This window comes from Triticum urartu, chromosome 3A (genome assembly GCF_056163025.1).
Source record: "Triticum urartu cultivar PI428250 chromosome 3A, HENAU_Tu73, whole genome shotgun sequence".
NCBI lineage: Eukaryota > Viridiplantae > Streptophyta > Magnoliopsida > Poales > Poaceae > Triticum > Triticum urartu.
Genome location: NC_141875.1, coordinates 618,339,686 through 618,411,774, shown reverse-complemented (window position 1 = coordinate 618,411,774; position 72,089 = coordinate 618,339,686).

Below are 72,089 nucleotides of genomic sequence, written 5' to 3'. Positions count from 1 at the left end.
TATGGCCTCGGAACACTGAGAGCGAAAGGTCAAGCGTGAATCATATAGTAGATATGATCAACATAGTGATGTTCACCATTGAAAACTACTCCATCTCACGTGATGATCGGACATGGTTTAGTTGATATGGATCACGTGATCACTTAGATGATTAGAGGGATGTCTATCTAAGTGGGAGTTCTTAAGTAATATGATCAATTGAACTTTAATTTATCATGAACTTAGTACCTGATAGTATTTTGCATGTCTATGTTGTTGTAGATAAATGGCCCGTGCAGTTGTTCCATTGAATTTTAATGCGTTCCTAGAGAAAGCTAAGTTGAAAGATGATGGTAGAAATTACACAGGCTGGGTCCGTAACTTGAGGATTATCCTCATTGCTGCACAGAAGAATTACGTCCTGAAAGCACCGCTGGGTGACAAGCCTGCTGCAGATGCTGCTGACGATGTTAAGAACGCCTGGCAAAGCAAAGTTGATGACTACTCGATAGTTCAGTGTGCCATGCGGCTTAGAACCGAGACTTCAACGATGTTTTGAATGTCATGGAGCATACGAGATGTTCTAGGAGTTGAAGTTAATATTTCAAGCAAATGTCCAGATTGAGAGATACGAAGTCTCCAATAAGTTCTACAGCTACAAAATGGAGGAGAATATTTCTGTTAGTGAACATATACTCAGAATGTCTGGGTACCACTGAAGGAAATATGCCCTAGAGGCAATAATAAAGTTATTATTTATTTCCTTATATCATGATAAATGTTTATTATTCATGCTAGAATTGTATTAACCGGAAACATAATACATGTGTGAATACATAGACAAACAGAGTGTCACTAGTATGCCTCTACTTGACTAGCTCGTTAATCAAAGATGGTTATGTTTCCTAACCATGGACAAAGAGTTGTTATTTGATTAACGGGATCACATCATTAGGTGAATGATCTGATTGACATGACCCATTCCATTAGCTTAGCACCCGATCGTTTAGTATGTTGCTATTGCTTTCTTCATGACTTATACATGTTCCTATGACTATGAGATTATGCAACTCCCGTTTGCCGGAGGAACACTTTGTGTGCTACCAAACGTCACAACGTAACTGGGTGATTATAAAGGTGCTCTACAGGTGTCTCCAAAGGTACATGTTGGGTTGGCGTATTTCGAGATTAGGATTTGTCACTCCGATTGTCGGAGAGGTATCTCTGGGCCCTCTCGGTAATGCACATCACATAAGCCTTGCAAGCATTGCAACTAATGAGTTAGTTATGAGATGATGTATTACAGAACGAGTAAAGAGACTTGCCGGTAACGAGATTGAACTAGGTATTGAGATACCGATGATCGAATCTCGGGCAAGTAACATACCGATGACAAAGGGAACAACATATGTTGTTATGCGGTCTGACCGATAAAGATCTTCGTAGAATATGTAGGAACCAATATAAGCATCCAGGTTCCGCTATTGGTTATTGACCGGAGAACGTGTCTCGGTCATGTCTACATTGTTCTCGAACCGTAGGGTCCGCACACTTAACGTTACGATGACAGTTTCATTATGAGTTTATGTATTTTGATGTACCGAAGGTTGTTCGGAGTCCCGGATGTGATCATGGACATGACGAGGAGTCTCGAAATGGTCGAGACATAAAGATCGATATATTGGAAGCCTATATTTGGATATCAGAATCGTTCCGGGTGAAATTGGGATTTTACCGGAGTACCGGGGGGTTACCGGAACCCCCCCGGGGGTTATTGGGCCTACATGGGCCCTAAGGGAGAAGAGGAAAGGAGGCAAGAGGTGGCCGCGCGCCCCTCCCCTCCCTAGTCCGAATAGGACAAGGAGAGGGGGGCGGCACCCCCCCCCTTTCCTTTCCCTCTTTCTCCTCTTTCCCACTTCTCCTTCTCCAACTAGGAAAGAAGGGAGTCCTACTCCTGGTGGGAGTAGGACTCCCCCTTGGCGCGCCCTCCTTGGCCGGCCGCCCCCTCCCCTTGGCTCCTTTATATACGGGGGCAAAGGGGCACCCTAGGACACACAAGTTGATCTTCGTGATCGTTCCTTAGCCGTGTGCGGTGCCCCCCTCCACCATATTCCACCTCGGTCATATTGTAGCGGTGCTTAGGCGAAGCCCTGCGATGGTTGAACATCAAGATCGTCACCACGCCGTCGTGCTGACGGAACTCCTCCCCGAAGCTTTGTTGGATCGGAGCCCGGGGAGTGTCATCGAGCTGAACATGTGCCAAGAACTCGGAGGTGCCGGAGTAACGGTGCTTGGATCGGTTGGACCGGGAAGACGTACGACTACTTCCTCTACGTTGCATCAACGCTTCCGCTTCGGTCTACGAGGGTACATAGACAACACTCTCCCCTCTCGTTGCTATGCATCACCATGATCTTGCGTGTGCGTAGGAATTTTTTTGAAATTACTACGTTCCCCAATAGTGGCATCCGAGCCTAGGTTTTATGGTTTGATGTTATATGCACGAGTAGAACACAAGTGAGTTGTGGGCGATATAAGTCATACTGCTTACCAGCATGTCATACTTTGGTTCGGCGGTATTGTTGGATGAAGCGGCCCGGACCGACATTACGCGTACGCTTACGCGAGACTGGTTCTACCGCCATGCTTTGCACACAGGTGGCTGGCGGGTGTCAGTTTCTCCAACTTTAGTTGAACCGAGTGTGGCTACGCCCGGTCCTTGCGAAGGTTAAAACAGCACCAACTTGACAAACTATCGTTGTGGTTTTGATGCGTAGGTAAGATTGGTTCTTGCTTAAGCCCGTAGCAGCCACGTAAAACTTGCAATAAACAAAGTAGAGGACGTCTAACTTGTTTTTGCAGGGCATGTTGTGATGTGATATGGTCAAGGCATGATGATAAATTTTATTGTATGAGATGATCATGTTTTGTAACCAAGTTATCGGCAACTGGCAGGAGCCATATGGTTGTCGCTTTATTGTATGCAATGCAATCGCCCTGTAATGCTTTACTTTATCACTAAGCGGTAGCGATAGTCGTAGAAGCATAAGATTGGCAAGACGACAACGATGCTACGATGGAGATCAAGGTGTCGCGCCGGTGACGATGGTGATCATGACGGTGCTTCGGAGATGGAGATCAAAAGCACAAGATGATGATGGCCATATCATATCACTTATATTGATTGCATGTGATGTTTATCTTTTATGCATCTTATCTTGCTTTGGTTGAGGCGGCAGGGTGATGTGGCAGTGCGCCATTGGGTATTGTAATCACTTGATTCAACTGGGAGTTAATCTTTCGGATGATAGCGTCATTGACAGAATTCTCCAATCACTTCCACCAAGCTACAAGAGCTTCGTGATGAACTATAATATGCAAGGGATGGATAAGACAATTCCCGAGCTCTTCGCAATGCTAAAGGCTGCGGAGGTAGAAATCAAGAAGGAGCATCAAGTGTTGATGGTTAACAAGACCACTAGTTTCAAGAAAAAGGGCAAAGGGAAGAAGAAGGGGAACTTCAAGAAGAACAGCAAGCAAGTTGCTGCTCAGGAGAAGAAACCCAAGTCTGGACCTAAGCCTGAAACTGAGTGCTTCTACTGCAAGGAGACTGGTCACTGGAAGCGGAACTGCCCCAAGTATTTGGCGGATAAGAAGGATGGCAAGGTGAACAAAGGTATATGGGATATACATGTTATTGATGTGTACCTTACTAGAGCTCGCAGTAGCACCTGGGTATTTGATACTGGTTCTGTTGCTAATATTTGCAACTCGAAACAAGGACTACGGATTAAGCGAACACTGGCAAAGGATGAGGTGACGATGCGCGTGGGAAATGGTTCCAAAGTCGATGTGATCGCGGTCGGCACGCTACCTCTACATCTATGTTCGGGATTAGTATTAGACCTAAATAATTGTTATTTGGTGCCGGCGTTGAGCATGAACATTATATCTGGATCTTGTTTGATGCGAGACGGTTATTCATTTAAATCAGAGAATAATGGTTGTTCTATTTATATGAGTAATATCTTTTATGGTCATGCAACCTTGAAGAGTGGTCTATTTTTGATGAATCTCAATAGTAGTGATACACATATTCATAATGTTGAAGCCAAAAGATGCAGAGTTGATAATGATAGTGCAACTTATTTGTGGCACTGCCGTTCAGGTCATATCGGTGTAAAGCGCATGAAGAAACTCCATACTGATGGACTTTTGGAACCACTTGATTATGAATCACTTGGTACTTGCGAACCGTGCCTCATGGGCAAGATGACTAAAACGCCGTTCTCCGGTACTATGGAGAGAGCAACAGATTTGTTGGAAATCATACATACAGATGTATGTGGTCCGATGAATGTTGAGGCTCGTGGCGGATATCGTTATTTTCTCACCTTAACAGATGATTTAAGCAGATATGGGTATATCTACTTAATGAAGCATAAGTCTGAAACATTTGAAAAGTTCAGAGAATTTCAGAGTGAAGTTGAAAATCATCGTAACAAGAAAATAAAGTTTCTACGATCTGATCGTGGAGGAGAATATTTGAGTTACGAGTTTGGTCTACATTTGAAACAATGCAGAATAGTTTCGCAGCTCACGCCACCCGGAACACCACAACGTAATGGTGTGTCCGAACGTCGTAATCGTACTTTACTTGATATGGTGCGATCTATGATGTCTCTTACAGATTTACCGCTATCATTTTGGGGTTATGCTTTAGAGACGGCCGCATTCACGTTAAATAGGGCACCATCAAAATCCATTGAGACAACGCCTTATGAACTATGGTTTGGCAAGAAACCAAAGTTTTCGTTTCTTAAAGTTTGGGACTGTGATGCTTATGTGAAAAAGCTTCAACCTGATAAGATCGAACCCAAATCGGAGAAATGTGTCTTCATGGATACCCAAAGGAGACTGTTGGGTACACCTTCTATCACAGATCCGAAGGCAAGACATTCGTTGCTAAAAATGGATCCTTTCTAGAGAAGGAGTTTCTCTCGAAAGAAGTGAGTGGGAGGAAAGTAGAACTTGATGAGGTAACTGTACCTGCTCCCTTATTGGAAAGTAGTACATCACAGAAACCGGTTTCTGTGACACCTAAACCAATTAGTGAGGAAGTTAATGATGATGATCATAGAACTTCAGATCAAGTTGCTACTGAACCTCGTAGATCAAACAGAGTAAGATCCGCACCAAAGTGGTACGGTAATCCTGTTCTAGAAGTCATGCTACTAGATCATGATGAACCTACGAACTATGAAGAAGCGATGGTGAGCCCAGATTCCGCGAAATGGCTTGAAGCCATGAAATCTGAGATGGGATCCATGTATGAGAACAAAGTGTGGACTTTGGTTGACTTGCCCGATGATCGGCAAGCAATTGAGAATAAATGGATCTTCAAGAAGAAGACTGACGCTGACGGTAATGTTACTGTCTACAAAGCTCGACTTGTTGCAAAAGGTTTTCGACAAGTTCAAGGGATTGACTACGATGAGACCTTCTCACCCGTAGCGATGCTTAAGTCTGTCCGAATCATGTTAGCAATTGCCGCATTTTATGATTATGAAATTTGGCAAATGGATGTCAAAACTGCATTCCTGAATGGATTTCTGGAAGAAGAGTTGTATATGATGCAACCAGAAGGTTTTGTCGATCCAAAAGGAGCTAACAAAGTGTGCAAGCTCCAGCGATCCATTTATGGACTAGTGCAAGCCTCTCAGAGTTGGAATAAACGCTTTGATAGTGTGATCAAAGCATTTGGTTTTATACAGACTTTTGGAGAAGCCTGTATTTACAAGAAAGTGAGTGGGAGCTCTATAGCATTTCTGATATTATATGTGGATGACATATTACTAATTGGAAATGATATAGAATTTCTGGATAGCATAAAGGGATACTTGAATAAGAGTTTTTCAATGAAAGACCTCGGTGAAGCTGCTTACATATTAGGCATTAAGATCTATAGAGATAGATCAAGACGCTTAATTGGACTTTTACAAATCACATACCTTGACAAAGTTTTGAAGAAGTTCAAAATGGATCAAGCAAAGAAAGGGTTCTTGCCTGTGTTACAAGGTGTAAAGTTGAGTAAGACTCAATGCCCGACCACTACAGAAGATAGAGAGAAAATAAAAGATGTTCCCTATGCTTCAGCCATAGGCTCTATCATGTATGCAATGCTGTGTACTAGACCTGATGTGTGCCTTGCTATATGTCTAGCAGGGAGGTACCAAAGTAATCCAGGAGTGGATCACTGGACAGCGGTTAAGAACATCCTGAAATACCTGAAAAGGACTAAGGATATGTTTCTCGTTTATGGAGGTGACAAAGAGCTCATCGTAAATGGTTACGTTGATGCAAGATTTGACACTGATCCGGACGATTCTAAATGGCAAACCGGATACGTGTTTACATTAAACGGTGGAGCTGTCAGTTGGTGCAGTTCTAAATAAAGCGTCGTGGCGGGATCTACGTGTGAAGCGGAATACATAGCTGCTTCGAAAGCAGCAAATGAAGGAGTCAGGATGAAGGAGTTCATATCCGATCTAGGTGTCATACCAAGTGCATCGGGTCCAATGAAAATCTGTTGTGACAATACTGGTGCAATTGCCTTGGCAAAGGAATCCAGATTTCACAAGAGAACCAAGCACATCAAGAGACGCTTCAATTCCATCCGGGATCTAGTCCAGGTGGGAGACATAGAGATTTGCAAGATACATACGGATCTGAATGTAGCAGACCCGTTGACTAAGCCTCTGTGACGCCCTCGATGCAGCTATATCTCCCATGTGTCGAAGCACGACTTAAAGGCATAACTGCATTGAAAGCAATGTCGCAAGTGAGGTAATCTTCGCAAACAACCCATGTAATACATAAGGGAAAAGAGATACATAGTTGGCTTACACTCGCCACTTCACGCAATTACATGAATAAAGCATTACATCAACCAAGTACAATCAAGGCCCGACTACGGAGCCAAAATAAAGGAAGAACCCCAAATGCGACATAGGTCCCCGATCGACCCCAACCGGGCTCCACTAGTGACCAACTAGAACGAAACAACACCAAGGACAAGATCTTCATTGAGCTCCTCCTGAGCTTGGTTGCGTCATCTGCACGGACTCATCGGCACCTGCAAGCTGGTTTTGGAAGTATCTGTGAGCCACGGGAACTCAGCAATCTCGCACCCTCGCGATCAAGACTATTTAAGCTTATGGGTAAGGTAAAGGTATGAGGTGGAGCTGCAGCAAGCGACTAGTATATATGGTGGCTAACATACGCAAATGAGAGCGTGAAGAGAAGGCAAAGCACGGTCGATAAAAGTATGATCAATAAGTGATCCTAAAACAACCTACGTCAAGCATAACTCCAACACCGTGTTCACTTCCCGGACTCCGCCGGAAAGAGACCATCACGGTTACACACGCGGTTGATACATTTTAATTAAGGTCAACTTCAGGTTTTCTACAACCGGACGTTAACAAATTCCCATCTGCCCATAACCGCGGGCACGGCTTTCAAAAGTTCAAATCCCTGCAGGGGTGTCCCAACTTAGCCCATGACAAGCTCTCACGGTCAACGAAGGAATAGACCTCCTCCCGAGACATTCCGATTAGACTCGGTATCCCGGTTCTACAAGACATCCTCGACAATGGTAAAACAAGTCCAGCAACACCGCCCGAATGTGCCGACAAATCCCGATAGGAGCTGCACATATCTCGTTCTCAGGGCACACTCAGATGAGCAGTCCGTACAACTAAAACCAGCCCTCGAGTTTCCCTGAGGTGGTGCTGCAAGGGGCTCTAGTTTGGACTGACACTCAGAGGAGCACTGGCCCGGGGGGGGGGGGGTTAAAATAATGATGACCCTCAGGAGCGCGACTCCCAAGGGAAAAAGAGGCTAGGTGGCAAATGGTAAAACCAATGTTGGGCATTGCTAGAGGAGTTTTATTCAAAGCGAACTGTCAAGGGGTTCCCATTATAACCCAACCGCATAAGGAACACAAAATCCGGGAACATAACACCGATATGACGGAAACTAGGGCGGCAAGAGTGGAACAAAACACCAGGCATAAGGCCAAGCCTTCCACCCTTTACCAAGTATATAGATGCATTAATTAAATAAGATATATTGTGATATCCCAACAAGTAAAACGTGTTCCAACAAGGAACATCATCTCCATGTTCCAACAAGGAACAAACTTCAGTCTTCACCTGCAACTAACAACGCTATAAGAGGGGCTGAGCAAAGCGGTAACATAGCCAAACAACGGTTTGCTAGGACAAGGTGGGTTAGAGGCTTGGTTCAACAACATAGGAGGCATGATAATCAAGTGGTAGGTATCGCAGCATAGGCATAGCAAAAGAGCGAGCATCTAGCAAGCAAAGATAGAAGTGATTTCGAGGGTATGATCATCTTGCCTGAAATCCGGCAAGGAAGAAGAACGAGTCCATGAAGAAGTCAAACGGACATAGACGGACGGGTCCTCACAAACGCGACGTAACCGGAACCAACCCGAAGAAGCAAACACCGGAAAGAAGCACACAACATAGTAAACAACCAACACATGAACAAGGTATGATATGCGGAATGCGGTATGCGATGCATATGCATGATTTGCAAAGGAATGCATGAACCTGGCCTCAACTTGGAAATCCAAGTGTTCCACTGGAAAGATGAGATGAAATCGCTTGAAAACGATATAAAGAACGCCGGAATCGGAGTCACGGTTTGGAAATGGCAAGCAATTCAAATATGACACCGGTCTGCGATTTACAGCAAGTAGCCAACTAAATGCAACAAGATGAACATGCTACAGCACCCAAACATGGCATCAAAATACATGGCAGGGATGCATTCAAGAAGCTTAACAAAAGTCTAGCACTGAGCTACGGCCAATTCATCCATTAACAGGTTCAAACAAGCATGGCAAAAGTGCAATTGGTAAACGGGTTTCATACTTAGTGAAATTAACACAAGCCTGGAATTTCATATCAGATAGCACTCTTTGGAGCATGAAAACTATATGCTACGGGGCCTGAACATGGCAAGGTAAAGCATGGCATGGAGCTACTCAAAGAGCTTAACAAAAGTCCCTTAGTGACCTTGAGCCAAAAGGGATCAGAAGATACAATTGCAAGCATGTGAACATGGCAAAAACATAATCAGTTCTCAGACTTAGTGAAAACTGGAGCATGCAGAAACAGATATCAAGTAGGCATGTTTACGAGCTCGATGCACTCACTACAGAGCACGTCATGACAAGCTAAGCATACACCCATCAAGAATACACAAAATGCAAGCTAGACATGGCAAGAACAATAGCATAGCATGCACGGATCAACTACAACATCCCCGGCAAAATCGCTAACAAGTAGACAATCTGCCCAGATTCACGAAATAGAAAAAGTAGAGCTCGATTGACTCGAGCTAGGGTGCTCCATAATTGTAAACAAAGACATGGATGGATAGAGCACTACAAGATTAACAAAACATCCTTACTGATCATCCTCAAAAGAGGCACGGATCACTAGGAAACAACATGAACATATGGCATAATGAAATAAACAGTCCAAGGACTTAGTGGAAATGCTAAGTCCCTGAAATCAGCATTACCAAGTGCCTCACTTTGCAAGCTTGTGCTAGTCAGCACACTCATCACAAAAATACATGGGTTGCACCTCTGGAAAGATGGAAAAACCCTTAACAAAACATATGTAGAGCTCATGGGCATATCATGCACACAATAATCATGGCAAAAACGACAAATATCTAAATGGAGCAGCAGATCTGACAAATAACTCAAGTAGCACTCTTCTAACAGAATTTCGGGCATCAAGATGAACTCAAATGAAAATGATGCAATGAGATGAAATGATGTACTCTCTGACATGAACATTTTGATATGCTATATGCCCAAAACGGAGATACGGATGTAAAGTTACGATGCGATGAACATGAGCATATGAATCTGGGAATTTCGGGGACTTGGTAGAAATTTGGACCTCTCCGAGAAAGTCAACGGGACAGAGCGGTGCGGGATGGCTCGGTGCAGATCTGAAACGGGGTGTTTGGTTCGGGGAGTGGTGGATCTGGTCCACCTTCTTCTCCGGCGAGTCACGGAACTCCGGCGAGGCGGTTGGAGGAACTCCGGCGAGCAGGGAAGGCAAGGGAGCGGCGTGTCCGGCGGGGCTTGGCTCCCCGGGTCCGGATCCGTCCAAGACAAGGCGGTGGCGCTAGGGCCCCGTGGGCGAACAGCGGTGGGAGGCGGCGCTCCGCCGAGGACGGGCCGCGGCGCTCCGGCAAGCACGAAGTACTCCGGCGAGGCGGTGCTTGTGGTGCGGGCGGGGCGACGCGCGGGCATGTGGCGCTCCGGCGAGCGTTGCGGCGCGGGCATGGAGGTGTAGGCGCTGGCGGCGGAGAGTAGAGCCGGGCGGCGAGGAGCTGCGGCGGCGCCGGCAAAGCGGGTGGCCGCGGCGCGGAGAAGGAGCAGCGGTTGCAGGGCGACGCGGCGGAGCGGATCCGGGGCGGCGACGTGGTGGCGGGGAGCTCCGGCAAGGCGGCCGGCGAAGTCCGGCGAACCCCGGCGAGCAGGCGCGGCGACGTGGTGCTCGGGCCAGGCGGCGGCGGAACCTGGGCCCGCACAGGCCCGCGAAGGGCTCCGTGGGCCGCGACGAAGTGGGCACGGGCGCGGACAGGTGGCGCGCGCTGATTAGAGGAGAGAGGCGGCAGGGTGACGTGGCAGTGCGCCATTGGGTATTGTAATCACTTGATTCAACTGGGAGTTAATCTTCCGGATGATAGCGTCATTGACAGAATTCTCCAATCACTTCCACCAAGCTACAAGAGCTTCATGATGAACTATAATATGCAAGGGATGGATAAGACAATTCCCGAGCTCTTCGCAATGCTAAAGGCTGCGGAGGTAGAAATCAAGAAGGAGCATCAAGTGTCGATGGTCAACAAGACCACTAGTTTCAAGAAAAAGGGCAAAGGGAAGAAGAAGGGGAACTTCGAGAAGAACAGCAAGCAAGTTGCTGCTCAGGAGAAGAAACCCAAGTCTGGACCTAAGCCTGAAACTGAGTGCTTCTACTGCAAGCAGACCGGTCATTGGAAGCGGAACTGCCCCAAGTATTTGGCGGATAAGAAGGATGGCAAGGTGAACAAAGGTATATGTGATATACATGTTATTGATGTGTACCTTACTAGAGCTCGCAGTAGCAACTGGGTATTTGATACTGGTTCTGTTGCTAATATTTGCAACTCGAAACAGGGACTACGGATTAAGCGAACACTAGCAAAGGGCGAGGTGATGATGCGCGTGGGAAATGGTTCCAAAGTCGATGTGATCGCCCTCGGCACGCTACCTCTACATCTACCTTCGGGATTAGTATTAGACCTAAATAATTGTTATTTGGTGCCAGCGTTGAGCATGAACATTATATCTGGATCTTGTTTGATGCGAGACGGTTATTCATTTAAATCAGAGAATAATGGTTGTTCTATTTATATGAGTAATATCTTTTATGGTCATGCACCCTTGAAGAGTGGTCTATTTTTGAGGAATCTCGATAGTAGTGATACACATATTCATAATGTTGAAGCCAAAAGATGCAGAGTTGATAATGGTAGTGCAACTTATTTGTGGAACTGCCGTTTAGGTCATATCGGTGTAAAGCGCATGAAGAAACTCCATACTGATGGACTTTTGGAACCACTTGATTATGAATCACTTGGTACTTGCGAACCATGCCTCATGGGCAAGATGACTAAAACGCCGTTCTCCGGTACTATGGAGAGAGCAACAAATATGTTGGAAATCATACATACAGATGTATGTGGTCCGATGAATGTTGAGGCTCGTGGCGGATATCGTTATTTTATCACCTTAACAGATGATTTAAGCAGATATGAGTATATCTACTTAATGAAGCATAAGTCTGAAACATTTGAAAAGTTCAAAGAATTTCAGAGTGAAGTTGAAAATCATCGTAACAAGAAAATAAAGTTTCTACGATCTGATCGTGGAGGAGAATATTTGAGTTACGAGTTTGGTCTACATTTGAAACAATGCGGAATAGTTTCGCAGCTCATGCCACCCGGAACACCACAACGTAATGGTGTGTCCGAACGTCGTAATCGTACTTTACTTGATATGGTGCGATCTATGATGTCTCTTACAGATTTACCGCTATCATTTTGGGGTTATGCTTTAGAGACGGCCGCATTCACGTTAAATAGGGCACCATCAAAATCCGTTGAGACGACGCCTTATGAACTATGGTTTGGCAAGAAACCAAAGTTGTCGTTTCTTAAAGTTTGGGGCTGTGATGCTTATGTGAAAAAGCTTCAACCTGATAAGATCGAACCCAAATCGGAGATATGTGTCTTCATGGATACCCAAAGGAGACTGTTGGGTACACCTTCCATCACAGATCCGAAGGCAAGACATTCGTTGCTAAAAATGGATCCTTTCTAGAGAAGGAGTTTCTCTCAAAAGAAGTGAGTGGGAGGAAAGTAGAACTTGATGAGGTAACTGTACCTGCTCCCTTATTGGAAAGTAGTACATCACAGAAACCGGTTTCTGTGACACCTAAACCAATTAGTGAGGAAGTTAATGATGATGATCATAGAACATCAGATCAAGTTGCTACTGAACCTCGTAGATCAAACAGAGTAAGATCCGCACCAGAGTGGTACGGTGATCCTGCTCTGGAAGTCATGCTACTAGATCATGATGAACCTACGAACTATGAAGAAGCGATGGTGAGCCCAGATTCCGCGAAATGGCTTGAAGCCATGAAATCTGAGATGGGATCCATGTATGAGAACAAAGTGTGGACTTTGGTTGACTTGCCCGATGATCGGCAAGCAATTGAGAATAAATGGATCTTCAAGAAGAAGACTGACGCTGATGGTAATGTTACTGTCTACAAAGCTCGACTTGTTGCAAAAGGTTTTCGACAAGTTCAAGGGATTGACTACGATGAGACCTTCTTACCCGTAGCGATGCTTAAGTCTGTCCGAATCATGTTAGCAATTGCCGCATTTTATGATTATGAAATTTGGCAAATGGATGTCAAAACTGCATTCCTGAATGGATTTCTGGAAGAAGAGTTGTATATGATGCAACCAGAAGGTTTTGTCGATCCAAAAGGAGCTAACAAAGTGTGCAAGCTCCAGCGATCCATTTATGGACTGGTGCAAGCCTCTCGGAGTTGGAATAAACGCTTTGATAGTGTGATCAAAGCATTTGGTTTTATACAGACTTTTGGAGAAGCCTGTATTTACAAGAAAGTGAGTGGGAGCTCTGTAGCATTTCTGATATTATATGTGCCTGACATATTACTAATTGGAAATGATATAGAATTTCTGGATACAATAAAGGGATACTTGAATAAGAGTTTTTCAATGAAAGACCTCGGTGAAGCTGCTTACATATTAGGCATTAAGATCTATAGAGATAGATCAAGATGCTTAATTGGACTTTCACAAAGCACATACCTTGACAAAGTTTTGAAGAAGTTCAAAATGGATCAAGCAAAGAAAGGGTTCTTGCCTGTGTTACAAGGTGTGAAGTTGAGTAAGACTCAATGCCCGACCACTGCAGAAGATAGAGAGAAAATGAAAGATGTTCCCCATGCTTCAGCCATAGGCTCTATCATGTATGCAATGCTGTGTACCAGACCTGATGTGTGCCTTGCTATAAGTCTAGCAGGGAGGTACCAAAGTAATCCAGGAGTGGATCACTGGACAGCGGTCAAGAACATCCTGAAATACCTCAAAAGGACTAAGGATATGTTTCTCGTTTATGGAGGTGACAAAGAGCTCATCGTAAATGGTTACGTTGATGCAAGCTTTGACACTGATCCGGACGATTCTAAATGGCAAACCGGATACGTGTTTACATTAAACGGTGGAGCTGTCAGTTGGTGCAGTTCTAAACAAAGCGTCGTGGCGGGATCTACGTGTGAAGCGGAATACATAGCTGCTTCGGAAGCAGCAAATGAAGGAGTCTGGATGAAGGAGTTCATATCCGATCTAGGTGTCATACCTAGTGCATCAGGTCCAATGAAAATCTTTTGTGACAATACTGGTGCAATTGCCTTGGCAAAGGAATCCAGATTTCACAAGAGAACCAAGCACATCAAGAGACGCTTCAATTCCATCTGGGATCTAGTCCAGGTGGGAGACATAGAGATTTGCAAGATACATACGGATCTGAATGTAGCAGACCCGTTGACTAAGCCTCTTCGACGAGCAAAACATGATCAGCACCAAGGCTCCATGGGTGTTAGAATCATTACTGTGTAATCTAGATTACTGACTCTAGTGCAAGTGGGAGACTGAAGGAAATATGCCCTAGAGGCAATAATAAAGTTATTATTTATTTCCTTATATCATGATAAATGTTTATTATTCATGCTAGAATTGTATTAACCGGAAACATAATACATGTGTGAATACATAGACAAACAGAGTGTCACTAGTATGCCTCTACTTGACTAGCTCGTTAATCAAAGATGGTTATGTTTCCTAACCATGGACGAAGAGTTGTTATTTGATTAACGGGATCACATCATTAGGTGAATGATCTAATTGACATGACCCATTCCATTAGCTTAGCACCCGATCGTTTAGTATGTTGCTATTGCTTTCTTCATGACTTATACATGTTCCTATGACTATGAGATTATGCAACTCCCGTTTGCCGGAGGAACACTTTGTGTGCTACCAAACGTCACAACGTAACTGGGTGATTATAAAGGTGCTCTACAGGTGTCTCCAAAGGTACATGTTGGGTTGGCGTATTTCGAGATTAGGATTTGTCACTCTGATTGTCGGAGAGGTATCTCTGGGCCCTCTCTGTAATGCACATCACATAAGCCTTGCAAGCATTTCAACTAATGAGTTAGTTGTGAGATGATGTAACGAGTAAAGAGACTTGCCGGTAACGAGATTGAACTAGGTATTGAGATACCGATGATCGAATCTCGGGCAAGTAACATACCAATGACAAAGGGAACAACGTATGTTGTTATGCGGTTTGACCGATAAAGATCTTCGTAGAATATGTAGGAACCAATATGAGCATCCAGGTTCCGCTATTGGTTATTGACCGGAGAACGTGTCTCGGTCATGTCTACATTGTTCTCGAACCGTAGGGTCCGCACACTTAACGTTACGATGATAGTTTCATTATGAGTTTATGTATTTTGATGTACCAAAGGTTGTTCGGAGTCCCGGATGTGATCATGGACATGACGAGGAGTCTCGAAATGGTCGAGACATAAAGATCGATATATTGGAAGCCTATATTTGGATATCGGAATCATTCTGGGTGAAATCGGGATTTTACTGGAGTACCGGGGGGTTACCGGAACCCCCCCGGGGGTTATTGGGCCTACATGGGCCCTAAGGGAGAAGAGGAAAGGAGGCAAGAGGTGGCCACGCGCCCCTCCCCTCCCTAGTCCGAATAGGACAAGGAGAGGGGGGCGGCGCCCCCCCCTTTCCTTTCCCTCTTTCTCCTCTTTCCCACTTCTCCTTCTCCAACTACGAAAGAAGGGAGTCCTACTCCCGGTGGGAGCAGGACTCCCCCTTGGCGCGCCCTCCTTGGCCGGCCACCCCCTCCCCTTGGCTCCTTTATATACGGGGGCAAAGGGGCACCTAGGACACACAAGTTGATCTTCGTGATCGTTCCTTAGCCGTATGCGGTGCCCCCCTCCACCATATTCCACCTCGGTCATATTGTAGCGGTGCTTAGGCGAAGCCCTGCGATGGTTGAGCATCAAGATCGTCACCACGCCGTCGTGCTGACGGAACTCCTCCCCGAAGCTTTGCTGGATCGGAGCCCGGGGAGTGTCATCGAGCTGAACGTGTGCCAAGAACTCGAAGGTGCCGGAGTAACGGTGCTTGGATCGGTTGGACCGGGAAGACGTACGACTACTTCCTCTACGTTGCATCAACGCTTCCGCTTCGGTCTACGAGGGTATGTAGACAACACTCTCCCCTCTCGTTGCTATGCATCACCATGATCTTGCGTGTGCGTAGGAATTTTTTTGAAATTACTACGTTCCCCAACAACCACAACCACTTGACTCAGCTGGGAGTTAATCTTCCTGATGATAGTGTCATTGACAGAGTTCTTCAATCACTGCCACAAAGCTACAAGAGCTTCGTGATGAACTATAATATGCAAGGGATGGATAAGATAATTCCCGAGCTCTTCGCAATGCTAAAGGCCGCGGAGGTAGAAATCAAGAAGGAGCATCAAGTGTTGATGGTCAACAAGACCACCAGTTTCAAGAAGAAGGGCAAAGGGAAGAAGGGGAACTTCAAGAAGAACAGCAAGCAAGTTGCTGCTCAAGTGAAGAAGCCCAAGTCTGGACCTAAGCCTGAGACTAAGTGCTTCTACTGCAAAGGGACTGGTCACTTTAAGCAGAATTGCCCCAATTATTTGGCGGATAAGAAGGATGGCAAAGTGAAAGGTATATTTGATATACATGTTATTGATGTGTACATTACTAATGCTCGCAGTAGCGCCTGGGTATTTGATACTAGTTTTGTTGCTAATATTTGCAACTCGAAATAGGGGCTACAGATTAAGCGAAGATTGGCTAAGGACGAGGTGATGATGCACGTGGGAAATGGTTCCAAAGTCGATGTAATCACCATCGGCATGCTACCTCTACATCTACCTTCGGGATTAGTTTTAGACCTGAATAATTGTTATTTGGTGCCAGCGTTAAGCATGAACATTATATGTGGATCTTGTTTGATGCGAGATGGTTATTCACCCTTGATGAGTGGTCTATTTTTACTAAATCTTGATAGTAGTGATATGCATATTCATAGTATTGAAGCCAAAAGATATAAGTTTAACAATGATAGTGCAACTTATTTGTGGCACTACCGTATAGGTCATATTGGTGTAAAGCGCATGAAGAAACTCCATGTTGATGGACTTTTGGAGTCACTTGATTATGAATCACTTGATGCTTGCAAACCATGCCTCATGGGCAAGATGACTAAGACTCCGTTCTTCGGAACAATGGAACGAGCAACAGACTTATTGGAAATAATACATACTGATGTATGCAGTCCGATGAGTGTTGATGCTCGTGGCGGGTATCATTATTTTCTAACCTTCACAGATGATTTGAGCAGATATGGGTATATCTACTTGATGAAACATAATTCTGAAATATTTGAAAAGTTCAAAGAATTTCAGAGTGAAGTGAAGAATCATCGTAACAAGAAAATAAAGTTTCTACGATCTGATCGTGGAGAAGAATATTTGAGTTACGAGTTTGGTCTTCATTTGAAACAATGCGGAATAGTTTCGCAACTCACGCCACCTGGAACACTACAGCGTAATGGTGTGTCCGAACGTCGTAACCGCACTTTATTAGATATGGTGCGGTCTATGATGTCTCTTACTGATTTACCGTTGTCGTTTTGGGGTTATGCTTTAGAGACGGCTACATTCACGTTAAATAGGGCACCATCGAAATCCGTTGAGACGACACCTTATGAACTGTTCTTTGGCAAGAAACCCAAGTTGTCGTTTCTTAAAGTTTGGGGCTGCGATGCTTATGTGAAAAATCTTCAACCTGATAAGCTCGAACCCAAATCGGAAAAATGTGTCTTCATAAGATAACCCAAAGAGACTGTTGGGTACACCTTCTATCATAGATCCGAAGGCAAGATATTCGTTGCTAAAAATGGGTCCTTTCTAGAGAAGGAGTTTCTCTCGAAAGAAGTGAGTGGGAGGAAAGTAGAACTTGATGAGGTAATTGTACCTACTCCCTTATTGGAAAGTAGTCCATCACAACAATCAGTTCCTATGGTTCCTACACCAATTAGTGAGGAAGCTAATGATGGTGATCATGAAACTTCTGATCAAGTTACTACCGAACCTCGTAGGTCAACTACAGTAAGATCCGCACCAGAGTGGTACGGTAATCCTGTTCTGGAAGTCATGTTACTTGACCATGACGAACCTGCGAACTATGAGGAAGCAATGATGAGCCCAGATTCCGGAAAATGGCTTGAGGCCACGAAATCTGAGATGAGATCCATGTATAAGAACAAAGTGTGGACTTTGGTTGACTTGCCCGTTGATCGGGAAGCCATAGAGAATAAATGAATCTTCAAGAATAAGACTGACGCTGGCGGTAATGTTACTATCCACAAAGCATGACTTGTTGCGAAAGGTTTTTGACAAGTTCAAGGAGTTGACTACGATGAGACCTTCTCACTCGTAGCGATGCTTAAGTCCGTCTGAATCATGTAAGCAATTGTCGCATTTTATGATTATGAAATTTGGCAAATGGATGTCAAAACTGCATTCCTTAATGGATATCATAAAGAAGAGTTGTATATGATCCAAAAGGTGCTAACAAAGTGTGTAAGCTCCAGCGATCCATTTATGGACTGGTGCAAGCATCTCGGAGATGGAATATACGCTTTGATAGTGTGATCAAAGCATATGGTTTTATACAGACTTTTGGAAAAGCCTGTATTTACAAGAAAGTGAGTGGGGGCTCTGTTGCATTTCTAATATTATATGTGAACGACATATTGTTGATCAAAAATGATACTGAATTTCTGAATAGCATAAAAGGATACTTGAATAAGAATTTTTCAATGAAAGACCTCGATGAAGCTGCTTATATATTGGGCATCAAGATCTATAGAGATAGATCAAGACGCTTAATTGGACTTTCACAAAGCACATACCTTGATAAAGTTTTGAAGAAGTTCAAAATGGATCAAGCAAAGAAAGGGTTCTTGCCTATGTTACAAGGTGTGAAGTTGAGTCAGACTCAATGCCCGACCACTGTAATAGATAGAGAGAAAATGAAAGTCATTCCCTATGCTTCAGCCATAGGTTCTATCATGTATGCAATGATGTGTACCAGACCTGATGTGTGCCTTGCTATTATTTTAGCAGGGAGGTACCAAAGTAATCCAGGAGTGGATCATTGGACATCGGTCAAGAACATCTTGAAATACCTGAAAAGGACTAAGGATATGTTTCTCATTTATGGAGGTGACAAAGAGCTCGTCGTAAACGGTTATGTCGATGCAAGCTTTGACACTGATCGAGATGACTCTAAGTCACAAACTGGATACATATTTTTATTGAATGGAGGAGCTGTCACTTGGTGCAGTTCTAAGCAAAGCGTCGTGGCGGGATCTACGTGTGAAGCGGAATACATAGCTGTTTCGGAAGCAGGAAATGAAGGAGTCTGGATGAAGGAGTTCATATCCGATCTAGGTGTCATACCTAGTGCATTGGGTCCAATGAAAATCTTTTGTGACAATACTGGTGCAATTGCCTTGGCAAAGAAATCCAGATTTCACAAGAGAACCAAACACATCAAGAGACGCTTCAATTCCATCCGCGATCAAGTCAAGGAGGGAGACATAGAGAGTTGCAAGATACATACGGATCTGAATGTTGCAGACCCGTTGACTAAGCCTCTCTCAGGAGCAAAACATGATCAACGCCAAGACTCCATAAATAAATCCTTCTTGCTACCTCTTGAGCATTGCGTTGGTTTTCCCCGAAGAGGAAGGGATGATGCAGCAAAGTAGCGTAAGTATTTCCTTCTGTTTTTGAGAACCAAGGTATTAATCCAGTAGGAGGCTACGCGCGAGTCCCTCGTACCTACACAAAACAAATAAATCCTCGCAACCAACGCAAATAGTGGTTGTCAATCCCTATAAGGCCACTTACGAGAGTGAGATCTGATAGATATGATAAGATAATAGTTTTGGTATTTTTATGATAAAAGATGCAAAGTAAAATAAAGGCAAAGTAAATAGCAAAGGAAATAACTAAGTAGTAGGAGATCAGTATGATAAAGATAGACCCGGGGGCCATAGGTTTCACTAGTGGCTTCTCTCGAGAGCATAAGTATTCTACGGTGGGTGAACAAATTACTATTGAGCAATTGACAGAATTGAGCATAGTTATGAGAATATCTAGGTATGATCATGTATATAGGCATCACGTCCGAGACAAGTAGACCGACTCCTGCCTGCATCTACTACTATTACTCCACTCATCGACCGCTATCCAGCATGCATCTAGAGTATTAAGTCAAAAACAGAGTAACGCCTTAAGCAAGATGACATGATGTAGAGGGATAGACTCATGCAATATGAAGAAAACCCCATCTTATTATCCTCGATGGCAACAATACAATACGTGCCTTGCTGCCCTTACTGTCACCGGGAAAGGACACCGCAATATTGAACCCAAAGCTAAGCACTTCTCCCATTGCAAGAAAGATCAATCTAGTAGGCCAAACCAAACTGATAATTCGAAGAGACTTGCAAAGATAACCAATCATACATAAAATAATTCAGAGGAGATCCAAATATTGTTCATAGTTAAACTTGATCATAAACCCACAATTCATCGGTCTCAACAAACACACCGCAAAAAGAAGATTACATCGAATAGTTCTCCACAAGAGAGGGGGAGAACGTTGTATTGAGATCCAAAAAGAGAGAAGAAGCCATCAAGCTACTAACTATGGACCCGTAGGTCTGAGGTAAACTACTCACACTTCATCGGAGAGGCTATGGTCTTGATGTAGATGCCCTCCGTGATCGATGCCCCCTCTGGCGGAGCTCCGGAACAGGCCCCAAGATGGGATCTCGTGGATATAGAAAGTTACGGCGGTGGAATTAGGGTTTTGGCTCCGTATCTGATCATTTGGGGGTACGTAGGTATATATTGGAGGAAGGAGTACGTCGGTGGAGCAACAGGGGGCCCACGAGGGTGGAGGGCGCGCCTGTTGGGGGTGGGCGCGCCCCCTACCTCGTGGCCTCCTGTTTCCTTTCTTGACGTAGGGTCCAAGTCTCCCGGGTCTTGTTCGTTGAGAAAATCACGTTCCCGAAGGTTTCATTCTGTTTGGACTCCGTTTGATATTCCTTTTCTTCGAAACCCTAAAACAGGCAAAAACAGCGATTCTGGGCTGGGCCTCCGGTTAATAGGTTAGTCCCAAACATAATATAAAGGTGGATAATAAAGCCCAATAATGTCCAAAACAGTAGATAATATAGCATGGAGCAATCAAAAATTATAGATACATTGGAGACGTATCAGGGTGTTAGAATCATTACAATGTAATCTAGATTATTGACTCTAGTGCAAGTGGGAGACTGAAGGAAATATGCCCTAGAGGCAATAATGAAGTTGTTATTTATATTTCCTTATATCATGATAAATGTTTATTATTCATGCTAGAATTGTATTAAGCGGAAACTTAGTACATGTGTGAATACATAGACAGAGTGTCACTAGTACGCCTCTACTTGACTAGCTCGTTAATCAAAGATTGGTTAAGTTTCCTAGCCATGGACAAGAGTTGTCATTTGATGAACGAGATCACATCATTAGAGAATGATGTGATTGACTTGACCCATCCGTTAGCTTAGCACTATGATCGTTTAGTTTGTTGTTATTGCTTTCTTCATAACTTCTACATGTTCCTATGACTATGAGATTAGGCAACTCCCGAATACCGGAGGAACACTTAGTGTGCTATCGAACATCACAACATAACTGGGTGATTGTGAAGATGCTCTACAGGTGTCTCCGATGGTGTTTGTTGAGTTGGCATAGATCGAGATTAGGATTTGTCACTCCGATTGTCGGAGAGGTATTTCTGGGCCCTCTCGGTAATGCACATCACTATAAGCCTTGCAAGCAGTGTGACTAATGAGTTAGTTACAAGATGATGCATTACGGAACGAGTAAAGAGACTTGCCAGTAACGAGATTGAACTAGGTATGATGATACCGACGATCGAATGTCGGGCAAGTAGCATACCGATGACAAAGGGAACAACGTATGTTGTTATGCGGTTTGACCGATAAAGATCTTCGTAGAATATGTAGGAACCAATATGAGCATCCAGGTTGCACTATTGGTTATTGACCGGAGATGTGTCTCGGTCATGTCTACATAGTTCTCGAACCCGTAGGGTCCGCACGCTTAACGTTCGATGATGATCGGTATTATGAGTTTATATGTTTTGATGTACCTAAGGTAGTTTGGAGTCCTGGATGTGATCACGGACATGACGAGGAGTCTCGAAATGGTCGAGACATAAAGATTGATATATTGGAAGGCTATGTTTGGATACCGGAATAGTTTCGGATAAGTTCAGGCAATTACCAGAGTACCGGGGGGTTACCGGAACCCCCCGGGGAGTCAATGGGCCTTAATGGGCCATAGTGGGAGAGAGGAGGAGGCGGCCAAGTGGCCCCCCAAGCCCAATCCAAATTGGGGAGGGGGCGGCCCCCCTTTCATTCTCTCCTTCTCCCTCTTCCTTCTTCTCCTACTCCAACTAGGGAAAGGGGGGAAACCTACTCCTACTAGGAGCAGGAATCCCCCTTGGGGCACACCATAGAGAGGGAGGCCCTCCCCTCCTCCACTCCTTTATATACGAGGGAGGGGGGCACCCCATGTACACACAAGTTGACAGTTGTCTTAGCTATGTGTGATGCCCCCATCCACAGATTTCCACCTCGGTCATATCGTTGTAGTGCTTAGGCGAAGCCCTGCGTCGGTAACTTCATCATCACCATCATCACGCCGTCGTGGTGACGAAACTCTCCCTCGGCCTTAGCTGGATCAAGAGTACGAGGGATGTCACCGAGCTGAACGTGTGCAGATCACGGAGGTGCCGTGCGTTCGGTACTTGATCGGTTGGATCGCGAAGACGTTCGACTACATCAACCGCGTTACTTAACGCTTCCGCTTTCGGTCTACGAGGGTACGTGGACACACTCTCCCCTCTTGTTTCTATGCATCTCCTAGATAGATCTTGCGTGACCGTAGGAAAGTTTTTGAAATACTTCGTTTCCCAACAAATACATGTGTGAATACATAGACAAAACACTAAGTCCCTAGTGAGCCTCTACTTGACGAGCTCGTTGATCAAATATGGTTAAGGTTTCCTAACTATGGACATGAGTTGCCATTTGATAATGGGATCACATCATTAGGAGAATGATGTGATGGACAAGACCCATCCGTTAGCTTAGCATGTTGATCGTTCAGTTTTATTGCTATTGCTTTCATGTATGTCAAATACATATTCCTTTGACTATGAGATCATGCAACTCCCGGATACCGGAGGAATGCGTTGTGTGCTATAAAACATCACAACGTAACTGGCTGATTATAAAGATGCTCTACAGGTATCTCCGAAGGTGTCCTATTGGGTTGGCGTGAATCAAGATTAGGATTTGTCAAACCGAGTATCGGAGAGGTATCTCTGGGCCCTCTCAGTAATGCACATCATAAGAAGCCTTGCAAGCAAAGTGACTAATGAGTTAGTTGCGGGATGATGTATTACGAAACGAGTAAAGAGAGTCACCGGTAATGAGATTGAACTAGGTATGAAGATATCGACGATCGAATCTCGGGCAAGTAACATACCGATGACAAAGGGAATAACATATGTTGTCAAAATGGTTCGACCGATAAAGATCTTCATAGAATATGTAGGAGCCAATATGAGCATCCAGGTTCCGCTATTGGTTATTGACCGGAGAAGTGTCTTGGTCATGTCTACATAGTTCTCGAACCCGTAGGGTCTGCAAGCTTAACGTTTGATGACGATTTTGTATTATATGAGTTATGTGATTTGGTGACCGAATGTTGTTCGGAGTCCCGGATGATATCACGTACAGGATGAGGAGTCTCGAAATGGTCGAGAGGTATTCATATATAGGACAATGATATTTGGACGCCGGAAGTGTTCTGGGGGTACCGGGTTCATATCGGGTCACCGGAAGGGGTTCCGGGCATCCCCCCAGCAACTACATGGGCCTGATGTCTACTATGCAACTTTATTCTTGTAGACACGTGTTGGGCCTCCAAGCGCAGAGTTTTGTAGGACAGTAGCAATTTTCCCTCAAGTGGATGACCTAAGGTTTATCAATTCGTGAGAGGTGTAGGATGAACATGGCCTCGCTCAAACGGCCCTGCAACCAAATACAAGAAATCTCTTGAATCCCCAACACACCCAATACAATGGCAAATTGTATAGGTGCACTAGTTAGGCAAAGAGATGGTAATAAAAGTGTAATGTGGATGGTAGAAATATATTTTTATAATCTGAATAAATAAAAACAGCAAGGTAGCAAATAGTAAATGGGCACAAAAATAGTATTTCAATGCTTAAAAACAAGGCCTAGGGTCCGTACTTTCGCTAGTGCAATCTCTCAACAGTGCTAACATAGTTGGATCATATGATTATCCCTCAAAGTTCAATAAAGAATCACTCCTGAGTTCCTATTAGCAGAGAACAAAAGATAGGAATTTTTTGTATTGTACGAAACCACCTGAAAGCTATTCTTTCCGTTCGATCTATTCAAGAGTTCATTCTAAAATAATGCAAAGCTATTTTTTCCCTTCGATCTATCCTAGAGTTCGTACTAGAATAACACCAAAGCATATTCATATTCATAATACTCAATCAACACAAAGAACTATGTAGAGACCCCAAAGTTTCTACCGGAGAAAAGATAATAAAAACATGCATCAACCCCTATGCAAAGATTACCCAAATATCACCGCGGGAATCCGCAAGTTGAGTGCCATAAGGTGTACCAAGTGAATCAATAAGATACCCCAATGTCACCTCAAGTATTCATACCGCAAGACATACATCATGTGTTCTCAAATCTGAACATTCAATCCGACATGACAAAACTTCAAAGGATAAAGATTTAATTCATCACAACAAGAGTATAGAGGGGAGAAACATCATATGATCTGACTATATTAACAAAGCCCATGATATATATCACGAGAGAGAGAGAGATAAATCACATAGCTACTGGTACAAACCCTCAGCCCCGAGGGTGGACTACTCCCTCCTCATCGTGGTGGCTACGGAGCCCTGCGGTGGCGGAACTTCTGATCTAGGTTAATCCCGAAGGGTTTCGTAATATTTGGGAATTTATAGTGCAAAGAGGGGGTGCGGGAGGCCACCGAGGTGGGCACAACCCACATGGGCGTGCCAGGGGGCCCTGGCGCACCCTGGTGGGTTGTGCCCCCCTCGGGGCTCCCCCCAGGTGCAGCTCTGGCCCATCGGGAGTCTTCTTTCCTAGAAAATAATCCACAAAATGTTTCACGGTGTTTGGACTCCGTTTAATATTGATTTTCTGTGATGTAAAAAACAAGCAAAAAACAGCAAGTGGCACTGGGCACTGGGTCAATAGGTTAGTCCCAAAAAATGATGTAAAGTTGCTATAAAATGACTGTAAAACATCTAAGAATGATAATATATTGGCATGAATACTTCATAAATTATAGATATGTTGGAGACGTATCAACATCCCCAAGCTTAATTCCTACTCGTCCTTGAGTATGTCAATGACAAAAGAAATAATTTATGAAGTGTGAATGCTAGCAAAGTGCACAAGTTTGATCAATGGTAATTTCAATCACTTTTCCTATCTTCATAACAACAATTCTTTCTTATGAAACTTCTCATGTTATAGTGGCAACCAATTCACACGTTAAGGTTCAAACAATGAATTCTCTTGAAAACCCAACAACCTATGTTCTTAGTCACCAAGCAATTGCTATTCAACTTATTCAATAGAGTTTAAGTAAGAGCTCCACATACTCAACCATCATATAGTCTTCTATGATTGCTAACACTCACCTTGTACACATGAGCAAAACGTTTCAACCCGACACATAGAAAGATAGGGGCTTATAATTTCGCCTCCCAACGTATTCACCTCAAGGGTGATGTCAACAATAATAACTCATGCTACCCATATTCAACCGGACGTATGTGCCTAGATCTTTCCTCACCACATGTTGCTTGCCAAAAGAGAAAAATAAAAAGGAATAGAGAGAAAAACTTTGACTCTTGCATAAAAGTAAATACATAAAAGTAAAAGATAGGCCCTTCGCAGAGGGAAGCATAGGTTGCCATGCGCTTATTTGTTTGTATGCTCAATCCCTTACTGCAAAAGAACGTCACGTTATCACTACAAAAAAATACACTTCCGTGATGATACGTGTTTGTCACAGTAGGTCGCGTTTTTTTGTCATGCATGTACATCCATGACAAATTTATGACAGAATCAAGATAGTCATACCTGTGCTGTCGTAGAAGTGTTCCATGACATTACCAAAATTATCATCACGGAAGTGTCCACTTCCATGACGATAAATCGTGCGTCACAAAAGTGCTTTCATCAAGGGTGACCGACACATGGCATTCACCGTAACGGAACGCCGCTAAGCTATCGGGTTGGGTTTTGGATCCGATAACCCGTTAACAGCCCCGACCAATGGGGATTTTCCACGTGTAAAATCATCATTGGGTGGAGGAGACACGTGTCAAGTCCGCGTTGGCACAGGTGTCACTCATCCAATGGGCAAGACGCGCCTATGATATGTTGACACGTGGACCGACCCATCAAGTTTAAATGGGCCGGCCCAACTGAAGGCCCACAAGATTTTGTGGACCATAATGGGCCGGCCCAGCTAAAGGCCCATGAGATTTTGCAGACCATAATGGGCTGGCCCAGCTAAAGGCCCACAAGATTTTGCAGGCCATAATGGGCTGGCCCAGGTAAAGGCCCACAAGATTTTTGTGTGCCACAATGGGCCGGCCCAGGTAAAGGCCCACAAGATTCTTGCGGATCATAATGGGCCGGCCCAGCTAAAGGCCCACGAGATTTCACGACATTAATGGGCCGACCCAGCTGTAGGCCCACAAGATTTTGAGGACCCTAGTAGGCCGGCCCATTAAGTGGCTGCCATGTTTTGGGCCAAATGCCGGCCCATATTTGATCCGGTCCATTAATGGCCTGCCACGCTCCGGGCCTAATAGTGGCCCATATGGGATCCGACCCTTAAAAGCCTACCACGTTCTGGGCCAAATTACGGCCCAGATCAGGTTCGGCCCTTTAAGAGGCTTTGGGCTCAATTATAGCCCATATCAGATTCGGCCCGTCAACTGGACACTATGCTTTTGGGCCCACTTGCTAAAGGCCCACTTAGTAATTCGGCCTGATATTAGTTTTGGCCTGTTAAGGGCCCGTTTAACATTTCGGCCCTATATTAATTTCAGCCTGTTAAAAGCCCATCATATAGTTGGGCCTAACTACGGCTCGGTTTGCATCTGGTCTGCTCGCAGCCGATATTTGATTGGGCCAAACAAGGACCGATACAATTTTGGCCTGTTAAAAGCCTGTGATTTGATTCACACAATCATGGGCCGGGGTTCATTTCGGGCTGCTATCGGCCCGTGAGCTGTTCGGCACGTTTCAGGCCCAACCTACATCGTGATTGCATGACGGCCCAATTATGTACCGCAATTTTATGGTTTGGCCGCTTTACTGCGAAGACATGATATATATACAGTAAAATAACTGCAGCATCGTGAATAAGAAAAACCTAGACTATACAATAAAGAAATTACGGCATATTACATCCACTGGGCATCAAAGTTCGCCACTATGATAATAAAGCACAAGCAGGCAGCAGATTACATACAGTGGGCATCAAAGATCGCCACCAGTGCAAATAAACATGCCGACAAAATAATATACAAAACCGACAACACTTCAATAGAGTTCAAGAAAGGTTAGCCCTGCTGGGGAGCTGCAACGCAAGCACCTGAGCAAGATGATGATACTGCGCTTGTTCAACACTTATATCTTCCTCACTCTGAAAGATAAACAAGTAGACATATGACAGGTTTTGCACATAAAAGTATCAGTGCTGACAATTCATCACATTTCTTACTGACGAATAAAGTGACACAGTTTAAAATTGCATTAACACTATATGGTATTGTTCAGGTCAAGACATGGCAGGAAATGACATTGTGAAGGAGTTGGCAGCTTCACGACACCACTGGATTACAGATCAAGAACTCATAAGTATCAATGGTTAGTGTGCTGTCAATTTATACCATTTCAGATTGGCAAATAAAGAGACGGTTTAAATAATAGTAGAATGATATGACATTGTTCAAAGTTAAGACATTGCAGAATATGACATTGTGCTGTAGTGGGTAGGTTCACCACACCAATGGATTACGGATGAAGAACAGAAGCATACATGCAGTGCAAAAGAAGATCACTTGCTCTGTATAATTTAATTTACATGGTATGAAGAAGGAACTTGGTTGTACAACTGAAAACTTAAATTGAGAAAGGACAAACTTTTGTTTATGAACTACATAATAAACTTTAAACAAGGAATTTGATGCAAACACAAAAAATAAACAGCTGTTGCAGTCATGCCTAACCAAATATATACAACAAAGTTTGAAGGCTTGAGATGGACAAACTTACATTATTGGTGAAGACAGGTTCTATAAAGGCCTTGTCCATGCTGATTGGGGGGGGGGCAATTCAAGAAGTTTACCACAGAATCTTCTTCAAAAGCATTGCCTTTATTCTACATTTTGTTAAGAGTAAATATAGATGTGATAATATACGAAAAATGGAGAATATTTAAGATAATATTAAGAGTGATGCTACATAACCAAGTAGCTATAAATGTAAGTGCAGCAATACAGGCAAAAGGTACAGCCAAGAGCAATGCACACCTAAACTTCTTCAGTACCAACCTTATGGTAAGAGTAAATATAGATCTGATGTATAGAAAATGGAGGGCAAAGGAAAATAAGCTGCAGAGCGATGGTACATGAACAACTACCTGTCATTATAAGTACACTGATAAAGGACAACATGTACTTACAAGAACAATGCAGAGCTAAAAAACATTGGCATTGGATATATTCTACACTAATGTAACCATTCATACAGATATGATAATTTGGAGCGAACAATTGATAAGCAAGCTATCATGCATACTGATGTCACATAATGAACCAGGTATGTATGCAAGTACAGTGATATAGGACAACAGGTACTAACAAGAGCAAAGCAGCGAGCAGCATATTTGCGATATCCTGTCGTTCTTGTCAAACCGGAATTCTTCTTCGAGCAGATTTCCTGCAAAAAAAATCCGTAAGGCACATGCGGAAAAGTAGAAGTTCAAATTGTCATGTGATTTCATACAGTACCTCATCCTGGGAACGACACCAGTGCATAACAAGGTTTTTCCATTCAATGTCTTCTAAATTTAGCACAGGAGACTTCACCGGAAATTCGTTTATAGACTTCGCCGATACTGCTGCAATGCTTCCTTGAAAAGCACAAGCAAGCTTTGCTCGTCATGACTATCCAGATTGACCATCGCCTAGTTACAATAATGTAATGTAAATCATTGATGTGTTCAATTAGCAGAAAACAAGAAAATAATAACCATGAATAATAGCACTTACACGTAAGTTGGACAGGAAGATGTGAAAATGGTGTTTGTCTTCACAATAATCTTCCCATGATGGGAATATATGCACGTAGTCCCTAACAACATTGAAAGCATTGTCTTTTAAACTGGGAATAAATGGAATGGGGTTCCAATCTGCAGGACTTGGTCATCTCTGTAGTTGGGATAGGTCTTCGGCCGGTGGACTTGCTGTACTTTTTGCTGGAGTGGGATTTTTCTGTGGTACAGCTGGTGCTATGGCAAATGAAATCGGTATACCTTTTGCTGGAGTGCAGGTCCTATGTGGTGGGGCTAGTGGTGTGGCCAGTGAAGTATGGTTACAGTCTGCTGGAGTCGGTCCTACGTTTTGTTTCACTGGTTGTACAGCCAATATAAGTGGGGTGCTGTCTGATTTCTCCGGCACCACCACGTTTTTCAAGGACTTTGCTGGTGCTCCTTTAGGTTCGTCAATCACCCTCTTCCTTTTTGATGTCTGATGCACAAGAACATCATTTGAGTGGAAAAACATGGTATGATAACAGATGGAATATTTATTGATAATGGATGGACATGACATCTTGACATATATGATGAGTAAACTAAGCAAATGGCGGTGCAACAAAGTAGAAGAAATGCAAGACAACATATGCAAGATACCCGCAATCAATAAAACATTGCCAAATTAGAACAGGCACCTTGATGGGTGAACAGGACAGGCCATCTGCTTTTGACTCCTCGAGGTTAGAATAGTCATTAGGATCATATTCTGAACAAGAATCAACCGGTGGGGAGCGTATGAGTTTCATTGCATCCAGAATGGCACTCACTGCCTTGGTGCCAATTTTGTAAGTCATTGCAGTGTTTAGCTTCAAGAGTGGACTGCTACTAGTGCGACACAAAGTAGCTACACAGATCATAGTGTATATATAACGGGAAAACCTTAAGCATCAGAGTAAAATCAGCAAAGTGGAACTTCTGGAATATATGTGCTAGTATTACCGGTACGGCTAGAAAGGCTTCGGATACCAACTCTCTTCAAGTGAAGGTGCGGTACTGTTAATATCATTGTAACTCTCAAAGGCGACATAGCTCCCCGCATTTCCTTGCTATTCTTATAGGATTCAAGTGGGCAGGCCACTACAAATCATATTCCTATGTTTACAAGATCCTATGAATCAAAGAGGCTCAAAGTGTCCATCACAACCGACCGTATAGACCTCTACACTGCAAATGTCCCTGCTCATCTTCAGTACAAGGAACATACTGTACTACTATCATACTCCCTCCGTTCCAAAATATAAGTCTTGGTAGAGATTTCCACTATGGATCACATACAGATGTATCCAGATACATTTTAGAGTGTAGATTCACTCATTTTGCTCCATATGTAGTCCATGGTGGAATCTATACAAAGACTTGTATTTAGGAACAGAGAGAGTACATATTAAAGAAGAACGGAAGAGGAACATGGTAAAGAAGAGCAAGCAGATTTTGGATAATGAAATGTTGGTTGCGCAGTGCCCACACATGATGAACCAGAGCACATTCAGAATGCAACTCCCAGCTGTTTCTCGACCATTTCAGGCGGTTGGATGAAGATCCTATGTCTCCTAACCCTTCTTCTTCCTCATCTCTGATTCTTCCCATACAGAACACGGCACAGGCCGCCGGCCGGACCACCGGCCCCTACCGCCTGTGTTCCTCTGCCACCCCCACCCCCACCCCAACCCCCACCCGTGTCGAGTTTTCTTTGTTCGACGAGGCCCCACAACCACCCGAGCCCCTTCGATCGCACCGGCGAACTCCGGCGAGCTCTGAAAAATCGACTGACCCAATTTTGAAATTTAGTCTACTGTGATTTAACTAGTGTGGAATATAAAAGAGGAAAACCATAAGCATTGGGAGTATAGCGTTGTGCGTGCCATGGCGGATCTGAAGGTGCAAACCGGACAAAGGCAACTTTGCAACCAAGACAAGAAATCAGAGTAAAGCAGTGGCGATCTATTTTCTTGTTGCGATAAATAAGTTGAGCAGATACGAAAGAGTACTGCCTCTAGTGCGGCGTTGTGTACGCATCTGCTGAGAATTTGACGGTGCTGCGTTAGCGATGGCTGTTGGCGGCGTGGAAGCTGATCTAGGAGGGTAGACGGTGGCGGCGGGGCGCGGTGGACGAGACGGTCGTAGGAGCGGCGCCGGCAAGGTGGACGACGGCGGGGATGAAGCGAGAGAACGGGATGCAAGGATGTCGGTCCGAAGCCGTGGTTGAGAGAGGTCGATCTCTTGTAATGGACGGCGGCGTTGGGGTATCAACTCCGACATGGTGGAGGAGGACGGCGGTGGATGGGGTGGCGGACGGCGGCGGATGGAGGAGGGTGGAGGGTGGGGTGGAGAGGGTGTTTTGGCGCCCACAGAGTACGAATGGGGAAAAGGGAGGTAGAGAGGAAGGGGGAACCATGTATTCAGGGCGCGCTTGTCTCAAATGCGAGGAAATTTACAAACTTAGCCCCCGTTTCAAATTTCTAATACATCACAGCAACATTAGTCGGTTGGGGATTGGACGGTAATCTCGCATACACCGAATATTTGCCGATGAGAGTTTGTTTTTGGCGCCCACCGTGTATGAATATGAATCGGGGAGGGAGTCGATTTCGGCCGAGGACACACTGTGTTTTGGCTCCCACCGTGTATGAATCCGGGTGAGAGGCGGTTATGTCACGTTTGGGTGAAATTACAAACCTACCCCTATCGAAACCTATAGAAATCCAGCAGATAGGCTTTGCGTGGCAGGGATAGGCAGTAGTGATTTCCATCTCGCAGATTTTGGTTTCGGGCGGTTACAGCTACTTTCCCCACTTCGTTCAAATTTTGCAGAGTGCATGTTTACCGTGCCAACTCAATTTGAATCCCGTTTGTATTCTATTTTTTTCGGGCGGGATCCATTTTCAATTGGAATTACATTCTATATACATCATTTTTTATATATACTTTCAAAAGCACAACAAAGTATTCTGCTCCTTTATATGTATAATATGATTTACAAATACGACGATCTCGAAATCTTAAGGTTGAAGTCGAATTTTTTTAACCAAATTATGTTCTACTAAAATGTATGGATCAGTAATATCTACATATTAAATAACATAGATGTGCGTGAATTCATATGAGTATGCATGTTTGATAGATCAATTTTGGTTCGAGTATGGATTACATGTATCATCATCTCGAATTCAAATATTTGAATCCCTTTTTTGTTCACTCCTTTCACGCCCATCTCTCTCACATGCATGCTCCTTCAGGTAGCTATCACTCTCTTTTCTCCAGCTCACCCGCATGCTCACTTCATGTTTCTCCTATCCTCGCAAACATGGTCTCTCGATGTCTCCCTTGAGAAGTGTCACACCCTCCCTACGATTATACATTACACGGTTTTCATTATCTCTCACGTCTCTATTGTTCTCTAGTATCACTCAGTACCTAAGCTTTCTTTTTCACCGCCACACACAATCTCCACTCATCTTTCACTTTGTCTTTCTCTCTATGGGATTCTCTCACACACCCTATATGTCTCTACATATGACTCATACCACTAAAATTACTCTCTCTCTCTCTCTCCTGTAGACATAACATTTGTTGCGGTCTCCTTTTTGTCTCCATCCCAGACTGACACTATTCATTTGTTTACCGATGACACAACCTCAACTACCGTCTCCTCTCTCTCTCACAGACACACACACAACTCCTGCTTCCACTCCCCTTCCCGAGAACCGTGTCTCTCTCTCACACACACACAAAACTCTCGCTTTCGCACCCGACTCGTATTTCTCTCACAAACATTTATCGACTAGCTAGCCTCTAGATAGGTTTATACACCCGCACACTTGTGCTTCCACCATCGCATACATGTCTCTCTCCCGCTCCTTGTATCTATGTAGATTTTTCTTCCCTTCTTGAGACACGCCCTCTCGATCGTGCACACATACACTATCGCCTCATTTTAAGCTGATACCTATCGCACACACACTCCTTGTGTCTTTGTCACACATGCACTCCGTCCTCCTCCACTCTCCCTCTCTCTCACGGAACAACTAGCAAGATGCCCATGCGTTGCACGGAACATCAAGATGCATTTGTATGAGTAGTTTATCTTGTGGGGGAAAAGGATGAACGAGGGAAGGCCTTATTTGCAAATGTGGAGAGGGGTGTGGGTATCTTTTTGCAAAATTGCCATAATTTCCTTCCTATCCGTCAGATATAGATCGGACGGCCTATATTGCAGGATGGCAGGCACACGATCATCACCGACAATGCTTTTTATAAGAGTAGGGATAAAAATAGAGTTGGTGATGATGGTGGGCCTGCCATCCTGCAATGTAGGTCATCCCGATTTATATCTGACGGATAGGAAGGAAAATATGGCAATTTACCCGCACTCTTCACCACATTTGATCATGTGGCAACGCATTGGCACATTGCTAGTAGTTATTATAATTTTTTGGACACCAGACAAACGGTGGAGTACATATACGAAGAGAAGAGGCACTCACACGCAGTCGGCCTCTCGCTGTCTCGCACACATGAGTGTTATGTAAAGGCGACGTTAACAAATAAACCCTAAAACCCTAGGTGCACGATTGCTGCATTCGCGGGTACCGGGTACATGGTGGAGCACCTTTGTAGGAATAGTCAGCTGAGCACGCCTCCTCGCCGCGTAATTGCTCTGACACGGACGCGACCTCTCATAGTGCAGGCATTGAACTGGCGCGCCGGCCAAGAGGGTCGCACTCGTTGTAGGCCCGGCTGAGCACGCCTCCTCGCCGTGTGCAACCAGCTTAAGGCTGCCCCGCCTGCCTTCATTGAATCGGCGCGTGTGCCGGCAACACGTCCTTCCGCGAGCTGGCAGGCATTTTAGAACACAAAAAATGACTAAAATATAATTAATTTATGCATGGTCTTGACTTGTTGTGCTCGCACTGGTAGCTGGAACTAGTAGAGGATTTTCTTTATTTATAACTCTCCTCACATTTTTTGGCTTTGAAGTGAATCATGGTTGTGGACATTATGTATGAATGTGCATATATCTGTGAACATGAGTTTGATGTGGAAGTTGAACTTGGAATGTCGGGCTTGTGCATGAACTATACCATGTCCAATGCTTCGTCTGTTATTGTTTGGAAAGTAATTGTTGTTATTACATGACCCGAAAAAATACATTTTGTGCCACATCAGTAGATGCACGGACATCACAACAGGCATGCTGACTAGATAAACATTTGAACCTAGCTATTATGAAGGAATTTTTGTATTAACAATAGTTTTAGATAGCAGGAGATGCCTAGCCTGCTCTGCCTCTGCTAGCTTATTTCTGGCTTCTTCCATCTCTTCTTTGGCTTGGGTGAAGAGAGCATCTGATTGCTCTTTTTGCTTCTTCAGGAACTCAAGTACATTCTCAAGGGCTGCTGCATGCTTTATTTCCGCCTTTACTAATGCCATGAGGACATGAACAGATGACGACTCCACCTGGCTTGTGTGTAATCCAGGATCATCTGGGAATTTGCACCTTGTGTCTAATCCAACATCATTAGGGAACTGGCACCTTGTGTGTAATCCAGCCTCATTTTGGAAACATGATCTCGAGGTTGACCATACTTCCCTCCTCGCAGGAACTGCATCCTGACATGAAGTTACTTCTTTTTTAGATCAATACTCAGAGCAACCTAGATCCATTTAGTAGAAGCGAGATAAGCAGAACTCGGAGAAGTGAATTCAAAAGGAAAAAAAATAAAAACAGACTACAAGGTGAGAACACCCACTTCCTACATCAAGCTAAAAACGAAAGCATTAGGACGATTAAGACTCTTCTTATTACACATCGAAGAACACCACGCTTAAGAGAAACAGAAACTACAACATATACACATCGAAGAACACGAGGCTACACGAAAGTAATTGAAAGGGTGTTACTTACCAAAGCTCGTTTTACAGGTTCGGTGCAGCTCCTATTTAACTTGCCACACTCCTTGAAGATGTCCCGAATATCCCGTGTTTGGTCTTCATTGCTCCTCTGCATGTTCGCACTTAAAATCTCAACATGGCAAGAAAAATATACTACTAGTAATACTCGCGCATCTTGTGGGCAACATTAAAGCACTCGTCTGCCATGTTAGAGCATCTCCAACAGAATCGCAACGCGCGGCGCTTTAAAAATCTCAACATGCTATCTCTACTCTCTTCTATACTGTTATATTTATTTAATATTTAATATTTATCTCTACTTCCTTTACTGTCTACTTTTTCTCTCTATACTTTTTTTCTTGCAATATAGGCCGTCCGATTTATATCTGACAGATAGGAAGGAAACAAATGGGAATTTTGCAAAAAGATACCCATACCCCTCTCCAGATTTGCAAATAAGGCCTTACCTCGTTCATCCTTTTCTCCCACAAGACAAACTACTCATACAAATGCATCTTGATGCGTGCAACGCATGGGCATCTTGCTAGTTCTAAAAACGTTTCCATCATTTGCCACAGTACTGGTTGCAGATGAAAAACCTACCCAAGCACAGTGCGATACAGGAGCGACGCACAATTACAAGCTGATATTCTATTGGACAATGGAGGCTATAACCAATTACTTTTACGGGAACAATAGCACGCAGGAAATTTGAAGGGTAGGTATGAACAAAATTGGAACTGCACATGTACTGCTAAGTGATTCAATACACACATTACCAATCAAGGAGGATAACGATGGTCGGGCGGCCTCTGTGAGTCAAGGTCGGCAACGGGAGTCAGTTCATTGTCCATGACGGTGGTACTTCTACGCTTGGCGTCGGCTTCCGGGAGGCAGATCCGAGACCGTGGAAGACGATGCCGGGGAAGCGGCTCCGTGTACGACAACGACGGTGGACCAGCTCCAGTGCGGCGTACGAGGTCATTGATGAGGCAGATGCGCTCCAGTGGACGAGTGCGCCGATGTAAAGGGGAGGAGCACGAAGGCTGCGGTGCCGCGGAGAAGTCTATTTTGCGCTGGGGATAGAAAATGGGGAGTATTTAGGTGTACTACTCTGGGTGCCGGGGTGGGGTTGGCTAGGTAGGGTGAACCTGAAGTTACGAAAACAGCCCCCTACCAAGCTTCATCCGTAGGCCTGTTCCGAAGGCTATGATGGTAACTTCCCACTGCTCGAATCAGGGTCGCGGGAGATTTTCCCACCGACCTCAAAATTTTGTGACACTAGACTCCCCGTGTGGCATGTTGAGTGATTCGGCTAAGCAACTAGCGAGTATTAGCAGTAAACTCTGCATATTAGGTTTAACCAAAGTCAAACTTCCTAAAGTTTGACCAAGTTTATAGAAAAATATAAACATTTACCATAACAAATATGTATGATGTGAAAGTACATTCAATAATGAATCTAATGGTATTTATTTGTTATTGTATATGTTAATATTTTTTGTTATAAGCTTTCTGAGAGTTTACAAAACTTGACTTTGACCAATGCTAATACGTGGACTTAAATAAAAACGGAGGGAGTAAACATTTGTTTTCTTAGTTTGTAGTGAACTAATCATTTGTTGAAATTGTGAAATAAATATATTAGGCCATTGACTTCGAATGTAATGGTCTATACAATTCAATAATTACAATCATTGTCGAATCCCAAGATGTATACAAGGTCTATAGTACTTCACAACATGCTCAAACTCATATAATCCCAGTCAAATGAGAATCTAAATGCATTTCATAGTTATTACTTTGTAGGATGCAACAAAAACTACCATAACTCTACATCAGCCATTATAGAAGCAACATTTTGACATATCCCAATGTGTGAATGAAACGTGCAAAGAGAGCTTTTGAAGATGGAGCAGATAGGGCGGGAAAGATTGTATATATGTGGACGAGAGAGTAGGAGACAAACCTAATGAGACAGAGAGAGAGAGAGTCTAGAGAGAAAGAGAGAGGAAGAAGTTAGGTCTGTGAGAAAGATGGATACATGTAATATACATGAGATGCATGTGCATCTGGATTCTGTATACGTGGAAGGAGAAGAGACAACATGTTTGATGAGAGAGCTGGAAAAACATAGACGAGAGGGGAAGGATCTCTTGGGTTGAGGGATTGACAATTTTGTGCGGGGGAGAGAGGATTGGTAATTTTGTGCAAGAGAGAGAGGGTGGGGGAGGAGTCAGTCAGCCGTCGTCACATCACCCTGCGTCCAAATGACCCCGCATTCTCTAGCGCGATGTGGTCGCTGTCTTCGACTGCTCGATGCCCTCTTTGAAGATTGAGGTGTTGTGCATGTTGGGGTGCAAAGAAACACAAGCGAGAGTGGTCGCCGTATAACCTTGGATGGGGATGAATTGTGTGCTCGGGGAAGTGTGGGGGTGTGTGTTGTGCTGCGTGTGTCTCTGTGTGTGTGTGTTAGATATTGAGAGAAAACAAACCTAAGGAGAGAAATGGGTATTCACGAAGAGATTGTGCGGGCCTTGAGGTGGGCAGGGGCCGGGTGAGGGTGTCAAAATGTGCGCGTTGATGCATGTGTTGCATGTGACCGTGCGAGGGACGGACGAATCGAGAGAGATGGTTGTTGTGTTACGGATGCTCCTATATCTGTCTCTCTCTCCCTCGCTCTCTCTCTCACACACACACACACACACAAGTAAGGCCCTGTTTGGTTCCAAATAAGTCACCAACTTATAAGTCGAAAAGTGCAAAAAGTGACTTATTTTGCCAAACGGACCCAACTTATAAGTCACCCCAACTTATAAGTCATAAGTTGCTCCACCCCAACTTAAAACTTATAAGTCACCCCTTTTTACATGGGTCCCATCACCTTTACATTAAAAAACAAGGTGGGAAGGTGTGGTCAGGTGACTTATAAGTCAGATAACAACCAAACAGGCGTGACTTATAAGTCACTGATTTTAAGTCACCTGACTTATAAGTCAGGTGACTTATTGGAACCAAACAGGCCCTAAACTAGAAGACTGTTCTCTCACGTATACACAACGTATCGGCATCTGTCTATGTCTCACTCATGCATGATCATTTGCACATTCACACCTCTCTATGTATGTATCACACGCACAGCGTCTCCACACTGCCCTTCCGCCACAACACACATATGGACACATACACACGTTCTCTCTCAGTCACACACACAAAATCACTATTAAAAAACTAGGGCGCACCTAAAACGTCCAAATTCAAATAAACACGAACTGGAGCTAAATTCAAATATATGGAAATATTGCAGCATCAAGAACTTTCACAGGAAAAAGTTGAGTAATATTCGAGGATTGTTTTCACACACACAAAAAGGTTCGGTGGATGTCCTTCGAGCGCGACACGGTGACGCACCATTCGATCGATCGCGCGGCCGCGGTTCACGCGCTTGCATAGGATTCCGTATCGTGGCTCTGGTACTAACTAATAAAAGCGTTGCCTAAGTCTATTGTTTACGTGTACTAGTACGGTTTTCTTTTAAGTTTGACCAACCTTATATATATAAAACTAAAGTAAGCTCCCACCCGTGCACTCATCAATATGCCGCCGCCGTCATTGCGCATGCCGACGCCCGCCTGCTCCGTCCAACAATTTCTCGCCCATCACCACCATGTCGCCGCCATCCCTGTGCCATGAAGCCAAAGGCTCGCCCGCTCACGTCGTCTATAGTCCCTCCTCGTGATGCCGCCACGCTTCCAAGCACGCGAGCAGCTGGTGGAGCCGCGTCTATGCACGCAGCATACGAAGAGGAGGACGAGCGCGTGCTCCAGCACGCCGGCGAGGAGGAACTGCCGTGTCATTGTCCTCTCCGGCCGCGCGGAGGAGGCGCGCATGGTGGGTGTCACGGCGGAAGCCGGTCGCGCGCGCGTCGAGCCCGCAAACCGGGTGCAGACGCGGAATCTACCTTCGAGACCTTGAATGCCACGTGGATCCTACAATCTGAAGGAGCAATTTTGGTCAGTCGACTCATGTGAGCCGTTTGATGCAACATGGATGGCTAGAAGGGCTTCTTCCACCTCTTCTACCGTCTTCTTCCTTCGCTCCGTCAAACTTCTTTCACAAATCGACTGACCCAAATTATACTACTAGTACGAACGTATTAAGTACACTAGGAACACAAAGATACGAGTAGTAGTACCAACTGCAAGAAGAACAGTAGTAAGACATAGTACTATTACTACTGTACGTACTAAAGAGTTCAAATAACGAGAAAGAACATAAACATAGTTCTGCTAGGGCCTCAGCACAACACACCCTTGAAAATAAACTAAGCAACTAGTCTGCTTGACACTGCAGTAGAACCAGCATGAGCGACGGCACTGCCACCTACTCGGAGTCCGAGTCTACATCCTCGACTTCGTCCTCGTCCCTCTTCCTCTTCCTCTTCGCCGACGCTTCTTTGCTTGAACCGGACACTGGGCTCTGCTTCTTCATCCAACCCTTGTAGATATTTAAACAAAGGTAGGCATTCATTGCTGCGTACAGGATGCGATCTTCATCTAATGTCTTCGACTCCCATGCATGATGAAACTCGTGATGAGGTTTCTTCAGTTTAGCGTACGAAGGATCAATCATGACTGCTGCCAGGGTCAGCATTGAAGGTTGAGAGGAGGATACCAGGCTTGCCTTCTAGAGATCGAAGGGCTGGCCTACAACGTGACCTATCCGACATAGGACATTCCTGTCGTTCTTAAAGCCTACAGTAACAAATTTCACTCTTTTGTCCTTGAGGAAGTTCTTAAAGTCCTGGCACTCAACATCGGCATGGCATATGTGGTAGACCAAGCAAACGTTATGTACGCAAACCTGGATCACGGTAGGCTTCTTCCTCTCTTCGTCCTTTAGATCCTTCTCTCGTCCCAGGACTGTGGTGTACTCAACATCTAGCCCAGCGACCCACTCATCTGTTGAACTGTTGAACATGCGTAGGAAGCGAGCAAGCCATGTGAGGGAGTCCTGGATTAGGGGGTGTTCAGATAGCCGAACTATACCTTCAGCCGGACTCCTGGACTATGAAGATACAAGATTGAAGACTCCGTCCCGTGTCCGGAAGGGACTTTCCTTGGCGTGGAAGGCAAGCTTGGCGATATGGATGTTCAGATCTCCTACCATTGTAACCGACTCTATGTAACCCTAACCCTATCCGGTGTCTATATAAACCGGAGGGTTTTAGTCCGTAGGACAACATACACATCAACAATCATACCATAGGCTAGCTTCTACAGTTTAGCCTCTCTGATCTCGTGGTAGATCTACTCTTGTACTACCCATATCATGAATATTAATCAAGCAGGACGTAGGGTTTTACCTCCATCGAGAGGGCCCGAACCTGGGTAAAACTTCATGTCCCTTGCCTCCTGTTACCATCCAGCCTAGACGCACAGTTCGGGACCCCCTACCCGAGATCCGCCGGTTTTGACACCAACATTGGTGCTTTCATTGAGAGTTCCTCTATGCCGTCGCCGTCAGGCTCGATGGCTCCTACGATCATCGATAGCGATGCAGTCCAGGGTGAGACCTTCCTCCCCGGACAGATCTTCGTCTTCGGTGGCTTCACACTACGGGCCAATTCACTTGGCCATCTAGAGCAGATCGAAAGCTACGCCCCTGGCCGTCAGGTCAGATTCGGAAGTTTAAACTACACGGCTGACATCCGCGGGGACTTGATCTTCGACGGATTCGAACCACTGCCGAGTGCATTGCACTATCATGACGAGCATGATCTAACTCTGCTGCCGAACGGTGCCCTGGAGGCCGCACCCGCACCGGCTCCGACCCTTAGTTCGGAGTCAACTGCGCTGATCGAGGATGGGCGGTTGGACGCCACCTCGGGGGCTGCGATCCAAACGGCGATTGAGCCGAACGCCAGCCCCGTACTCTGCGAGACTCGTGACTCCAAGGAGCCGGACTCCTCTCCGGACTCCGAACACTCCGCGCCCCTGCCAATCGAATCCGATTGGGCGCCGATCATGGAGTTCACTGCCGCGGACATCTTTCAGCACTCGCCTTTTGGCGATATTCTGAAGACACTGAAGTCTCTCTCTTTATCAGGAGAGCCCTGGCCGGACTATAGCCAGCAAGCTTGGAATTCGGACGATGAAGAAATTCAAAGCCCACCGACCACCCACTTTGTAGCCACTGTCGACGACTTAACCAACATGCTCGACTTCGACTCCGAAGACATCGACGGTATGGACGTCGATGAAGGAGATGATGAAGAACCAGCGCCTACTAGGCCCTGGAAAGCCACCTCGTCGTATGACATATACATGGTGGACAACCCAAAAGAGGGAGATGGCGATGGAACAGCGGAGGATGACCCCTCCAAGAAACAGCCTAAGCGCCGACGTCAGCGGTGCCGCTCAAAATCTCGCCAGCACAAAAACGGTGATTCCAGCATGGGAGATAATAATACTCCGGACAGTGCCGAAGAAAACCCCCTCCAGCAAGACTTAGCACGGGAGGATGGAGAAACCAGCCCTCATGAGAGATCGACAGGCAGAGAGGTCGAGGACGATAATTATATGCCTCCCTCCGAAGACGAGGCAAGCCTCGACGACGACGAATTCGTCGTGCCAGAGGATCCCGTTGAGCAAAAGCATTTCCAACGCGGGCTTATGGCCACGGCAAGAAGCCTCAAGAAAAAACAGCAACAGCTCAGAGCTGATCAAGATTTGCTGGTTGACAGATGGACTGAAGTCCTTGCGGCCGAATAGCATAAACTCGAACGCCCCTCCGAGAGTTACCCAAAGCGCAAGTTGCTACCCCGATTAGAGGAGGGAGCACTTGATGCGGTCGAACGGCCACCTCGTGGCCGCAACAGAGAGGCCTCCCAGCCCTCCACTCAAGCCGCACCCCGTACCATGGCACGGGAATATACGCCGGACTTACGAGACATGTTGGAGGACAAGGCAGGGCAAACACGATCGATCTACGGATCGCGTGGGCACCCCACGGCTCGAGACGGTAACCGTCACGCCGGCCCCAAATTCGGCAGGGCCGAACACAGTAGACAAAGCTCATTGGAGCTACGTCATTATATCGCCCAGTACAGAGGCGCCGCACACCCACTGTGCTTTACAGACAAAATAATGGATCATCAAATCCCCGAGGGTTTCAAACCCGTAATCATTGAATCATATGATGGCACAATAGACCCTGCGGTATGGATCGAGGATTATCTCCTTCATATCCACATGGCCAGCGGCAACGATTTTCACGCCATCAAATACCTCCCACTCAAGCTTAAAGGACCAGCTCGGCATTGGCTCAACAGCTTGCCAACAGGATCAATCAGTTGTTGGGAGGACCTGGAAGCCGCATTCCTCGACAATTTCCAGGGCACTTATGTGCGACCCCCAGACGCCGATGACCTAAGTCACGTAATTCAGCAGCCAGATGAATCGGCCAGGCAATTCTGGACACGGTTCCTAACAAAGAAAAATCAAATAGTCGACTGTCCGGACGCTGAGGCCCTAGCAGCCTTCAAGCACAATATCTGTGACGAGTGGCTGGCCCGGCACCTTGGACAGGAAAAGCCGAAATCTATGGCAGCACTCACGACACTCATGACCCGCTTTTGCGCGGGAGAAGACAGCTGGCTCGCTCGTAGCAACAATATGACCAAGAACCATGGTAGTTCGGACACTAGGGACAGTAGTGGCAGGTCGCGTCGCAACAAGCAGAAGCGCCACATTAACGGCGACAATGCAGATGATACGATAGTTAATGCCGGATCCAGAGGCTCTAAATCCGGTCAGCAGAAAAAGCCATTCAAAAGGAATCCTAGGGGCCCGTGCAGTTTGGACCGAATACTCGATCGCTTATTCCAGATACATGGCACCCCCCGAAATGCCGGCCAATCACACCAACAGGGATTGTTGGGTGTTCAAGCAGGCAGGCAAGTTAACTGCCGAAAATGAGGACAAGGGGCTGCATAGCGATGACGACGAGGAGCTCCAGCCGCCGAAAAAAGTGGACAGAAGGGTTTTCCCCCACAAGTGCGAATGGTGAACATGATATACGCAACCCACATCCCCAAGAGGGAGCGGAAGTGCGCGTTAAGGGACGTATACGCGATAGAGCCGGTCGCCCCAAAGTTCAACCCATGGTCCTCCTGCCCGATCACCTTTGATCGAAGGGACCATCCCACTAGCACCCGTCACGGCGGATTCGCCGCATTGGTTCTAGACCCAATTATTGATGGATTTCATCTCAATAGAGTCCTTATGGACGGCGGCAGCAGCCTGAACCTGCTTTACCAGGATACAGTGCGGAAAATGGGCATAGATCCCTCGAGGATTAAGCCCACCAAAACGACCTTTAAAGGCGTAATACTAGGTGTAGAGGCCAACTGCACAGGCTCAGTCACACTTGAAGTGGTCTTCGGATCTCCAGATAATTTCTGAAGCGAGGATTTAATCTTCGACATAGTCCCGTTTCACAGTGGCTATCACGCACTGCTCGGGCGAACCGCATTCGCTAAGTTCAATGCGGTACCGCATTACGCATACCTTAAGCTCAAGATGCCAGGCCCTCGAGGAGTAATTACGGTCAATGGAAACACCGAACTCTCCCTCCGAACGGAGGAGCACACGGTGGCCCTTGCAGCGGAAGTACAAAGCAGCCTCTCCAGGCAGTTCTCCAGTCCGGCCATTAAACGTCCGGACACCGTCAAGCGCGCCCGGAGTAACCTACAACAAGACCGCCTGGCACGTTCCGAGCAGGCGTAGAAATGCGGCCCCAACCCCAACCCTCGCAAAAAGGCGATGCCAGTACTTCGTGTACATAACTACGCTCTAGAAATACCATGGGCATAGGGGGAGGGGCACCATCACGGCACGCCCAAAACACGGCTTAAACCGTACCGGGGGCTGCCGATTCTTTATTTTTCTCTTACTTCCAGGACTCTACTCTTCGGAAGGCCTGTTCGGCGGTTCAATTGCCGCACAAACGATGCAAGGACCAGGGAGGCAGACAAGCCATGCCACATTACGGAAATCCCAGGTGGTCTCTATCACGAGCAGTATACCTGTTTCGCATACTATTCCACAGCTTGCCCCTGGCGCAGACATGTTAAATAGTCCAACTTTTCGTTTATTGCATTACTTGTATCGTTCTGCTTTGATCGCAGCTATTTTTAATAAACAATGCATAGCTTTTGTCTATTTCTTGCATTATCTTTTTATAAATAAATGTTCTCTAACGACATGTTGCACCCATACAAGTCGGTACGGCCAAAATACGCCAGGGGCTTTTAGCACCCATCAATATGGTGTGAGAAGTCTGAACACTTTCACAAGTACGACACCCCGAACTTATAGCACTATATGCATCGGCTCCGAATCATGTCTTGGGTCAATAGTTGGGTTTGCCCGGCTCCTATGTTTTGGTGCCTTACGTTCCGCTATATCAGCTAAGGTAGCACTAGGAGAACCACTGCGATTGTGCCCCGGTTGAGCTGGGTCGAGCACCTCAGTGGAGAAAGCTAAAACTGACCGTCATGATGAAGCGAGAGTTGGTCGCTGTTCGAGAGGTTTTTCGAGTCCCTAAAGACTTATGCCGCTTAGGGCGAGGAGCCGGCTCTGTCCGGCCAAGGCGTGGATAGCACCCCGAACTCGGTCTTCCGAATACTAGGGGCTTCGCCGAAATTTAAAATTATAGAATTCTATGGCTAAGTGACAGTGTTCACGCATTATAATCCGATTGCCTTGTTCGTTGGGCTGAGCGCCTCCCTCAAAGGACCCAAACATGGGAAAAAGAGTGCTCAGGTTTATCCCCGAACACCCCAGCACTAGAGGCATGGGGGCAGAAGCCGACGACTCGCCATCTCTCAGTATTGATAAACAGCCGCACAGAAGGTAATATTTTAAATTCAAGCAGCATTGCTTAGCGCATATGAACAAGTTTTCAGCGCACAGGATAACATAAGCGGGTTTTACTCAAAAAATACATCCTTGGTACATTCATCCGCAACAAGGCGGGCACCCTTCAGAACATCCTTATAATAATTCTCGGGCTTGCGATGCTCTTTCCTCGGCGGTGGCCCGTCCTTCACAAGCTTCTCCGCATCCAGCTTGCCCCAGTGCACCTTAGCACAGACAAGGGCCCTACGGGCACCTTCAATGCAGATGGAGCGCTTGATGTCTTCAAGCCTCTACCACCCGCCGCACTAGCCCGAAATAGGTCCCAGGCTGAGCCTCTCCAGGCCACAGCCGAACTATGAGGCCCTTCATGGCCTGTTCGGCCGCCTTGTGGAGCTCGACCAGTTGCTTCAGCTGGTCACTCAGGGGCACGGGGTGTCCGGCCTCAGCATACTGAGACCAGAACACCTTCTTCGTCGAGCTGCCTTCCTCGGCTCGATAGAATGCGGCGGCATCGGACACACTCCGGGGAAGATCTGCGAACGCGCCTGGAGAACTCCGGATTCGGGTAAGTAACAAGTAACTCACGCTTATGTGTTTGCTTTGCATAAAGAATGCCTTACCCTCCACTATCTTCTTCACCTCATCCAACTCCTGGAGGGTCTTCTAGGATTCGGCCTTGGCAGACTTGGCACTTTCAATAGCCGCCGTGAGCTCGGACGCTCGCGTCCTCGAGTCACGCTCCAAACTCTCATGTTTTTCCATGAGAGCCTGGAGCTCTTGCCGCACCTTGCCAACCTCGGCCTCATACTTCTCCCGCTCGGTGCGCTCCGAGGCTGCCCTCTTCTCGGCCTCGTCCAGCGATTGCTTAAGGGTCGCCACCTCAGACGTGGCCCCTACAATAGCCATGATAATCCTGTCATTTTTCGCAATTGCACCTTTTATATATATATATTTTTAACAAGGTATTTCTTACCTTCATTGTCCTTGAGCTGCTTCTTGGCACGCTCGAGCTCTTGCTCGGACCTTTCGAGGTCCTGCTTTAGCGTGTCCACTTCCGCAGTCAGTGCGGCGGACGCAAGCAGGGTAGCCTGCACATGCATATTGACTCATTTTTGTTAGACTCCTGCGAATTCTATTTGATCCTCTATTCGGCTTTTCTTCCCGAATGCCAAACAGAGCATCAGGGGCTACTGTCTATGCGATACTATTATTTACACTTTCTTTACTTACCTCGAAGCCTGTCAAAAGGCTAGTACAAGCTTCAGTCAGTCCGTTTTTTGCAGACTGAACCTTCTGGACCACCGCACTCATAATAGCGCGGTGCTCCTCGTCGATGGAGGCGCCTTGGAGCGCCTCCAACATATTGTCCGGCGCCTCCGGTTGGACGGAGGCCGCCGGCACGGTGGACTTGCTCCTCTTGGAAGGAGGTCCCCCGCCGGACTCTGGAACTGTTGAAGGTTCCGGAGCGGTGTCCGGCCTAGAGCCAGACTTGGAGCCCTGCGGGGTTTCATCCCCTTTACTCCTGGAGTCCGGGAGGTCGCCTTGCGGCGCCTCCAGGACCACCTCCTCCCGGATTGGAACCTGTTGGGACAACACTTCGGTGTCGTTCGTAGGGCGGGGGAGGAAGCCGTCGGAAGTGAGTTCACGTCCGACGAGTCCAGTGAGGCGCTCGACGACGCGTCGAGCCGGTCTTTGGGTGGGATGCATAAACACATTCGACATAAGGGAAAGCTGTGCAATAAACGAATACTATGAATTACTCTGGTATCCGAATACTTAGGATTTCGCCAAGGGCTTGGCCCTGGGCGCCCACTCCTCTCTGCCGTCGTCGGCGTCGGTGGAGTAGTCCGGAGAAAGGGTTTTCCCCTTCTTGGACCCTTCGGCCTCCCCAGTTGGGGCGGCCCTGCTTTTCTTCCCTTCCCCCGCTGGAGGGGGAGGGGTCTCTTCTTCCTCCTCCTCGTCTTCATGGGAGGACTGCGCCTCGGATTCGTCGGATGGTGAATCCGACACCTCCGGGCGTCAGGCACTCTTTCGAGTCCCCGTGGCCTTCTTCTTGGCCCTCTTCTCCGGCACCACATAGGGTGCCAGAACCAGCAACTTCGCCAGGTGAGCGTCCGCTGGGCCTTCGGGCAAAGGAGCCGGACAGTTGATCTGTCCGGATGTCACCTGTCAATCTTGTCAGAGGAAAGGGAGCTTAGATCCCGCATAGAATCAAACTATGGAAAACTGATACCCTATAAAAGGAAAAAAAACAGCTTACCGCGAGCGCGTGACGCTGTGCGCTGAATCCGCGATCCTCAGTAGCGGATGCAGGAGCCTCGGCGCCCTTGAAAAGCATCCTCCAGGCATCTTCGTACGTCGTGTCGAAGAGCCTGTTTAGAGTTTGATGCTGCGCCGGGTCGTACTCCCACAGATTGAAGGCCCGTCGTTGACACGGGAGGATCAGGCGGATGAGCATAACCTGGACTATGTTGACAAGTTTGAGCTTCTTGTTCACCAGGGTTTGGACGCATGTTTGGAGTCCAGTCAGCTCTCCTTTTTACCCCACGACAGGCCGGTCTCCTTCCAGGAGGTGAGCCGCGTAGGGGGTCCGGACCGAAACTCGGGGGCTGCGACCCATTCGGGGTCGCGCGGCTCGGTGATGTAAAACCACCCCGATTGCCACCCCTTCAGCGTCTCCACAAAGGAGCCCTCGAGCCACAGGACGTTGGCCATCTTGCCAACCATGGCACCGCCGCACTCCGCCTGGCTGCCGCGCACCACCTTCGGCTTGACATTGAAAGTCTTAAGCCATAGGCCGAAATGGGGGTGGATGCGGAGGAACGCCTCGCACACGAAGATGAACGCCGAGATGTTGAGGACGAAGTTCAGGGCCAGATCGTGGAAATCCAGGCCGTAGTAGAACATGAGCCCCTGGACAAATGGATGCAGAGGGAAGCCCAGTCCACGGAGGAAATGGGGGAGGAATACCACCCTCTCATGGGGCCTAGGAGCGGGGATGAGCTGCCCCTTTTCGGGAAGCCGGTGCGCGATATCGCTAGCCAGATATCCGGCCTTCCTCAGCTTTTTGATGTGTCCCTCCGTGATGGAGGAGACCATCCACTTGCCTCCCGCTCCGGTCATGAATGGAGAGAGTTGAGGTGGTAGTGCGGACTTGGGCGCTGGAGCTCGAGTGCGCAAGAATGGATAGGCAAAGGGGGAAGAAGGCGTGGGTGAAAAGGTGGATCCTTATCCCCTTATATGGGTGGACGCAACTACGTGTCCCCACCAGCCTGGTAAAACTCGCTTATCTCCAAGCGCCGTAATCAATGGCGCGGTTGGGTTACCCACGCTCGTATTGATGAGAATCCCGAAATAAGGGGACACGATCTCTGCTTTAACAAGACATGCCAAGGAAACTTCCTCGCATAATGCGCTAAGATGGGACAGTAAAACGGTTCGAATAAAAGCTTGGCCGTGGTGTGATGTCACACTACGGAGTACGTCAGGAGATTAGATTTGTGTAAATATTATTCTCTCTATGGCAATATGTGGAAACTTATTTTGCAGAGCCGGACACTATCTTTGTGTTCAAAATCTTCTATGAAGTACTTGGAGGATGAATCCGCCTTGCAATGCTGAAGACAATCTGCGCGCCGGGCTCGTCGTCATTGAAGCCTGGTTCAGGGGCTACTGAGGGAGTCCTGGATTAGGGGGTGTTCGGATAGCCGAACTATACCTAGCCAGACTCCTGGACTATGAAGATACAAGATTGAAGATTCCGTCCTGTGTCCGGAAGGGACTTTCCTTGGCGTGGAAGGCAAGCTTGGCGATACGGATGTTTAGATCTCCTACCATTGTAACCGACTCTATGTAACCCTAACCCTATCCGGTGTCTATATAAACCGGAGGGTTTTAGTCCGTAGGACAACATACACATCAACAATCATACCATAGGCTAGCTTCTAGGGTTTAGCCTCTCTGATCTCGTGGTAGATCTACTCTTGTACTACCCATATCATCAATATTAATCAAGCAGGACGTAGGGTTTTACCTCCATCGAGAGGGCCCGAACCTGGGTAAAACCTGGTGTCCCTTGCCTGCTGTTACCATCCGGCCTAGACGCACAGTTCCGGACCCCCTACCCTAGATCCGCCGGTTTTGATACCGACACCATGCTTTCACCGTCTCGGATCCACGTGTGTAGATGATGATGAACTGATCGCCGGTGATGGCTCTAAACTGGTACTCAGCGGCGACCATGGAGATTTGGGAGGCCATGGATTTTGGAGGAGGGTTAGGAGAAGTTGAACTCTTGTACCCCGCAAAAAAACTGGGAGCGAACTAATGTGAAAGGACGGGACGACTAGGAGCGAACTGTTGTAAGGTAGAAGACGGGGATGAGTAGGGCGTGCGAACGGCATGGGGTTGCTGGCTTGCCCGGTGGATAAACGGCTGCAAGCCCCCAAAGAGTTCTCGAGAACTATGCGGGACCCACTAGATGTCATGTCTACTAGACCCATATCGTAGGCCTAACGGTATAGCTTCTGCCTGTTCGCACGCCATGCCGGCGCGTGGATGTAACTTCACTTAATTCCGTCAAACGTCGTGCCTCCCACGACCTTCGCCTCCCTCGCGTGGTCGCGCCCTTTGAGACTTCGACCGGCTATAAATGAGCAATTTTTTTGCCTTTTTTTAGACAAGAATTTTTTTGCCTATTCCGCATGCATGATACTCCCTCTGGTCCTTTTTACTCCCGTCAACCGTTTGCAAAGTGTTTGACCAAATTTATACTTTTTTTGAACACCACCTTATATTAATTAACCAGCCACACTAGTACACTCATTCGATACAATATTCACCACACAGGGCGGTACGTTATTTACAAGAATACCATCTAATCTATTGTCAAAGCAATACTTAGCGATTAAGTGTGCCACCTTATTGGCCGAATGGCTAATCTTTGACAATTGAAGATTGTTGATCAACTTCGAGATGCTCAACGCTTTCATCTTCAAGTCACGCATAGCAGACCTGTCATAGTCCCCCGATGCAAGAGACACTACCACAAAAGCGCAATCAGTCTCTAAAATTACAGGATTATGAAGAGAAATACCTATGTAGAGACCGACAATGCAAGCCCTAAGCTCCGCTTCCTCCACGCTTTGACAGGCATCAATGAAATACCACGACCAAATTTATACTAAAAATATCAATATCTATAATACTAATTATAATGAGTATAAGAACTACGTTTTATAATGAGTGTAAAAATATTGATTTGACATTGTGAATGTTGACACATTTTTCTGTAAGTCTGGTGAAAGTAGAGGTACATTGACTTCAGAAAAAACTTAAATGCACAATGCAGACTAGTTCCTCCGTCCAGGTGCGTGCCATGTCCTATCTTGTCATCACAACAAGGTTAGCTATTAGAGTACCACTACCTCCCTTATAGTTTAAAGGGCTCGATTCAGAAATTTCACCTACTGTTAGCAAGATAGTAGAGGCGGTGGAATAGTTTTTGAAGTCTGCAAAAGTACTCAACTAGTGCTATCGTTCTTCACAAAAAATGTGTTTACCAAGGCATGCATGAACACTAGTTACTCTAACCCCCCTCTCTTCTTTAATTCTTTGCCACATCACCATGTTTGCTATTCCCGTGTGCATGATACCAGGTAAGATACCACCATTATGGCCAGCTTTAATCATCGCATGCAATAATTTAGTGCACCTTGAAATATGAACATGTGTGGGGCGTGTATGTTTTTAATGACTTGAGACTATACCTAGCCCGACATGCAAGATGACTTATTATGCACCGTTCCCCATACCTACAGGAAGCCCGTTCGTCTCCAAATCTTTTCCTCTCCATGTGTGGAAACAATATGCCTTCCAAACTCTCCTTCTCCCTCCGGCAGTCCCACCACTCCACCCCGTGTGAAAAAGTCTGCATGCATGACTCTCCTCCCCCCACGCTCGTCCAATCCGTTGTGACAAGCAATATTTCCACCCCTTCGCTCCCCCGTAATTTACTCCAACAAATATGCCCACGTAGCTGTTACTTAACTGCAGGTGCATTGGGTCACTGACATATGGGCCCAACAGGGGTCTGGCCCACATGTTAGTGACGCAACTGGAACTGCAGTTAAGTCAGTGCAGCTCGGTCCATATCTTACGTAGGTGTGCCATTGCTCGCTATAAATACTGCACCTCCCACGACATCGCTATGTCCTCCCTCTCACGATCACGTTCATCGCTGTCTCCTCCCCCTCCCTCTCACGTCGATCCTCCAGCGACTCCGTCATGGTGAATGGGTAGCACGTCTCATACTTGATGTTCTCCACCAAGGGCCAGCAGTGACCGCTGCACGCATCCTTGAGGTGATGCACCATGTCCGCCGCCGAGCCACAAAACGGCATCGGGCACTCATAGCAGTGGAGGAAGGGCTCCTTGGAGGCATCGACCAGGCCGTCCATGAAACGGGAGTGGTTGTAGGGGACGTTGAGCCAGTTGAATATATGAGCAAGTTACTACGAGATTTAATCCGAATAAGCACAAAATAAATCATGAATTCTACCACGATTTCGAACAGGAAGGACAGAAACACATACGGTGCAACGAGAGCAGCACTGTTGGCGTTGAGGTTGTCGCACATGTCCAAACACCACATAGACACGGTCTTTGAGCACGGTTCGTAGTCGTTCCACGCCAGGGCATTGAAGTTTGTAACTATTTTAGATTAGAACATACTACTCCTCCGGTGCTAGTAGTAGAGCAGAGTCCTACTCTACTACTCTACTCAAGCAAGTTAGGGCATAGCACTGTAGGGAGTACCAGTACTGTGATCACTCAAGCAAGTTGTCTGGCATCGACATGACCCTGTGTTGTTGGTATGTGTCTCGTAAGTCAAGCGGCACGCTGTAGTCATCATAACCTGTCCACTTCCTGTAGCACATATTCGCTTCTCCATCTTTGTCTGCACATAATCTCGTCCAATCTTCCATCCCCGCTAAGGCGCCTCCCCCTCGTCTGAAACCCAAGCACTAACAATGGAAGAACCGAGCAGCGTCCGCCGAAAGAGTGGCTGGAATTCGCTCCCCATAGAGGTAATCAAGCTCATTGTTTCGCGTGTGGACAATCTCAGTACCATGTCGCTCGCCGCGTGCTCGTCGGGGTTGTACCGTTTACTCAAAGCCCTCAGGCTGGAGCTTTTTAAGCCAGATCCATGCTTGCTGATGCTGCCTGATCTTCAGAAACAGTGTGTCACGCAGCATAATGATCGTAGGGTGGCGAGCATCAACCCCCTTGACTGCGATCCAATCCCCGTCAGCCTCAATTACATTAACGGTATGTACTGGGTCGACATGAACACGTCTTGGATGGTGCTCGTCGACGGTCGCGGCAGCTGGATGCTCGTGGAGGTCTACACCCGCCGATTGATCCCCCTTCCTTCGATTAACACTGCACTGCTTTGGCACCGCGGCCCAGAATACTCAGAATCTTACAGTAGCCAACATTTGCTGAAAAAATATTCATGCTCATAACATGATGTTCTTAAGATTGACTAAACCAAGAGCCCTTTTTTATTTGACTCCAACTTGATATGATGTTGTAGGCCGCCTGGTGTCCCTACCCTTCCTAATCCCAGAACCTTTCAAAGAAAAGCGGCATGGCAGTTGCAGGTGGTTCCTGGCTCGATCAGACGACGGTGAAAGATTGATGATCATTTGCACGTACCGGGCGTGTTGTTTCGCGGAATACAATCACAGTCACTGCAAGGTCTTTGAGCAGGATCCCAGCTTCTCTGGGCCTTCGAGAATTTTTGACTGGAGGCTGGTAAGTAGCCTTGGTACACGCTATCTGTTTGTCAGACTGAATTATCCGATTAACCAGGAGATAACCGACGGCAAGGACCATGATGGCAGCGCGGTTTCGTTCATCAATCAAAACTGTGTGTACACAGCATACCATGTGTCTCTGCATGCACCATACCCTGATATGTGCTTCCACGCTCTGCAGCCCAAAGTAGGAGAGAGGGTCGCAAGTATCAGACTTTGACCTGTTGGCTGGAATTTCCCCCGTCAGGCACCCATCTGGTTCAAGCCATCAGCCAATCTCCACAGCTTAATAAATAGTAACGTCTAACTGAGCCAGTTAGTTAGATGCGTACACTTGGTGCAGTAGGATCTTTATTTAGTTTGATGCATACACTTGTTCTTTTTTGGTAGCCCTTTTGTAATGATGGTTGATGTTTGGTTTGGAAGAGAGAAGTGCGTCTTCACTCTTTTGGCCTGCTTACTGCTTCTGTTGCACCCCCAGCCCTGGTTGCTGCTGCTGCTGCTGTTTTCAATGTACAATCAGTAGTATATTTCGTCTGTTGGTTGAATAAATGTGTTGTTAGAACAACAAACACAATGTTTTGGATGTCGTTGCACGGTTCGATCCTTTAGTGCCCCGTACCATACGTGGCGCATACTATTTTTCGTACGGAACACATTTTCCACTTGTTGATGACATGCAACCCACTGATGAAGGCCCAATAGACAAGCCCATAATTAACTGGAAGGGAGACTCTCACATGAATCTGGCCCAGGTACATGCTCATGGTCACCTAAACATAAATAAGTAAATAAATAAATAAAGCTAAATGCTCATGCACCAGTTCTTTGGGAAAATAGGTAGCCCAGTATTTCTTTTTGAAGAATACCCAAGCTAGGCCTATTTGTTTTCTCCGGATTACTGGGCTGCAAATCTTTCAAGACGAGGAGGGATGCATTCCGGACTGGCTTAAGAGTATGGTCAATGTCTGTTAAAAGTAATATCAAAAGGGGTTGAAAATTCCAAAAAAAATTTATAGCAAATGGGATATAAGTTTCTTTTTTTGTTTTTGTTCTTCACTGATATCTTATACGTATTTCATTGGATTTAGCATGACATGGTACTAATTTGTTTTTAAATTTGTTCTAGTATGGCTATTAATTTTTGGATTAAGAATATTTCGTTCCCCAGCAAAAATTTATGAATTTTCAAAATTTTCCACATATTTAGTTAATTTTTTGACCCTGGTATTGACCAGAAAATGGCTAGCAATTCTAAAAATGGAAAACTGGTTGCAATAAATTCCATATGAATTAGAAAATGAGTAAAAATTATAACAATAATAGCAAATGGGCTGTACACGCCACAGATTTCGAGGCTGACTTGTTTACGCAAGGCTTTGTTAGTGAACACACGATTCTAGCAGCAGTGACTGTTGGATGTCCATCCAACGGCCGACGTGCTTCTTCAATCTCTGATCTTCCTGCTCCAGCCGCCTAAACTAGCGCTGGCGGGACTGCCTGCTCTCTCCTCTTGTGGCCCGCTGTGATGCCGCGCAGGCTTCCCCAGCCCACCCTACTCCCTCCGCTGGCGTGGCCGCACGCAATCAACTGCCTCCTTATTACGAAAAAAAATGATTCCTCCCATTGGCATCTGGGGCGCACCGGTTGGGAGGCTGACCTGTGGGCCTACTAAGTTGACGCGTATGCAGGGCTTTTCAACTTAGTCAACAAACGATTCTAGCAGCAGTAACCGTTGGATTTGAATCGAACGGTCCTGCTGCTTCTTCAATCGCTGCTCTTCTTGCACCAGCCGCCCAAACCAACGCCAGGGAGACCGCCTGCTCCTGCCTCCAGTGCCGGCTGTGCTACCGTTGAGGCCTCATCGCCCCCTACTACTCCCACCGCTAGCCAGGCCCTGCAGCGACGGCAGCCTCACACCGCAGCCGAACCAGTGAACCCTCGTACTCCTCTCTGTGTGGGCATCCACTGCCGTGTCTTCCCCGGCTCTGTGTCGTCCCCTTCCTAGGCCTCGCCGTCGTCCACCGCCTTGGTGCTCTCGGCGCGGCGTGGTCAACGTGGTCAACGACATTCCATCGCAAGAGTACTGTACGTGGAGAGGCTGACAGCTGGGTCCACGGCCACATCCTAGTTTTTTTGTGATTTGCCAAGTAAGTCGCTTTGTCAGGCCTGTTGGGCTGCAAATCTTTCAAGACGAGGGGAGCTTTCATTCGGCTGGCCGAGAAAATGGCCCATCAGTAATGAGAAATGGGTTGTACATTTTTAAAACACATCAAACCGGCAATTAGTTTCAAATATCTTTTTCTCATTTCAAGATTTTAAATTACATTAATTTTTATGCATGGAGAATTTGTTGGATTTTATATTGATATACATTTATTTTTAAAATCAGTTTGAATGTGAGTCGAAATTTCAGGATTAAAAACAGTTCGGACCGCACCGAAATATGCAAAATTTCGTATAATTTTTTAACCGTGGCCACAATATGGGCTGTAATGCTAACAAAAAGAATACGGTCTCCAAAAAACCTTAATAATTAGCAAATGGGCTGTAAATTATTAGAAATAATGGCAGATGGGTTGTATGCTATTTTCCACAGATTTGAGGCTTTCCTAAAAAAAGGTTGACGCACAAGCAGTGACTGTTGGATGGCCATCCAACGGCCGTCGTGCTTCTTCAATCTCTGCTCTTCCTGCTCCAGCCGCTCAAACAAGCACCGGCGTGACTGCCTGCTCCCTCCTCCCCGCGCAGGCCTCACCGCCCCACCGTACACCCATCGCTGGCCTAGCCATCCCTCTACTCACCCACACCTGTTGTTATTCTCCGGCAACGGCAGACGAACCAGTAAACCCTCGTACAGTTGTACTCCGCTCCGCGTGGGAAACAACTGCCGAGTCTTCCCTGCCTCTGTGTCGTTCCCTTCCTAGTCCTCGCCGTCGTCCACCGCCCTGGTGCTCTCGGTGCGGCCTGGTCAACGTGGTTAACGACCGACATGCATCTGAAGTGGACTGTACGTGGAGAGGCCGACAGCTGGGTCCACGGCCGCACGCAAGGAAATGCCTTCTTATTACGCGCAAAATAATGATTCCTCCACCTGACATCAGAGACCCACCGAAAGGGCCTCTGTATTTTGCAAAAAAAAACGTTACCGCCACTGACAGCTCAGACCCACCAGCTATATCTTCGCACGCAAGGAAGTGCCTCCTTATTACGCACAAAAAAAATGAATACTCCCCCTGTTAGCTGGGACCCAGTATAGTGGCAGGCTGACTTGTGGTCCTACTAAGTTGACGGGGACGGAGGGCTTTGTCAACTTAGTCAATATGCACGATTCTAGCTGCAGTGACCGTATGATGTCCATCCAACGGCCGTAGTGCTTCTTCAACCTCTTGTCTTCTTGCTCCAGCCGCCCAAACCAGCGCCGGTCGTGCCTCGTGCTCCAGCCTCCCGTGGCCGGCTGCGATGCGACGGAGGCCTGACCGCCCCCTACTACTCCCACCGCTGGCCAGGCCATCCCTCTAGCCACCCACACCCCCCGTTATTCTGCGGCGACGGCAACCTCACACCGCAGCGAACCAGTGAACCCTCGTACTCCTCTACGTGTGGGCATCCACTATCGCGCTTCCCCGGCTCCACGTCATCCCCTTCCTAGGCCTCGTCGTCGTCCACCGCCCTGGTGCTCTCGGTGTGGCGTGGTCAACATGGTCAAGGAACGGCTTCCATCGGACGTGGACTGTACGTGGATAGGCTGACAGTTGGGTCCACGGCCGCAGCAAGGAAGTGCCTCCTTATTACGTGCAAAATAATTATTCCTCCACCTGACAGCGGGGACCCACCGGACGGGCCACCATATTTCGCGAAAAAACGTTTGCCCCTGACTGCGGGGACCCACCAGCTACATCTTCGCACGCAAGGAAGTGCGTTCGGGTAAAAGAAATGATTTGCCCCCCTGACTGCTGGGACCCACCAGCTACATCTTTGCAGGCAAGGAAGTGCCTGACAGTCGGGACCCAACTGGTCGAAGCGTACGTAGCGTTGTCATTCTGGTCGCGAACGTGTACGTACATATATACTTGTGGATGTAGAGGCGCGCACGTGTCGTAGTAGAGGCGCGTACGTGTCGTAGTAGAGGCGCTCACGTAGCATGTACACGTACGTACAGCGGCCAGGGTGCAAGAAAGAAAATACGGCCACATATGTGTACATACGGGCGGGGTCTCGAACGCCTACTCGCGCATACGTACGGCCAGGGCTCGTGTACATGGCTGGGTCGGAACGGAGAAACAGCGTCGTCGTCATGTTCATGGGGAGGCAACAGAATGCGTCGTGTTCATGGGGAGGCAACGGAATGCGTCGTGTTCATCGGGAGGCAACGAAACGCGTGGGAGCCAACCGGCTGGGTCGGAACGGAATGCGTGGTCATGTTCATCGGGAGGGCTTGGACAGAACAGGCGATGGAAACGAGGCCTGGCATACCGCACAACGGAGGAAACAGACCTCCTACATTCGGAACAGGGTCCTATTGATCGGGAGGGGTCTGGTGTACCGCAAAACGGGGGAAACGGACCTCCTACGGTCGAAACGGGGTCCTGTTGATCGGGAGGGGTGTGGCTTATCGCAAAACGGACGAAACGGACCACCTATGGTCGAAACGGGGGTCCTGTTGATCAGGAGGGGTGTGGCGTACGACAAAACTGACGAAACGGACCTCCTACGGTCGAAACGGGGTTCCTGTTCATCGGGAGGGGTGTGGCGTACCGCAAAACGGGACTCCACGGGATACTGTTCATCTCCACCGTCGACCTCCTCCAGCCTCCACGAGCTACCGTCGACCTCCTCCAGCCTCCACGGGCTCCTGTTCATCCAGCCTCCACCGCGCGCTACTCCACCGACTACTGTTCAAGCACCCCTCCACGGGCACCCCTCCATCGTCTACTGTTCATCCAGCCCTCCACACCATGGGGTCCTGTTCAACCACCCCTCCACGGGCACCCCTCCACCGTCTACTATTCATCCAGCCCTCCACCACACCATGGGGTCCTGTTCATCCAGAGGCAACGCCAACGCTCACTGTTCATCCAAAACCCCCCGCAACGCTCACTGTTCATCCCAGAGGCAGCATCGATCGGCTTCAGTTAGCAGCAGTAGCGAAGGAATCGCTCGATCGGGTTCAGTTAACAGCCATCGATCGATCACGCGGGTTCAGTAACGCGTAGCCTGCATTGCAATCGCTCGGGTTTAATTAGAGCCCAACGCCTCGCTCAGGTTCAGTTAGAGCCAACTCCTCGCACACACACGCGTACGTGTACGAGAGAAACGCGCATCGCTCGGCCCTCGCTTCTACCACGGTTTTTTCCGTCATGGACGGCCCAAAGAATGTCATGCAGCTGCGTCTCCGGCCCGCCCAGGACGAAAAGCCCATTTTTCTGTCATGATTTTTTGTCATAGAAGTAGGAGCCCACCACATCTATGATGATACCGGGTTTTGTCACAATTATCGTCATAGAAGTGTCATATGTATGATAGAAAAAAAATTCGTTCGGCCCAAAATGTCATGGATGTGTCTTTTTTTGTAGTGTATATTGCCCCTTGTGATAGCAACCTTTATTATGCAGTCTGTCGCTTTTATTGCTTTAACATCACAAGTTCGTACGACGCTCAATTTTCTCTTACACTAAATGATCTTACACTTTTAGAAGCAATTTTTATTGCCTTTTTGCACCGATGACAACTTACTTGAAGGATCTTGCTCAATACTTAGGTAGGTATGGTGGACTCTTGAATATAAGATTTGGGTTTAAGGGTTTTTGGATGCACAAGTAGTATCTCTACTTGGTGTGGAATTTTTTGCTAGCAAAGATGGGGGGCAAGCACCACATGTTGAAGGATCTATGACAATATAACTTCTATGTGAATATGAACAAACATAAACCATTACGTTGTCTTCCTTGTCCAACTTCAACAATTTTGGCATATAATATTTTGATGGGGTCTCACAATCACAAAAGATTTCCATGATAGTGTATTTATATGTGAAAGTTCTCTTCTTATACTAATTATTCGTGAATTGCTTGTATGACCAATATTGTGATTGTCATGCCTCAAAAGATTTCACTTTCTAAACCCAATGTGAAGCTACCACTAGGCATGATATGATTTCAACTTCATGACATTCAATTTATTCGACAATTTACTCATAGGATATAAGTGAAGCACAAGAGAAACTGACATAGAAAAGAGCTTCGTTGACGGAATGTGAATGCCGCTTACTTAGCCTCCTTGGCAACTATTTGAGGACTCTATTTTATTTAAAACTTTCAGATCTAAGCATTTTATTAAAACAGCAAGCAAAGCAAAACAAAATTACATCTTAAGAATAGCACAACTCATGTGAAGAAGCAAAAACTTAGGCTCAACCGAAATTAACCGATAATTGTTGAAGAGGAAAGGTGGGATGCCTACCAGGGCATCCCCAAGCTTAGATGCTTGAGACTTCTTGAAATATTATCTTGGGGTGCCTTGGGCATCCCCAAACTTGAGCTTTGGTGTCTCCTTAATTCTTCTCATATCACGGTTTTCCTAAATCTCAAAAGCTTCACCCACACACAAGTCAACAAGGACTCGTGAGATAAGTTAGTATAAACCAATGCAAAAACCTTATCATTTTATACTGTAGCAAATCACTAAAATTATTATTCAACATTTCATACTAAATGCCGCTGCATATTTAATACTCCTATGCTCAAATAGAATTATTAAACAAGGAAACATATGCAAACAATGCAAACATAACAGCAATCTGCCAAAACAATATAGTCTGTAAAGAATGCAAGAGTATCAATACTTCCCTAACTCCAAAAGTTATGAAAATTTACCATACTGTAGAAAATTTATCAGATCTCATTTTGCAAAAAGTTTCAACAATTTATCACATTCTGAATTTTCTAGGGAATTTTTGCAACAGTGGTAAACCTTTTGTTTTCAAACAGCAACATGTATACTTGCAAAATAAGCATAGTAAAGGCTATACATGCCACTTTTATTGAAAAAGATACAAAACATTATTCTAAATAACAGCAAGAAAATCCTAACAAAATTAAAGGACGCTCCAAGCAAAACACATATCATGTGACGAATGAAAACATAGCTCCAAGTGCAAAACACATATCATGTGACGAAAGAAAACATAGCTCCAAGTGAGGTTACCGATAATGTTGGAGACGAAAGAGGGGATGCCTTCCGGGGCATCCCCAAGCTTACTTTCTTCTATCTTCCTTGAATATTACCTTGGGGTTCCTTGGGAATCCCCAATCTTAGGTTCTTGTCACTCTTTATTCTCCTCATCTCACGCAAAACTTGAAAATTCAATCACACAAAACTTAACGGAACTTTGTGTGATAGGTTAGTATGATAAAGAGCAAACCATTTCACTTTTGGTACTGTCAAATACAAGATTCATAATTGTTCTCACACAATTCCTACCGTATCATATCATTTCCTCAATTTATATTGAACAATATACGCCATGGAAATTAGAAATCAAGCAAACTATGCATTGAATACAGAATCTGTCAAAAACAGAACAGTCTGTAGTAATCTGTACTCCCACCATACTTATGCTGCTCCAAAAATTCTGAAAAAATGGAAAAACCTGGAAAATTTGTCTATTAATCTTCTGTAAAAGAAATCAGCATTTTATCATACTTAGTTTAGAAATTAGAATTATTTTCCTGAGTGCAAAAGTTTCTGTTTTTCAGCAAGATCAAATCAACTATCACTGTAAGCAATCCCAAAGGTCTTACTTGGCACTTTATTGAAACAAAAGCAATATAACATGATTACTACATTAGCCTAATCATGTGAACACACAAAAACAGTAGGTAAAAGTGTTGGGTTGTCTCCCAACAAGCATTTTTCTTTAATGCCTTTTAGCTAGGCCTGATGATTTCTATGATGCTCGCATAAAAGATAAGAATTGAAACATAACAAGAGCATCATGGATCACATTGCAAGCACATTTAAGTCTAACCCACTTCCTATGCATAGAGATTTTGTGAGCAAATCATTTATGGGAACAAGAATCAACTTGCATAGGAAAGCAAAACAAGTGCAACTTCAAAACTTTCAACATAAAGAGAGGAAACTTGGTATTATTGAGATATGTAAAAGCATAAGTTCCCCTCTCATAATAATTTCCAGTAGCATCATGAATGAATTCAACAAAATAGCTATCACATAAAGCATTCTTTTCATGATACACAAGCATACAAATTTTCTCACTCTTCACATAAACAAATTTATTCTCATGAATAGTGGTGGGAGCAAACTCAACAAAATATATCATGCATGTGATCACCATAATCATCATAGATAGCAACTTTGTTCTCATAATCAATTGGAACCTCTTCCAAAATAGTGGATTCATCACTAAATAAAGTCATGACCTCTGCAAATCCACTTTCATAATTATCACAATAAGATTCAACACCCTCCAAAATAGTAGGATCCTTACTTCCTAAAGTTGACACTCTTCCAAACCCACTTTCATCAATATAATCATCATAAATAGGAGGCATTCCTTCATCATAATAAATTTGCACATCAAAACTTGGGGGACAAAAAATATCATCTTCATCAAATATAGCATCCCCAAGCTTGTAGCTTTGCATATCATTAGCATCATGGATATTCAAAGAATTCATACTAACAACATTACAATCATGCTCATCATTCAAATATTTTGTGCCAAACATTTTATTGACTTCTTCTTCTAACAATTGAGCACAATCTTTTGAACCATCATTTTCAAGAAAGATATTATAAAGATGATCAATAATATGATGCAACCTCAATTCCATTTTTATGTAGTTTTCTTTTATAAACTAAACTAGTCATAAAATAAGAAACTAAAAGATTCAATTGCAAGATCTAAAGATATACCTTCATGCACTCACCTTCCTGGCAATGGCGCCAGAAAAGAGCTTGATGTCTACTACGCAACTTTATTCTTGTAGACACGTGTTGGGCCTCCAAGTGCAGAGTTCTATAGGACAGTAGCCATTTTCCCTCAAATGGATGACCTAAGGTTTATCAATCCATGAGAGGTGTAGGATGCAGATGGTCTCTCTCAAACGACCCTGCAACCAAATACAATAAATCTCTTGTGTCCCCAACGCACCCAATACAATGGCAAATTGTATAGGTGCACTAGTTCGGCGAAGAGATGGTAATAAAAGTGTAATGTGGATGGTAGAAATATATTTTTATAATCTGAATAAATAAAAAACAGCAAGGTAGCAAATAGTAAACAAGCACAAAAATGGTATTTCAATGCTTAAAAACAAGGCCTAGGGTCCGTACTATCGCTAGTGCAATCTCTCAACAGTGCTAACATAGTTAGATCATATGATTATCCCTCAAAGTGCAATAAAGAATCACTCCCGAGTTCCTATTAGCGTAGAACAAAATATAGGAATTGTTTGTAGGGTACGAAACCACCTCAAAGCTATTCTTTCCGTTCGATCTATTCAAGTGTTCGTACTAAAATAACGCAAAGCTATTTTTTCTATTCGATCCATCCTAGAGTTCATACTAGAATAACACCAAAGCATATTCATATTCATATTCATAATACTCAATCCACACAAAGAGCTATGAAGATACCCCAAAGTTTCTATCGTAGAAAATATAATAAAAACGTGCATCAACCCCTATGTAAAGATTGCCCCAATATCACCGCGGGAATCCGCAAGTTGAGTGCCATAACGTATACCAAGTGAATCAATAAGATACCCCAATGTCACCTCAAGTATTCATACCGCAAGACATGCATCATGTGTTCTCAAATCTGAACATTCAATCCGACATGACAAAACTTCAAAGGGTAAAGATTCAATTCATCACAAGAAGAGTATAGAGGGGAGAAACATCATATGATCCGACTATATTAACAAAGCCCATGATATAGATCACGAGAGAGAGAGAGAGAGAGAGATAAATCACATAGCTACTAGTACAAACCCTCATCCCCGAGGGTGTACTACTCCCTCCTCATCGTGGTGGTCGCCCGGATGATGAAGATGGCTACCGGAGATGATTCCCCCCTCCGGCAGGGTGCCGGAACAAGTCTTGATTAGTTTTCGGTGGCTACGGAGCCCTGCGGCAGCGGAACTTCTGATCTAGCTTAACCCCGAAGGGTTTCAGAATATTTGGGAATTTATAGTGCAAAGAGGGGGTGCGGGAGGCCACCGAGGTGGGCACAACCCACCTGGGCACGCCAGGGGTGGGCCTGGCGCGCCCTGGTGGGTTGTGCCCTCCTCGGGGCACCCCCAGGTGCAGCTCTGGCCCATCGGGAGTCTACTGGCCCATAAAAAATCCACAAAAAGTTTCACGGTGTTTGGAGTCCGTTTAATATTGATTTTCTATGATGTAAAAAACAAGCAAAAAACAACAACTGGCATTGGGCACTGGGTCAATAGGTTAGTCCCAAAAAATAATGTAAAGTTGCTATAAAATGATTGTAAAACATCCAAGAATGATAATATATTGGCATGAATACTTCATAAATTATAGATACGTTGGAGACGTATCAGGGCCTGATGGGCCAAGAAGGGGACAGACCAGCCCCTAAGGGGCTGGTGCGCCCCATATAGGCTGAATTAGGAGGGGAAGGAAAGAGGAGAAGAGGGAAAGGAAGGGGAGGGATTCGGCCTCCCCCTTCCCATCCTCCTCCCTCCTCCTTCCTCCCCCCTCCGAAAAATATGGTAAGGGGGAGGCCGAATAGGGAGGCACCCAAGTAGGATTCCTCCTACTTGTGGCGCCACCTTGGCTGCCTCTCCTCCCCTCCAACCTATATATATGTGGCGGGGCACTGCTAGAACACACATCAATAGTTGTTAGCCACGTGTGACGCCCCCTCCACAACTTACGCATCCGGTCATATTCATGTAGTGCTTAGGCGAAGCCATGCACGGATCACTTCACCATCACCGTCATCATGCCGTTGTGCTGACGGAACTCTCCCTCGACACTTTGCTGGATCAAGAGTTCGAGGGACGTCATCGAGCTGAACATGTGTAGAACTCGGAGCCATCGTATGTTCGGTGCTTGATCAGTCGGAACAAGAAGAAGTTCGACTACATCAACCACGTTGTCAAACGCTTCCGCTTTCGGTCTATGAGGGTACGTGGACACACTCTCCCCCTCACGTTGCTGTGCATCTCCTAGATATATCTTGTGTGAGCATAGAAAATTTTCTGAAATTGCATGCTGCGTTTCCCAACAGTGGCATCCGAGCCAGTTCTATGTGTAGATGGTATGCACGAGTAGAACACAAAGAGTTGTGGGTGGTGATCGTCATACTGCTTACCACCAACGTCTTATTATGATTTGGCTGTATTGTTGGATCAAGCAGCCCGGACCAACCTTACGTGACCATGTTCATGAGACCGGTTCCACTGACAGACATGCAACTAGTTTTGCATAAAGGTGGTTGGCGGGTGTTTGTTTCTCCTACTTTAATTGAATCGAATTTTACTGGGGCCGGTCCTTGTTGAAGGTTAAAATAACAAACTTGATAAATCACCATTATGGTTTTGTATGCGTAAGTAAGAACGGTTCTTGCTAGAAGCCCGTAGCAGCCACGTAAAACTTGCAACAACGAAGTAGAGGACGTCTAACTTGTGTTTGCAGGGCATGTTGTGATGTGATATGGTCAAGACATGATGTGATATACGTTATTGTATGAGATGATTATGTTTTGTAAAAGTTATCAGCAACTAGCAGGAGCCTTATGGTTGTCGCTTTATTGTATGAAATGCAAACGTCATGTAATTGCTTTACTTTATCACTATGCGTTAGCGATAGTTGCAGAAGCAATAGTTGGTGAGACGACCACGATGCTAGGATGGAGATCAAGGTATCAAGCCGGTGATGACGGAGATCATGATGGTGCTTTGGAGATGGAGATCAAAATCACAAGATGATGATGGCGATATCATGTCACATATTTTTATTGCATGTGATGCTTATCTTTTATGCATCTTATTTTTCTTAGTATGGCGGTAGCATTATAAGATGATCCCTTACTAACATTTCAAGGTATAAGTGTTCTACTTGAGTATGCACCGTTGCGACAGTTCGTCGTGCTGAGACACCACGTGATGATCGTGTGTGATAAGCTCTACGTTCACATACAACGGGTACGAGACAGTTTTGCACATGCGGAATACTCGGTTTAAACTTGACGAGCCTAGCATGTATAGACATGGCCTCGAAACACTGGAGACCGAAAGGTCGAGCGTGAATCGTATACTAGATATGATCAACATAGAGATGCTCACCATTGAAGACTACTCCATCTCACGTGATGATCGGACATGGTTTAGTTGATTTGGATTACGTAATCATTTAGATGACTCGAGGGATGTCTATCTAAGTGGGAGTTCTTAAGTAATATTATTAACTGAACTTAATTTATCATGAACTTAGTCCTGATAATATTTGCATATCTATGTTGTATATTAATAGCTCGTGATATAGCTCATATATTTTTTTGATATGTTCCTAGAGAAAAGTTGAAAGATGATAGTAGCAATGATGCGGACTGGGTCCGTGATCTGAGGATTATCTTCATTGCTGCACAGAAGAATTATGCCCTTGATGCATCGCTAGGTGATATACCTATTGCAGGAGCATAAGCAAACGTTATGAACGTCTTGCAAGCTCGGTATCTTGAGTACTTAATAGTTTAGTGCACCATGCTTTACGGCTTAGAACCGGGACTTCAAAAATGTTTTGAACGCCATGGAGCATATGAGATGTTCCAAGAGCCAAAAATGATAGTTCAGACTCATGCCCGTGTTAAGAGGTATGAGACCTCTGACAAGTACTTTGCCTACAAGATGGAGGAGAATACCTCAGCCAGTGAGCATGTGCTCAGAATGTCTGGGTACTACAATCACTTGAATCAAGTGGGAGTTAATCTTCCAGACAAGATAGTGATTGACAGAGTTCTCTAGTCACTATCACCAAGTTGCTAGAACTTCGTGATGAACTATAATATGCAAGGGATGAAGAAAACGATTCGCAAGCTCTTCGCGATGTTGAAATCGGCGGAGGTAGAAATCAAGAAATAGCATCAAGTGCTGATGGTTAACAAGACCATTAGTTTCAAGAAAAAGGGCAAGGGAAAGAATGTGAACTTCAAGAAGAATGGCAAGCAGGTTGCCACTCCCGTGAAGAAGCCCAAAGCTAGACTCAAACATGAAACTGAGTGCTACTACTGCAAAGGAAATGGTCACTGGAAGCGGAACTGCCCCAAATCGGATAAGAAGGACAGAAAAGTGAACAAAGGTATATTTGATATACATGTGATTGATGTATACTTTACTAGTGTTCATAATAGCCTCTGGCTATTTGATACCGGTTCAGTTGCTAAGATTAGTAACTCGAAACAGGAGTTGCAAAATGAACAGAGACTAAATAATGGCGAGGTGAGGATGTGTGTTGGAAGTGATTCCAAGGTTGATAAGTTCACCATCGCACACTCACTATACCTTCGGGATTAGTGTAGAACCAAAATAAATGTTATTTGGTATTTGCGTTGAGCATGAGTATGATTGGATCATGTTTATTGCAATACAGTTATTCATTTAAGTCAAAGAATAATTGTTGGTCTGTTTACATCAATAAAACCTTCTGTGATCATACACTCAATATAAATGGTTTATGGAATCTCAATCGTAATGATACATATTCATAATATTGATGCCAAAATATGCAAAGTTGGTAATGATAGTACAACATACTTGTGGCACTGTCGTTTAGGTCATATTGGTGTAAAGCGCATGAAGAAATTCCATGCAGATAGGCTTTTGGAATTACTTGATTATGAATCATTTGATACTTGCAAACCATGCCTCATGGGCAAGATGACTAAAACTCTGTTCTCCGAAACAATGGAATGGGCTACTGACTTATTGAAACTAATACATACTGATGCATGCGGCTTGATGGGTGTTTAGGCTCGCGGCGGGTATCGTTATTTTCTGACCTTCATAGATGATTGGAGCAGATATGGGTATATCTACTTAATGAAACACAAGTCTGAAACATTTGAAAAGTTCAAAGAATTTCAGAGTGAAGTGGAGAATCATCGTAACAATAAAATAAAGTTTCTATGATCTGATCACGAAGGCGGATATTTGAGTTACGAGTTTGGCCTTCATTTAAAACAATGTGGAATTGTTTCATAGCTCACGCCACCTAGAACACCACAGCATAATGGTGTGTCCGAACATCGTAACCGTACTTTATTAGATATAGTGTGATCTATGATGTCCCTTACCGATTTACAACTATCGTTTTGGGGTTATGCATTAGAGACAACTGCATTCACGTTAAATATGGCACCATCTAAATCCAGTGAGACAACACCGTATGAACTATGGTTTGGCAAGAAACCTAAGCTGTCGTTTCTTAAAGTTTGGGGTTGCGATGCTTATGTGAAAAGCTTCAGCCTAATAAGCTAGAACCCAAATCGGAGAAGTGTGTCTTCATAGGACACCCAAAATAAACTGTTGGGTACACCTTCTATCACAGATTCGAAGGCAAGATCTTTGTTGCTAAGAATTGATCCTTTCTAGAGAAGGAGTTTCTCTCAAAAGAAGTGAGCGGGAGGAAAGTAGAACTTGATGAGGTAATTGTACCTTCTCTCGAATTGGAAAGTAGCACATCAGTGAAATCCATTCCCATCATGCCTACACCAACTAGAGAGGAAGCTAATGATGATGATCATGAAACTTCGGATCAAGTTACTACTGGACCTCGTAGGTCGAACAGAGCACGTTCCGCACCAGAGTGGTACGATAATCCTGTCCTGGAAGTCATGTTGTTAGACAATGCATGGCGAACCTACGAACTATGAAGAAGCTATGATAAGCCCAAATTTCGACAGATGGCTTGAGGCCATGAAATCTGAGATAGGATCCATGTATGAGAACAAAGTAGGGACTTTGGTGGACTTGCCCGATGATCGGCAAGCCATAGAAAATAAATGGATCTTCAAGAAGAAGACCGACGATGATGGTAATGTTACTGTCTACATAGCTCGACTTGTCGCAAAAGGTTTTCGACAAGTTCAAGGAGTTGACTATGATGAGACTTTCTCACCCGTAGGGATGCTTAAGTCTGTCCGTATCATGTTAGCAATTACCGCATTTTATGATTATGAAATCTAGCAAATGGATGTCAAAACAGCATTTCTTAATGGATTTCTTAAAGAGTTGTATATGATGCACCCAGAAGGTTTTGTTGATCCTAAAGGTGCTAAAAAAGTGTGCAAGCTCCAGCGATCCATTTATGGACTGGTGCAAGCATCTCGGAGTTGGAATATATGCTTTGATGAGATGATCAATGCATATGGTTTTATATAGACTTTTCGAGAAGCATGTATTTACAAGAAAGTGAGTGGGAGCTTTGTAGCATTTCTAATATTATATGTGGATGACATATTGTTGGTTGGAAATGATATAGAATTTCTGGATAGCATAAAATGATACTTGAATAAGAGTTTTTCAATGATAGACCCCTGTGAAGCTACTTATATATCGGACATCAAGATCTATAGAGATAGATCAAGACGCTTGATAGGACTTTCACAAAGCACATACCTTGATAAAGTTTTGAAGAAGTTCAAAATGGATCAGTCAAAGGAGTTCTTGCCTGAATTGTAAGGTGATAACCCACAAGTATAGGGGATCGCAATAGCTTTCGAGGGTAGAGTATTCAACCCAAATTTATTGATTCGACACAAGGTGAGCCAAAGAATATTCTCAAGTATTAGCAGCTGAGTTGTCAATTCAACCACACCTGGAAATTTAGTATCTACAGCAAAGTGTTTAGTAGCAAAGTAATATGATAGTGGTGGTAGCGGCAACAAAAGTAAAGACAACAAAACTAATGTTTTTGGTATTTTGTAGTGATTGTAACAATAGTAGCGGAAAAGTAAATAAGCGAGAACCAGTATATGGAAAACTCGTAGGCACCGGATCAGTGATGGATAATTATGCCGGATGTGGTTCATCATGTAACAGTCATAACATAGGGTGACACAAAACTAGCTCCAATTCATCAATGTAATGTAGGCATGTATTCCATATATAGTCATACATGCTTATGGAAAAGAACTTGCATGACATCTTTTGTCCTACCCTCCCGTGACAGCGGGGTCCTATTGGAAACTAAGGGATATTAAGGCCTCCTTTTAATAGAGAACCGGAACAAAGCATTAGCACATAGTGGATACATGAACTCCTCAAACTACGGTCATCACCGGGAGTGGTCCCAATTATTGTCTCTTCGGGGTTGCCGGATCATAACACATAGTAGGTGACTATAGACTTGCAAGATAGGATCAAGAACTCACATATATTCATGAAAACATAATAGGTTCAGATCTGAAATCATGGCACTCGGGCCCTAGTGACAAGCATTAAGCATAGCAAAGTCATAGCAACATCAATCTCAGAACACAATGGATACTAGGGATCAAACCCTAACACTACTAACTCGATTACATGATAAATCTCATCCAACCCATCACCGTCCAGCAAGCCTACGATGCAATTACTCACGCACGGCGGTGAGCATCATGAAATTGGTGATGGAGGATGGTTGATGATGACGACGGCGACGAATCCCCCTCTCTGGAGCCCCGAACGGACTCTAGATCAGCCCTCCCGAGAGGTTTTAGGGCTTGGCGGCGGCTCCATATCGTAAAACGCGATGATTTCTTCTCTCTGATTTTTCTCTCTCCGAAAGCAAATATATAGAGTTGGATTTGGCGTCGGAGGGTTTTCCAGGGGCCCCACGAGGTAGGGGGCGTGCCCTAGGGGGGGCGCCCCCCGCCCTCGTGAGAAGGGTGTGGGCCCCCTGGTCTTCATCTTTGGCGAGGATTTTTATTGTTTTTTCTAAGATGTTACGTGAAGTTTCAGGTCATTCCGAGGATATTTGTTTTCTGCACATAAAACAACACCATGGTAATTCTGCTGAAAACAGCGTCAGTCCGGGTTAGTTCCATTCAAATCATACAAGTTAGAGTCCAAAACAAGGGCAAAAGTGTTTGGAAAAGTAGATACGACGGAGACGTATCAACTCCCCCAAGCTTAAACCCTTGCTTGTCCTCAAGCAATTCAGTTGACAAACTGAAAGAAAGAAAGAAAAAACTTTTACAAACTCTGTTTGCTCTTGTTGTTGTAACTATGTCAAGCCAGCATTCAAGTTTCCAGCATAGATCATAACTAACCACATTTGCAATAATTCTCAGGTCTCATAATTACTCATATCAATAGCATAATCAACTGGCCAGTCATAATAATAAATCTCGGATGACAACACTTTCTGAAAACAATCATAATATGATATAACAAGATGGTATCTCGCTAGCCCTTTCTGAGACCACAAAACATAAATGCAGAGCACCTTTAAAGATCAAGGACTGACTAGACATTGTAATTCATGGCAAAAGAGATCCAATCATAGTCATACCCAATATAAATTAATAGTGATGAATGCAATGACGGCTGCGCTCTCCAGCTAGTGCTTTTTAATAAGAGGGTGATGACTCAACATAATATTAAATAGATAGGCCCTTCGTAGAGGGAAGCAGGGATTTGTAGAGGTGCCAGAGCTCGGTTTTGCAATAGAGATAAATTGTATTTTGAGCAGTATACTTTCATTGTCAACGTAACAACTAAGAGATGGCGATATCTTCCATGCTAAACACATTATAGGCGGTTCCCAAACAGAATGGTAAAGTTTATACTCCCCCTCCAGCAACAAGCACCAATCCATGGCTTTCTCGAAACAACGAGTGCCTCCAACATACATCAGGTCCCAGGGGGAGTTTTGTTTGCAATTAATTTTGATTTAATTTGCATAAAGCATGGGACTGGGCATCCTAGTGACCAGCCATTTTCTCGTGAGTGAGGAGTGGAGTCCACTCCTCTTGAGAATAACCCGCCTAACACAGAAGATAAGGACAACCTTTGTTGATACATGAGCTATTCGAGCATATAAAACAGAATTTTTATTTGAAGGTTTAGAGTTTGGCACATACAAATTTACTTGGAACGGCAGGTAGATACCGCATATAGGAAGGTATGGTGGACTCATCTGGAATAACTTTGGGGTTTAAGGGATTGGATGCACAAGCAGTATTCCCGCTTAGTACAAGTGAAGGCTAGCAAAAGACTGGGAAGCGACCAACTAGAGAGCGACAACAGGCATGTACATGCATTAAAATTAATAAACATTGGACGCAAGCATGAGTAGGATATAATCCACCATGAACCTAAATATCGTGAAGGCTATGTTGATTTTGTTTCAGCTACATGCGTGAACATGTGCCAAGTCAAGTCACTTAAATCATTCAAAAGAGGATACCACCCCTTCATACCACATCATAATCATCTCAATAGCATGTTGGCATACAAGGTAAATCATTATAACTCATAGTTAATCAAGCATGTCACAAGCAACTATGATCTCTAATTGTCATTGCAAACATGTTTATTCATATTAAGCTGAATCAAGAACGAGGGACTCATCATATTTACAAAACAAAAGAGGTCGAGTTCATACCATCTTTTCTCATCTTAGTCAGTACATCATATATCATCATAATTGCCTTTCACTTGCACGACCGAACGGTGTGAATAATGATAAGAGTGCACGTGCATTGGACTAAGCTGGAATCTGTGAGCATTCAATAAACAGGAGAAGACAAGGGAATATGGGCTCTGGTTAAATCAACAATAATGCATATAAGAGCCACTCAACAATTTAATCATGGTCTTCTCCTACTGACCCCCAAATAAAATAAAAGAAATAAAACTATTTACACGAGAAAGCTCCCAACATGCAAAAGAAGAACGGGAAATATTTTGGGGTTTTCTTTTTAATTATTACTACTACAGCAGAAAAATAAACTACTACTATTTTTGGGGTTTTTTCTTAAGGTTTAACAAACACACAAGAAGAAAGCAGGAAAAGGAAAATAAACTAGCA